This window comes from Halichoerus grypus, chromosome 3 (assembly GCF_964656455.1).
Source record: "Halichoerus grypus chromosome 3, mHalGry1.hap1.1, whole genome shotgun sequence".
NCBI lineage: Eukaryota > Metazoa > Chordata > Mammalia > Carnivora > Phocidae > Halichoerus > Halichoerus grypus.
The window spans coordinates 120,641,450-120,713,538 of NC_135714.1; the positions used below are offsets into that span (position 1 = coordinate 120,641,450).

General features: G+C 39.2%; 1 protein-coding gene across 1 annotated transcript; it reads left to right on the forward strand.

Moving 5' to 3' along the window:
- Nucleotides 1-348: 348 nt before the first annotated feature.
- ZNF330 (zinc finger protein 330) lies at nucleotides 349-18,185 on the forward strand. The gene is made up of 10 exons (XM_036105230.2): nucleotides 349-528; nucleotides 2,607-2,739; nucleotides 4,904-4,923; nucleotides 5,028-5,098; nucleotides 7,930-8,009; nucleotides 9,488-9,614; nucleotides 9,903-10,007; nucleotides 14,409-14,455; nucleotides 15,515-15,632; nucleotides 17,221-18,185. Exons 2-10 carry the CDS (start codon nucleotides 2,620-2,622, stop codon nucleotides 17,493-17,495), a joined length of 963 nt encoding a protein of 320 aa, XP_035961123.2. The 5' UTR covers nucleotides 349-528; nucleotides 2,607-2,619; the 3' UTR covers nucleotides 17,496-18,185.
- The last annotated feature ends 53,904 nt before the right edge of the window (nucleotides 18,186-72,089 follow it).

Here is a 72,089-nt window from a genome sequence, read left to right on the forward strand (position 1 = left end):
ATAGTTTGCACAGCAAACATGAAAAGTAGGATGTGAGGCACAAACGATGTAGGTAGCAGAAAGTTTCCAAAGAATTAGGCAAGAGTTTAGTCAGTTAATGCAGTGTCAAGTTTGTGAATTCATTTCCCTCTTCCTTTAGATTTCTCCTTTTCCGAAAAAAAATAAAATTGACCGGGCCTTCCTGTCCCCTGTCTTTCTGTTCTATTTTTCCTTATTCCCTCCTCTGTCAAATCCCTCATCCAGGAGTGGGAGTCCCGCCCCCTGCGGGAGTGGGCGGGACCGGGGCGGGGCAAACAGAAGTGGGCGGGCCCCTTCCTGTCGACGTGCTGCCGTAAGGTCGCTGGTGACGTAAGAGGACATCCGGTCCGGCTCCTAGTGTCGGAAATTGGCTCTGCCCAGCCTCCTTCGGTTTTGGTAGCTCTCTCCCTGGAGTCGTGGCCCGCAAGTTGGAGTTGCTGCTGCCGCGGGCTGGTCTCACGCTATTCCCTGCCCCTCTGCCCCCGGAGTGAGCCCGGCCTCCCCGCAAGGGTGAGCGAGGTCGGCCCGGAGCGCGCGTGAGGGAGGGTGTCCCGCGGGCGGGTGATGGTTGTCAGTTCCCCGAACCGCGTGGCACCTCCGCTGTTGCCTCCGGATGCCCCCATCACCCCGCTGGGTCCTCCGATTGCAGGCTTTTCCTCCAAAGCAGCGCTGACCCTGTGCCTTTTTCCTCATTTGATGACAGGCCACGTCTTAAGTCGAAGCGTTGCTGGAGAAGGGCTTAAACCCATATGAGGCGTGAAAAATTTCACTCTTTTAAGTTTCCAAACCAAATTGGAGAAAAAAAATCGAGGCTCAACCTGAGCCGATTCACCCCTGGGGGACGCAAAAATTCACCGGGATGATCACCCCGGATTGTCTTCTGAGTTCTTTTGGCAGGGGACTACACAATTTTTTTCACCCTGTAGAATTTGGTCGTTTTAAATACTGAAAGGATGATCTCGTGGGCTTGTACGTTACTTAGCTGACCACCTACTAAATCTGGCCTGATTTGTCTATATTTTTAAGTCGCAGCTTCCCACCACTTGGCTTTTGCTTGGACATTTTAATATAAGAGTTGAAACCCAAAGTAGGAAAACTTAATAAGACGAGCTAGCTGGTGCATGATTTCGCCCTGTTGTAATAGGGCCTTTTAAATGAGAAGTGTGAATTTCTTCAAAGTGATTTTTAGGAATTCTCTTCATGTATCATGGACGTGTTTTGGTTTCTTTGAAGAGAATGTTCGTGCCTTCAGGGAGATTGTGTCACAGTCACCAGTGAAACTTAATCCTGTCCTTGGAAGTTTAGAATTTGTAGATCTTGGACAGGGCCTAGACGTGTAAATTTGTATTTTTTAGGAATTTCTACAGTTGATTTTTGAGAATCACTCTTAGAAAAGACTTAAAAAATATGTATTTTGAAGAATGTTAAGAAACTTGAGATTCATATTGTGAAGCAAGTACATAATAGGCCCATTTATTAGTGTGTCTCTTCATTTATTGACTGCTTAATATATGCCAGGCAGGGCGGGGAGGTATACATTGTCAAGAAAGACAGGGCTGATATCCTCAAGGAACTTGTAGTGTGCAGACTGGATGAATAGCCAAATAAAAATGTGTTATTTAGTAAAAATCTTGTTTTTCTAAATGTGGTAGTTCTTTCAACTAAGTGATGAAAGATGAAAGCCCGTTTTAAAGTCCTTATTTATACAGGGCTTTACATACATACTCATATATAATACATACTCTTAAACATAAATTTGAACTCTGTTAAAATTATATGCTCACTTACATGTAGAGAAGAGCAGCTTCCAGAGTCAAAGCAACTACAGTACCTTTAATATCTTTCCAGAGGGGGTTGGCTCTGTAGTTAATGTTGTCATTTGACTTTACTTGTTAGATGTTTTGTTTAGCTATTACACAGGAGAAATAAGACTTTATACTTCAAATCTTAACGTCAAGTTGAATATATAGCTCAAAAAATGATATAAACTGAGTAAATAATATACTTTTAAATTATTTCTTGTTAATGATATATGCCTAATTTTTAAAAAAATTTAGTACAGAGTAATTTTTATTTTTTATTTTTGTTTTTTTTAAAGATTTATTTGAGAGAGCAGGAGCATAAGCGGGGGAGGGGCAGAGGGACAGAGAATCTTCAAGCAGACTCCTCACTGAGAGTGGAACCCCAAGGTGGAGTGGGGGGGTGGGGGCTTGATTCCAGTACCCAGCCACCTAGGCACCCCGTGTACAGAGTAATTTTTAAAGAATACTTAACATGAGAGAAACTTTTTCTCTTTTTTCTCACTGGGAAAAGAAAACGTTTGGCTTCTAGGATAAATTGTTTTGATGTTTACATTTTTAAGAATTGTTTGGTAGTGCAAATAAGTGCCTTATCTTAAAAGTTATCTATTTTATTTGGGGTAATGTATATTTAATATTTCATAAAGGCTTAAAATGTGCTTACCAGTCAAAATGACAGGATTGAGTTTAAAATTTAATGAGTGAAAACACTTCATTCTACTGTTTCTTGGTTTATTTACAAAAGCAAATGCAACCAGGCAATTGTATCTTCTCTGTTCTCTTGTGTAGAAAGTGGGGTAAAATGCCTAAAAAAAAGACTGGTGCGAGGAAGAAGGCAGAGAACCGCCGGGAACGTGAAAAACAGCTCAGAGCATCAAGAAGCACCATAGATTTAGCTAAACACCCATGCAATGCGTCAATGGTAACAGCTTTTTTGGATACCTGTTGGTGGTTGAAAAACTGTATAATACTTATCTGAAAAATGCCTGAATAAAATGTTAGTGAATACAGAGTTGCTGCATATATTTTATTGAATTTCAAATCTGTGTTAGAGGCATGTCCATTGTTTTCATTAAGGCAGAGTAGCAATGATTTTGTTTGATTTTATGTTATTTATAAACCTAGCGTATTACCTTGGCTGCTGTTAGTGATAGATATGAAACAAGAATACATACTGGGGATTGTGGGATGTTTTCCAGCTTCTCTAACCTTATACGCATAAGTTGTCCTGTTAGTTGGAGCCTTTTCATTATTTCTCTTGGCAGTTCTTAACTCATTTGATTTTAATTTTCTAAACTTTTCACTTTTCTTGACATCTCTTTTGGCTAACTGTCCTGTTGCCTTCTTTTCCTGTGCTCAGTGGGTTAGTCCTGATCATTTCTGGGCTTGTTTGGTCAAAGTGTGAAAAAGCAAGATTGTCATGTGATTATAACCCCTTTCCTTTTTTTGGCCGTATTTCTCTGAGTTGTCCCATAATTTCCTATTTCCAGTCCTCTCTACTTTTTCTATTCCTGCTACTCCTCTTTCTTCTTCTTCTTTTGTTTCACCTAAAGATCATATGAAATGCTTAATATGATTTAATTCCCTGAATGTTTCTTTTGCATCTATTTTGTGCCAGGTACTATTTTAGGCACTGTAGGGTATACAAAAATGAATGACACAGTCCTTGTTTTGACAAGTTTATAGATCAGTTGTCTTGTGTATTTCTTAAGATTTGTTTGTTTGTAAGTGACAAATCCAACTTAAGTAACTTTAGGGAGAAAAAGAGTTTACTATTTCTATATTATTTCTATTTCTGTTTACTACATTTACTGACATGTAGTTGGGAAGGGCAAGGATGTAGCGGGGACACTGGGACTTGGACAACTGGAACCTGGAACAACCGTGTAGTTCCATCTTTTGCTTGTGTTTCTTTTTCCTTATTAGTTCCATTTTCTCAGATTGTCTTACCCCATTTGTTTGGGTTTGTAGGTACTGGTAGCTTGTGTGTCTCACATCCCATAATGTTGTCAGAGAGGGAAAGAAGATAGCCCTGCTAACGTTTATGACTGGCATGGGGGGGGGGATGGGAGGGACCAGGATTACATAACACAGATAGGACAGATGGTAGAGACTCCCTTCAGGGTCATTTCTAGAGAAGAGGGTTATGGGACAGACAAAAGAATTGACTCATATACATAAATACACATAATGAAGACTAGAATTTAATAAGTGTTGTAATAAATGTACAGTTAAGACTAAGGTACATTTGGGCAAAGCAGGGATAAACTTGAGTGCGTGGATGGGGTACAGTTCATAGAGGAGGTGGGTTCATCACCAGAACTTTCAACAGGTAAAGATTGTAAGGATAGACTTTTCAAGGAAAATTATTAGAATAGTAAGGCATGGAAAAAGTATAAGACCTATTTCATGAATGGCTGACAAATAGTGACTTTAATCTAAAGTGAATAGGCCAGCAAGGTTTGAAAGTGGTTAGGGACCAGATTGTTGAGAACTTTTAGTACCATGTTTAAGATTCTAGATTTTCTGGGCACCTGGGTGGCTCAGTTGGTTAAGCGACTGCCTTCGGCTCAGGTCATGATCCAGGAGTCCCGGGATCGAGTCCCGCATCGGGCTCCCTGCTCAGCAGGGAGTCTGCTTCTCCCTCTCCCACTCCCCCCTCTTGTGCTCTCTCTCTCTCTCACTCTCTCTCTCAAATAAATAAATAAAATCTTTAAAAAAAAAAAAAAGATTCTAGATTTTCTGCGAGCTTCATCATATTGTGTTCTCTACCATTTCTTGTGTCCATTCTGTAATATTTATCTGATTAAAAAGCAACATCAACAAAAAAACACAACCCCAAAACAAACCACTGCTGTATTTATATAGCCTCTTGTGGAAATGCTACTCCTTTCTTTGGTGTGGTATGTACGGGAACATACCTTTGTTATTAAAGTGTGTATAGATGCTTGTATATGTGGGTGAAGTTGGAGGCTTTGGGGAAGTGTTACTTAAATTTTAACATGAAAAACAGGGTATTCTTTATAATGCAAGTAAATTGGGAGTTTTCAATCAGAAAATTAATGTTATGTTTTTACATTTTACAGGAATGTGACAAGTGTCAGAGGTAAATTTTTATTTATTTCTTTTTCTATCTATATGTAATAAATAGATCCCCTCACCTTTTATCTGATATTGACTGAATTTTAAAATTTTATTTCACATGACAAGGCGGCAGAAGAATAGAGCGTTTTGCTATTTTTGCAGTTCTGTACAGAAGTTACCAATTTGTGCGCAGTGTGGTAAGTATATGATAACTGGGGACTTAAACCTTTTCTTTTACCAACCATTTGTTTTGCAGTTAATCAGTTTGACTGATTTATCATTTTTTATAGTACTGTTAGACCTTACCATTAATGAAATAACAAATTGTTATTTGGTCTGTCTGACACTATCAGGTCTTGATTTTGTCTCTTTGATGTAATGTTGAAAAATAATTAAGGTATGGTTTAGATATAGGTTACCACCATGTTGTAAACATTAAAAGATCAGATTTCAGACTAATAACATTTGGTGATCCGAATTTTTAGTTATGCTAACTTTGTCTTGTTGATATCTGTTTGTATACTTTTCTAAGTTTTGATTCCTGCTGATATTGCCCACAGTATCTTAGACTGTTGAGAATAGATTTATTCCACATTTACTGATGCCAATTTTTTCTGTTTGGCATTAGCATATGATTCTTGAGTTTCCTCATATGTTTTCCCAAGTGATTGCAATAGTTCCTAAGCTACGTATTCAGTTCCCAGGTATTTATTCAGAGTAAATGATTATTCAAAGTAAACTAAATGGTAGTTCATAGAACAACAAGATTGGTGTTTCCCAAATAGCCTTCCATAGAATACTTGAGCTATTAATAGGTATTTCTTTCTTTCTTTTCTTTTTTTTTTTTGAGAGAAAGGGAGAGACAGAAGGAGGGGCAAAGGGAGAGGGAGAGAGAGAGAATCCCAAGCATGCTCCATGCCCAGTGCAGAGCCTCATGCAGGGCTCAGTCTCGCAACAGTGAGATCAGGACCTGAGCCGAACAGACAGACACTTAAACAACTGAGTCACCCAGGCGTCTCTTAATAGGTATTTCTTAAAATAATACATACACTTGAGAAATGCTGCTTGTTTCATCCCTGCCTTTCTGTCTGGGAAATTTCTGTTACATATTTGTATGTTAAAGGTTCTGAAGACCTCCAGTAAAGAAACCTAATGAATTTTGTTCACACCAGATTTACTCCCCAAACTTTTATTTGAACAAATACTCCCTTTGGTTATGGGATGATAGTTTCAGGTGGAACACAGTTTGGGATATACTCACATAAATGTGTTTATGTATAATAACATTGTAGAAAATTAGGAAAGTTTAGGGCTATATCCCTGAATATTTCTAGCGTAGTTCTAGTTTTCTAAGAGGCCATCTTTTGAGGTTTATCAGCTCAGGTCTTGCTCCCAGGGTCATGAGTTCAAGCACAGCATTAAGCAGGCCCAGTATGGAGCCTACTTAAAAAAAAAAAGAAAATACTGGCCTAGAGAGACTACTTGTCTGCCAGTTTTTATATCTTTATTTTATAAAAGACAAATGAATATAGAATGAGAAAATAGAGGGGCTTCTGGGTGGCTCAGTCAGTTAAGTGTGGTGACGTAGGCTCAGGTCATGATCTCAGGGTCCTGGGATCCAGCCCTGCGTTGGGCTCCCTGCTGGGCGAGATGGGGTGGTCTGCTTGTCCCTCTCCCTCTGCCCCTCCCTCAGCTTGTGCGCTCGCGCGCATGCTCTCTCTCTCTCAAATAAGTGAAATATTTAAAAAAAAAAAAAAAAAAAGAATGATAAAATAGGTTATGAAGATTGAGTTCTTACTAGGACCATCCCATATTTTCATTGTTGGCTGGGCTTCAGTTATATAGTGCTGTGTACATGGATTTATTTCCCACTTACTGATTCTTATACTTAGACATGGAATAGTTGGGTAGCTGCTGTCTCTCATTTCCAGTCTCTCTTCCCATTTCCTGTTGTCCTAGCTTTGTTCCTCAGATAATCAAGATAATGTGGAAAATTGTGCATCTTCTTTGTGTTTCATCTTCTACTTTGCAGAGTCTGAGATGGGTGATTAATATGTCACCTTAATTTTGACATAGTATATGATGAGTGAATTTCCTGATAGTGTTTCATGTTGGTAATTTGCTGCTAGATCAGAGCTTTTGTGGCTATATTGTGATTTTTAGCTCTATCACTGTATTCCTGTTTTTTCCATTCACTTGGGCACTATTTCAGAATTCCTTGGGAAGAATGTTTATTTGGGGGCTATGTTTGTAAATTTTTACATATGGATAAACTTAAAAAAAGAACTAGGTAAGTTACATTATCATTGTTTGGTTTGGTTTGAGATGTTCTGTGGAAAGAAATAAACAATAACTTCAAACCAGGCTGTTTTTATTGTTTTTTTAAGTAGAAATAAACAATAACTTCAAACCAGGCTATTATAAACTGTAAAATTCATTTTAAAACATAGCTTTTTTTTTTTTTTTAAAGATTTTATTTATTTATTTGAGAGAGAGAGAATGAGAGACAGAGAGCATGAGAGGGAAGAGGGTCAGAGGGAGAAGCAGACTCCCTGCCGAGCAGGGAGCCCGATGCGGGACTCGATCCCGGGACTCCAGGATCATGACCTGAGCCGAAGGCAGTTGCTTAACCAACTGAGCCACCCAGGCGCCCTTAAAGCATAGCTTTTTAAAATCTGTATTAATTCATTTGAAAATTCACAAGATTTTAAACTGCTTTGATGATTGTTAGATTACAACTGTAACTTGCAATTTCTGATTTTAGTACAAACAATAATTAACATATAATTTTATTGTGCAATACATTTTTATAGATTTACTAGTAAATTTCTAATCTTAAAAGATCTGATTCAGGTTAGATCTCTGTTATATCAGTCTTTTTATTTTTAGTAATATGAGCAGTAAACTGATTTCTATCCATTTTCAAGTTATTTCTATAGGAATTGAGGCTAGATAAAAAGTGGCATTAGTGAATATTTACATGTACTACTTTGCATAAGACTACTAGTGCAAATTTGTCTCTTTACAGGGAAAACAAAGTGCATGATGAAGTCTTCAGACTGTGTCATAAAGCATGCTGGTGTGTATAGTACTGGCCTTGCAATGGTGGTAAGTTTCTTGTCTTCATTTCTTTTTTTTTAAATTTTATTTATTTATTTGTCAGAGAGAGAGAGCATGCACAAGCAGGGGGAGTGGCAGGCAGAGGGAGAAGCAGGCTCCCCGCTGAGCAAGGAGCCCGATGTGGGACTTGATCCCAGGACCCTGAGATCATGACCTCAGCCCAAGGCAGATGCTTAACCGACTGAGCCACCCAGGCGTCCCTAGTCTCATTTTCTTAAGATTCCTTCTAGCAATTAATATTCTATAGATGTCATTGTGTTATTGAAAGGTGTAGTCTTTCTCTCTTATCTTGATGTAAAATTGGAGAGTCTTATCCTGGTATTTAATTCTGTATATTTTATTTTAATTTTTTTCCACAAAGAAATGTAATGATTCAAAGCACAAGTCACCTTAATAGAAAAAAGATGCTGACAGAAGTTTAATATTTTTTCTCAGTTATTCTAGAAAAGCTATGTGAATTATTTTTATTTTTTATTTTTTTTAAAGATTTTATTTATTGATTTGACAGAGAGAGAGAGACAGTGAGAGAGGGAACACAAGCAGGGGGAGTGGGAGAGGGAGAAGCAGGCTTCCCGCTGAGCAGGCGGCCTGACGTGGGGCTCGATCCCAGGACCCTGGGACCATGACCTGAGCTGAAGGCAGACACTTAACCAACTGAGCCACTCAGGCACCCCAGCTATGTGAATTATTTTATAAATGATTCAGGAAGGAATTTTCTTAAGTGAGAAATATTTCCTTTTTTTTTTGGAAGATGGAATATATATTTATTATAAATCACAATATCACACAGGTGCACAACATAATGATGTGATATTTGTGTATATTGCAAAATGATCGCCACAGTAAGTCTAGTTAACATCTATCACCTCACATAGTTACAATTTTTTTCTTGTGATGAGAACTTTTAAGATCTACTCTCTTAGCAACTTTCAAATAAATAATACAGTATTATTGACTACAGTCTCCATGCTATACACATCCCCATGACTTATTTAATATGTAACTGGAGGTTTGTACCTTTATTATTATTATTATGTTCAATTAGAAGTCAGAAATATTTCTAATTGAAAAAATTCAGTTTAGTTACTATAATTGTTATAGATAAGAATGTTTAAATGTGGACTCTGGACACCATTCAAATTAGAATTCAGTTTGAAGGCAACACTTTTAGCTCCGTGACTTACTTTAATGATTAGTATTGGGGTTAAGTGTATAGTTTCCCCCTTCTTTTTCTTTTGATTTATAGCCAAGTTTTTTATATTGTAAATAGCTGTTGGTGAAGTAGTTTGATTTTCAGAGAATCGTCTTTAATTTTGGCTTAAACAGAAATTTTTTTTAATGAAGCCACCCACTATCGCTGAGGGTTGATAAATTGCTAAATGTGTACAATTTTGATGGTTGCCCTTGGCTAAACAATGGTTGCAGCCAGGCAAGTGACAAAGATTTTTTGTGTTCCTTGGTTTCAGGGTGCTATATGTGACTTCTGTGAAGCCTGGGTTTGCCATGGTAGGAAATGTCTTAGTACCCATGCCTGCGCCTGCCCTCTTACTGATGCTGAGTGTGTGGAGTGTGAACGAGGTGTCTGGGACCACGGTGAGTGATTACATGCAAGTGGTGAACTTTACTGTATTAAGTAAAGGCTGACTTTGAAACATTCTGGATGCTCTTTTTATATGAGTAGCCAGGGGATTGTGGGAGTCCCCTTTTTCATGGTTCAGTTTGGCAGTTTTCATTGTAGCCTTTACCAGAACAAAAACTACTGTGTCATTTTGGTGTAATTCTGAAGTAAATCGCTTGACTTCTTTAAATTGATATTTATGGCTTCTTTAAATTGAAATTTATCATGGTTACATTTGTGGGTTTTGTTTTTTAATCCAATAGGAGGCAGAATATTCAGTTGTTCTTTTTGTCATAACTTTCTCTGTGAAGATGATCAATTTGAACATCAAGCCAGCTGCCAGGTTTTAGAGGCGGAAACATTCAAATGTAAGTTTTTATAAATTAGATGTCCTTTATACCCAGGATTCTTAATAGTATTAAGTGTTAGACTCAAAAAAGAATCTAGTTTTTTATGCAGCCTCTTGTGGACTATAATTCAACTTAATATCTGTTTTCCGTTTCTAAAAAAAATTCAGAACCACATAGTCTGTTTTTTTCAATAGGGATGCCACTGGCATTTTGGTTGGGTCAGTTCTTTGTTATGTGGGATTGATTATAGGACTGTAGCCTTCCTGGTCCTGAGTACTAAGTATCATTTTCACCTCCAAGTTATTATAACAACTCCCACCCCTCCCCGCCGCCCCCCCCCGCCCCCCCCCCCCCGCCAAAACCCACACACATTTCCAAATGCCTTCAAGTAAGTGATACGTAATACTACCCCTGGTTTGTTCCTGCTAGTTGGTTTCGGTGATTGTTAGACAAGAGTATGCATCAGAAACACCTGTGGAGGTTTTTTAAAAATACAGCCACCCAGGCCTCATCCCTGAGATTCTTTGAAGTCTGTGGTAGGTGCAGGCCTATGTGTTTTACCCACACACATAATTGTCATGTATCTTTCAGTTTGAGAACCAGTGTAACTGGTTCTCAATGGTATTATCTTTACAGATAGATTACATTTTATTTCCGCATTATTTTTGATTTTCAAAAGCTCAAAATTTAGAGTCAAACACCTCCTGGTTATGTGATTTTGGGCAAATCACCAAATCTTTCTAAAGCTGAGTTTCCTTATTTATTAAAAGAAGATGCTAATTTCTTTTTGAAAGAGTTAATTAAAATGAGAATCCATATAAAGTGTTATTATGGTACCTTTTACTTAGAAAGCCCTTATTAAATATCATTATAGAAAAGGCTGAAATTCCCCAGATACTCATTTGCTTGAATTTGGTTTTTCTTTTGATATGAAATGGTAATCTCTATATTCTCTTATAAATTTAAAGTTGGTAAGTTGTCAGTTTTAATATATACATAAATGCATATATATGTAATTCTTAGAGTATTCATATAGAAATTCTCAAAGGTTAAAGAACATCTCAAAGTAGATAGCATTTTTGAGCCATTCTTAGGCTTCTGCAAAATCTGTAATATAAAAATTGAATTACTTTATTTGGAGCCTGAGAACTTTGAGTATTTTGTCGCATTTGACCCCAAAGACAGGCAGTTGTGAGTGATAAGACTATAATTTCATCAGGAAGTTTTAGTGATTCAGTAAAAGACAAAGGAAAAATACAAAAGCAGAATAGTTGACAGGATTTTAAGATAAATCTATCATCATGTCTTTGATACTTGATATTAAGGTTATGTTCATTGCAGGTTCCTAGGTGTCTTTGGTTTACTGTAGTTTATCTTCTTTACTTTTTTTTCATTGCTTTAGTTTTCTTCTTGCCATTCTTTCTTTGCCAGTTGCCATTCAATGCTTGTTTTTTCCTGAAATATTTTCCTAATCATACCCATAGGCCGCAAAGGTATAGCTTGTTTCCACCCCCTTAACTGGTCATATCTCATCATTTATAGGTTTGACCTTACTTAGGAATTGGGAGATATAGAAATTCTTTAAGATACTTATTTACCTGCATTATCAGTGGGAAAGATGTTTTAAGAAAAAACAAAACAAATATGTTGACTCTGCCTCTATTTTTTTAAATAATTAAAATGGCTCCGGGACTTCTAATTTAAAATGGCTTGTTATCAGCAGACTTTGATGCATCCCAGCCTGCTCTCTTTTAAAATACTCTGAAGACATAGAAATAGATTTAAAATGGAAACCATTCCCCAGTTTAAAACTAGGAAAGTCAAACTATTTTTGTATTTATTTATTTATTTATTTATTTAAGATTTTAATTTATTTTTTGACAGCAAGACAGCGAGAGAGGGAACACAAGCAGGGGGAGTGGGAGAGGGAGAAGCAGGCTTCCCGCCGAGCAGGGAGCCCGATGCGGGGCTCGATCCCAGAACCTTGGGATCATGACCTGAGCCAAAGGCAGATGCTTGACGACTGAGCCACCCAGGCGCCCTGTCAAACTATTTTTAGAATCTGGGAGAAATGCATTGTTTATATAAGTCCAAAATTGTAACTCCTGGGGAGAGAAATAACTGGGCAGTGAACCAGAGTGCATATGTGTTGGCTTGAGGTAATCAGGGAGAGAAGAATGGCAGGGCCATGTTCCATCCTAGGTTGAGTTCCCAGAAGTAAGGATGAGGGTAAGATAGACAAAATTAATTTCTTGGGATCATGTCTTTGTGGCACGTAGAAGACTCAAGTAGTGGGGATGGGAAAAGATTCTATATCAGAAATTCCTGGGGCTCCTTGGTGGCTCAGTCGGTTAAGCATCTGCCTTCTGCTCATGTCATGATCCCAGGGTCCTGGGATTGAGCTCCAGGTGGGGCTCCCTGCTCAGCGGGAAGCCTGCTTCTCCCTCTGCCTGCTGCTTTGCCTACTTGTGATCGCTCTCTCTCTCTCTGTCAAAAATAAATAAATAAAATATTAAAAAAAAAAAGATGCCTGGTGTACACTGGGAGATTGGGTTGGGACCTTTGTACTTTCAGTATGTGTTCTGGCTATGTATTTGAAAGAGATTTATAACATTTTGGTTAAGTATATCCTTTTTCTTTTTCTTTTTTTTTTTTGACTGAATGAAGAAGGAACCAAATAACTCCCTGGGCATATCTTCAGGTGGAAATGATTGAGATTTCAGATTTTTGTCCCCACAGACTGAATGAAATAATATGGTTATTATTGAAGTACTTTGGTATACTTGTATATGCCTAATATAGTTAACCCTTGAACAGTATGAGGGTTAGGGGCACCAACCCTCTGCACAGTTGAAAATCTGCATATAACTTCTGACTCCCCAAAAACTTAACTGCTAATAGCCTGTTGTTGACCAGAAGCCTTACTGATAACATAAATGGTTGATTAACACATATTTTGTATGTATTATATGATATATTCTTACAATAAAGTAAGCTAGAGAAAGTAAAACGTTACTACGGAAATCATAAGGCAGAGAAGATACATTTAAAGCACTGCACTGTATTTATTGAAATAAATTTGCACATAAGCAGACTTGCACAGTTCGAACCCATGTTGTTCAAGGGTCAACTGTATATAGTAAGTACTCAGTTGATTTTTTAACTTTTATTATTAACACATAGGACAAATAATACATATCCAACTGAATTATTGGCATTACGGTGGAAGAAAGCAGGATACTCGGACAGAAGCAATAATAATACATATAATTGAGAGCATCATTTCTGAGTGTAAAAAAAATACTTGCCTGTTCACATAAAAAAGGCTACCCATGAACCAGGCAAAATTAAGTAAAAGAATTCCCAAATTAGAAACATCTGGTCAAATATTTGCATTACAAAGACAGGCTTCCTTTTACTTGTTTTCCTTTTTATTTTTTCAAGACCTCTAAGTGAATTGAAAGTTAATAGTTTATATTCAGGCTTTATTAGTGTAAGGCTTAGTTTATTTTCTCTTTCTATACCTCTGGTACTTACTTTTTTTCTTCCATTTCTGGCACAGTCAATATGTGCCAGACATTCTGGCTTTTCTAATATATTTGCACTTAAGTTTAGGTTTTTCCTCAGTAATTACAGGTAATGACCAAAATTAACATGGCTTACTGACTAAAATAGTAATAAAATATTTTGGGATTTTTCCCATCTTTTCCTGCCCACTTGAACATTATTTTCTCTTCATAACTACCCTTTCTACCTGAAGTATTCTATTCCCTTATCAGAAGTTATGCAAAAAATGGCAATAGCCTGCGTCATCAGGAGAGATTATATATTAATGGAGAAAATTATTCTTTTTAAGATTTATTTATTTATTTTTTAAAGATTTTATTTACTTGAGAGAGAGTGAGAGAGAGAGAGCATGAGCAGGGGGAGGGGCAGAGGGAGAAGTAGACTCCCTGCTGAGCAGGGAGCTTGATGTGGGGCTCTATTCCAGGACCCCGGGATCATACCTGAGCTGAAGGCAGATGCTTAACCAACTGAGTCACCCAGGCGTTCCTCTTTTTGAGATTTAAGCATTATGTGATAAAGGGAAGAACTTCAGCCAGTGTCATGGAAAAAAGGATGTCTCACCATTTCAGTTTTCTAAATATAATTAATGAAGTTTGCCATCTCCTAGAACGGGAGAAATGGAAGGAGATTGGAGAATAATTAGTGTCATACTAGCGAAAGAATGCTGGGTGTGTGCACTTCGTTTCCTTCCTTCTGGCTGGGGATTCCATCTCATTTTATGTGCCCTCTAGGTTATATTATGAGACCAAAAAAAATGTTAATAATTGATCTAAGTACATCAAGTATAAATCTGTGGAAAATAGTGTTTTCGTTCGAAGTTTGAATCTGGACATTATGTATTTTTGCCCATAGGTGTTTCATGCAATCGACTTGGTCAGCATTCCTGTCTCCGTTGTAAGGTATACTTGTTTGCTATTTTTAGATTTGGTTTTTAATCCCAGTACTCCTCCACCTTGGATTATTTATAGCTATAATTAATCTATAAGGGTCTTTAAACATTATGTAGTTTACTTCTTTTATTTTGGAGATTGTGAAATTGAATTGAGAAAGCTGAATGACTTTCCAAAGGTTATCCAGTTGGCTTATCTTAGAGTTGACACTAATGCACATGTCTCCCGAATCTTCGCTCAGTGTTTTTACACATTACGTTTATGGAGAATATTCTGACCAAAATGTTGAGAGTATATTTTAATTAATATCACAATTCACTTGCTTAGGAGAGTTTGAGTAAAGTGAAGATTTCCATAATGTTCTATTTCCTTAGATCTTGTCTCCAGCATTTCTGTTTGTCAAAAATCATTAAACAGGTGCAGCGAATTCACTTCCTATCAGAAACATTTCTCCGGTTCTTCTGGTCCTAACCCTGTCTCTTGTTTCTCTCTCAGATCTGCCCCAATTTGGCCAAATGGCTTTCAGGTGTTGTCTATGCTGTTTCCTCTGCCTTAGATCTCTCTTCCCATTTTGCTTATCCTACTGTACCCTTGTTCTCCTTCAGATCTCAGCCAACACATCATGTTTTCCAGGAAATTCCTGAATCCCATATCCTGTTTAGTGCCCCTCCGCTGCACTTCCCTTTCATTGCAGAGTGTTTCACAATTACCTTTCCACTTGTCTTGTGTCCCCAGTTAGGTTATGTATCTGTGAGGGTGGATAGGCTATTCACCATTATGTCATCAGGGGCTTTGTGAATGCTCATATATTTATGAATGAATCAGTGTGCCTACACTGTTCATATCCTATGTATAGTTTCTGCTTTATGTTAGGTCATAGTTCAAAGAGTTCTGGCAAAGACCATTTCCCTTAAGAAATTTAAATCACGAGTGTGACCAGTCCCAACAAAAGTCTTAATCTCTACCCTAACAAAACTGCCTTTAAATCTCCAGGAAATATTGAGTGATAATTTTGTATATTTTTTTGAATTATTTATTGACTTGCTTATTTTTACTTCTCCTATGTAGGCTTGTTTCTGTGATGATCATACAAGGAGCAAAGTGTTTAAGCAAGAAAAAGGAAAACAGCCTCCCTGCCCCAAATGTGGACATGAAACTCAGGAAACTAAGGATCTCAGCATGTCAAGTAAGGCTCTTCTTAAAATACCAATGGAGTGATTTTGCTTTCTTGCTTAGATAAGATTTATCTCTTTTTTTTCTCTTTCTATTTTTGTTTTTGCCTCTTCTTCGTATTTGAAAAGATGAATGTGTTCTCTTAAGCAAATGGAATTTTACAGCCTTGGAAAATTTGTGGGTGAAGTTTCTCAATTTAACTTAAGAAATACACCATCATTCACTTTGATATTTGGCATTTGACTCAGTTAATGACATAGTGGATACTGAAATTTAAGACCAAAAAGTGATTTTTCTGCCTTTGCTGAAGGTTTCCTTGTTAAATAATTGAGTAGCTATAAATCTTTAATATTCGAGTGCTGGTAATCTTCAGTGCTTGGAAGTTGGAATTCATTCTGAAGCTTTTTGTAGGTGTGTGGTATTTGAGCAGCTATGCTTATTATGTAATATATCACTACTACAGGAAATTGTTTTGTGGTTTTTACATAACTTTTCTATGAAGGAGTAAGACTACTACAAACATGCTTGTAGTAACGCAGCTTACAATTTTGTTAAAGAGAATTTGACTCTTTACCAAACGTAGCAGAATGGAACCATAATTCTAAATGACCCTGACAATACTTTTGTTTAATCAAAGATGTAGTTGTACAATGAGGTGAGACTGATGATTTTGCTGATTTTTTGCACTAAACCGTATTGCCACTTAGGCAGAAGAAATGAAGGGCTTTGTCTTGTCGGACACCAGAATTACAGAGTAGTTCTCTTAAGAAAAATGTGTAGTGACATGAATTCAATAGTTCTGTGATTTGAAAATAAAATTTTAATCTATCAAATGAAGAGCATTTTAGTTTTTAACATGCCTTATTTGAATTCTGTTTGGAGAGTGCTATTGTTCTTTTTTTTTTTTTTTTTTAAGATTTTATTTATTTATTTGAGACAGAGAGAATGAGAGAGAGAGAGAGAGCACATGAGAGGGGGGAGGGTCAGAGGGAGAAGCAGGCTTCCCGCCGAGCAGGGAGCCCGATGCGGGACTCGATCCAGGGACTCCAGGATCATGACCTGAGCCGAAGGCAGTCGCTTAACCAACTGAGCCACCCAGGCGCCCTGGAGAGTGCTATTGTTCTTATTTTTTTTTTTTTTTTTAAGATTTTATTTATTTATTTGACAGAGACACAGCGAGAGAGGGAACACAAGCAGGGGGAGTGGGAGAGGGAGAAGCAGGCTTCTCGCCGAGCAGGGAACCCGATGTGGGGCTCGATCCCAGGACCCTGGGATCATGACCTGAGCTGAAAGCAGACGCTTAACAGCTGAGCCACCCAGGCGCCCCCTTATTTTGTTTTCCAACTTTTTCTAGATTTAGTGAAATGACACTGTTGTCTTTATTATTTGTTATATATGGTATGTGTATAGACTCTGAGTAGGATAGAACCGATTGTTGTTACTGAGGTCTCCTTTCTTTCCAGTTAAGTATTAAGTGAGGAAATTAGGAAAATGGGAGTAAGAAGCAGCCAATCAAGTTCATATAATTTTGTATATTGTAGAGAAAAGTGAAGATATAAAGAATCGGAACAAAGTGCCATGTACATATCTGTCTTTTGCAGCACGCTCCCTGAAATTTGGCAGGCAGACTGGAGGTGAAGAGGGAGATGGAGCTTCTGGCTATGATGCCTATTGGAAGAACCTTTCTTCTGATAAGTGTGGTGATAGCAGCTACCATGATGAAGAGGAAGATGAAGATGAAGCAGAGGATGATGAAGAGGAAGAAGATGAAGTTGGAAAGGATTCAGATGCTGAGTCATCCGATTTATTTACTAATTTGAATTTAGGAAGGACCTATGCCAGCGGCTATGCCCACTATGAGGAACAAGACAACTAGGAGAGCGGCTTGCCCATGCGTGACCGTGTCTGAGAGGGGCCGCAATATGTGTGCTTGATGAATTGGGTGTGGGTGTTCAGAAGGACTGTCACTTAGCCTTGTGCAAAAGACTAGTCACCTCACGGGGGCAAGGAGTAGGGCATAGCATTTTTATAGGAACTGATAATCAGGCTTATAGCATAAGAAAAATGAGTTCCAAATGTAAGATGTGTATTGATCCAAGCAATTGAAGCATCATGGATTGGAGTTTTACTGATTTCAGTAATCAGTAGGTTATGCCAATTAGATACATATACAGGATAAAAGAATAGGATGGTAATATATTTGATGGAAATTAAATTGCTGTTTTTATTAAAAAACACTGCTTATATTCATTCTGATTTTGTAAGATGGTAATGGGTAAAACGAATTACTGTATTTTTCCTTGTAGGTCCACAGGATGAGAGTCAGATGTTAAATGCTGAATTTTCATTAAATATTCATGTTATCTTAAGTAGTCATGATATGTATGTTTTAGCAATTACTCATTGATTTTTTTCTTCACAGTGTGTGCCCTGAACAGTACCTGTTATGAATGCCTAAATGTATAGACAAAGGTGACTACGTAGCTCGTTTTCAGAGACACGGAGACAGTATTATTATACAGATGCATTATGCATTTGTCTTTGAATAAATCTAGTATTTCACTTACGTACTTTTGATATTCAATTTCTTGTTCTTAACTTTTTAAACTTATTTTGGAAAGCATTTCCAATATTTTTTTATAAACTGCTTCATTTTTCATCTACTACGCAAAATAGGTAGCAGAGATTAGTGGTGTGGTAGATGCAGACTTTTGCGGCTAGAGTCCATCACTCATGGCAGGTGGAGAACAGGCAGTTGTGGGCACAGGTTCCAGTTGTACACCTTACACTGGCGATGGATTGGGATGGTGTGCTAGAGAGGAATGTGTTAGTGCACCGGCTGGCATTTGAGAAGGATGGAGAAAATTGTAGCTGTGAGGATAAAAGGGTTGGATGGCTATTGCTAGGCCATTCTTATTCTATAGAAACATAATGAACGGCTGAGGGCAACAATGGGCCGTGGGAAGCCAGGTGTGAAAGCCAGAGGGCCTCTGGATGCACGGGAACTAGTTTTCATCTCTTGCAGCAGGATGGCTGAGAAAGCTGAGGCCCAAGCACAGGGCTTAGACTTCAAGACAGTTGCCAATCAAGGCAGGTCTGTTACATAGCGGTCAGGGCACTTGTTGAGAAAACCCAGGACCCTGACAAGTGAGGTGGAGGCATCTGAATGGATGTCGCTGAAGATGTTTACTCCACAGACTCCTGAACTTTCTGGGCCTGCAGTTGCAGCCCACCCCTCTCTGGTAAGGGCAGACACTCCTGCCCTGCCTCCAAGCTGGGTGACAATGCAGAGCTCTCTCCCCAGGCAACAAGTCCCCCCTTTAGGACTTGTCCTATCTCCAGGCTACTAGGTTTTGAATTAGGATTAAATAGCATAATTTGGGTTAAGGAAAACTCAGCGGGAGAGGTGCTGGGCCTGCAGAGAAGAACAGAGTCTACCCCAAGGAGCTGCAAGAATTGGCCAGTGTGGACTGGGAGGAGCTGGAGGAGTACATGAGGCCAGAATCAGGGTGAAGATCAAGAGAGTCCGATCATAAACTAGGGGAGAACTTAATAGCACCCACATTGGGTCCTTGGGTTGCAGGATAAGAGCTATCTTAAATTAATAGGATTTAACACCCTCGTTGGGATCCTGGGAGATGGTATGAACTCACTCTACCAGGATGGCTCCTAGAAGCATGGAAAAAGCAATGACTAATTCTGAGCAAAGTTGAAATGCAAGCATATTACTGTGGCAGAGTGTGGAGGAAAGGATTAAAAGTTGAAGGAAGTGGATATGCTGGAATGGATAGATGGGCTCCAACATACCAAAGTGGGTGTAGTTACCACGACAACAAAATGTCACTGTGAGCAACAGATGAATGCATCCTTGCTTTATGAGGCAGGTCAAACCAGCTGTTCTAGAAAGACCAGTGGTTCATTCTCAGTGGAATAGACACACATTCTGGGAATGGGTTTGCCCTTCCTTCTGCAGGGCCTCATCCAACATCATCAGTACCTGAGAGCTTATGGAGTGTTCAGTTTACTGAGATGAGACACCACCTCACATGATGTCAGGTCGGGGGATCATCTTTCAAGCAAAGGAGGGGGAGGAATAGGCCTGTAACCATGGGACCAAGGGTATCACATACTCTGCCACCTAGAAACTTCTTCCCTGGGGATATGTTGGCATGGTGTGCTGAAGACACACTGAGCCAGCAGCTCAGAGGCAATACTCTGCAAGGACTTTATATCATCCTTCAAGTTACAGATACTGAATCAAAGGTACTTCTATTCCACTGTGTTCCCAATAGACGATCCATGTGTGATGGGTTTGGATAGTGTACCATTTTTGGCTTTTTATGTCTAGAGACCAAGAGGTGAGAAGAGATCAACTTGGGCAGAGATAAGTGTCTTTTCATCAGGAGGATGTAGGGCTGTTTTTACATAATGGTGACAGGAATATGAGTGGAATTGGGTTTTCTAGGTGTTCCTTTGCCCACTTGTGACCATAAATGGACATGGCAAACCACCCCAGCCTATGAAGGGCCTGATGACTAGATCCCTGGGGGGATGAGGGTCTGGGTTAAGCCACTGAGACAAGCAGAGGTAATAGTAGGCAGGCAGCCCCTAGGGTTTGTTCCGCTGCACAGCTGCTTTGGCTGGATCAAGCCCTCCCCAGAGCAAAGCATGCATCTGTTGCCTGAGCAACTGGTTTGGCTATTTTGGCTCAATCTGGCCCAACTATGACAAAGAGCTATTAAGCTAGTATCTCTGTACAGAATCTAGGAGCTGACACTTAACGTGAGGCAAATACATTTTTCTCCTCTTTGTTTTGATCATGGTTTGGCAAACTCTGCTGGGATATTGTAACCATGCGTGTGAGGGCGACCTTTATGAGTCACCTACAAGCTTCTGCTCATGCAGAATGTATTACTCCATTTCAGAACGCGAGTAGCCCATGTAGCATGCACACCTGTGCTTTACAGGATGCTCCTGGTTACTTATTTTCCTAATGGGGACAACTCAAAGGATGAAACAATATATTAAATCCTTAATCATATCTTGTGGAATCAGTAAATTAGACATTGAAGCATTTTAAAATAAGGAATCAGAGTTAAAACACAGAGTGTTTCTGATAATCTTTGTGGGAAGGCAAAATAATATGCTAACTGCAATATGCTAATTTTCCTGAATTGCATTGAGATGCCTAGCCACAAGTCTGTCCACACTGAATTCTTTCTCCTCCACTCAGGACATCTGGGGGCTTCTTCTGGGTCTCCTTCCCTGTGCAGTGACTTCATTCCTCGGTGTCCTGTGTCTTAAAAACTATTATTTCGTGTATTTTATCCTCCCTGCCACCCCCCCTTTTTTTTCCAGGTGAGAGTAAATCTGGTTTCTGTTACTCCAGTTGGGCTGACGTGCAGTAACTAATTCTGCAGAGCTGTTTCTTCTTTGACATATTATTTTCCATCCCTGTTTAGAAGGATTCTTAATATTCTTAATATTTTTAATCTGCCAAGGAAAGAAGGGATGACCAAAATCTAGTTGTAGTAGTGTATCTATTCCTAACTCTCTTGACTTAGTTATAGTAGTAATCTTGCCTTAAAAAAATCTTGTCAGTGGTCTTCCATCTGTAAAATAAGAATAATTCTTACTACTAACTTTACATTTAGGTGGTATCAGTTATAAAAATTACATTCATTGCAGGTTTAATGTAAGGCCATGTTTTTGTCAGGAGAAATCGTGGCAATGAGTGATCTTTGTTGTTTTTTTCCCTCAGAGATCATTTTAATGTGAAAAACTCTGACAGCAGAGATTTTGCCTTCACAAATAGTTTAACATAAGTCCTCCAGCATCTTTCCCTTATACATAAGGGAAAATATTTTGGCCTCATCTAGTAAAAACAGACTATGTGGTTAAATGACAGGTACACAGTCAGGTCCCTGGTTATAATTTGAGTTGATTCTTGAACACAGGCCTTCACACAATGTGACCAAGGATCCTACTCCCAAGGATCCCGCTTCATACTACCCTTATCTTAAAGCCAGAGTTCCCGATCTCTGATTTTGAATTAAAAAAAAAAAAAGATTGTTAACCTAAATTAAGTTTTAATAAACAGAACTAATAACAGAAACATCCCTAATTAGATTCTGGAGAGGAAGCAAGAAACCACCTAGAGCCAAAGAGAACAAAAATTATCCCTTCAGGACTTTATTTTGGGCTTTCACACACATGTGAACATGTGGAACCAGATACAAATTTATAAGGTAGATAAATATGTAATAATTAGCAATTAGATCAAGTTACATGTACAGTCTTCCGTATTAATAATTATACTATTTTTTAGGAAATACAATTATTAAGTCATTGTCAGATCTCTCAATTTCCTGGAGACAATGCTTCCGGTGAAAATTTCAAAGAACATTTTTCTACAACGTAGCTCCATCATTGGAGTATCATCATACCAAAACAATCGATGGGATTCTCTTTTACCCAAGGCTTTACATGTGAGTTTATTCCCTATCCACCCATACTCACACACACATTACCAAGTAATGTTTACCTAAGGTTTCCAAGTATCTCAGTGGGCATTTATACCTGCAGATCTAGTTCAAAATCTGAATACCCTGAACTTAGTTGTCAAGAGCTATGTATGTTGTTAAGGCTAACACTAGGAAACTGTGTTTAGAATCTGTCAATTACCAAGATCCCCCTAAATAATTTTTTACTATGAGCCTGATTTTCTTAAATAAAGCATATATAGTAATTATCCATCATAAAACTATTAGAAAATATCTGAAATGCCATTAGATTTGATGGGGCCATTCAGTCAAGAAAATATAAAAACCATAAGATAAGCTAGCTGTCTTAAAATTACACTCAAAAAAAAAAAAAAGACAACTACACTGCGAGTTGTTTCATAAATTTCATCATCTTCAAATGCTTTTGTGGTTTATGGTGATGTGTCACATATTAGTTCCTTGCAGCCTTTTTCATTTTGATCTTCTTTTGGATAACTGGGTTTTCAGGGGTGTGGATCATGGTTGTATAATTCTATTGCTATTTTCTATTTCTATTGCTATTTTATAGCAATACAACGCCTCAAAAAGAAAAAGTAGAGGATGGGGCGCTTGGGTGGCTCAGGCGGTTCAGCGTCTGCCTTGGGCTCAGGTCATGATCCCAGGGTCCTGGGATCAAGCCCTGCATTGGGCTCCCTGCTCAGCGGGAAGCCTGCTTCTCCCTCTCCCTCTACTCTTCTCCCCTGCTCGTGATCTCTCTCTCTCTCAAATAAATAAAATCTTAAAAAAAAAAAAGAAAAAGCAGAGGGTGGAAAGCAGGAAGTCCTCCACAACATTAGCACATCTTCTGCAAGTGTTTACATTCATGAAACTTAAAACTGACTCATGGAATGCTCTACTCTTTGGAATTCTGTACCAGGCCACGATACAAAGAAATGTTAAAGCGCTGCTATTGGCAGTCAGCATGGCTGTTATATTTGGTTTCTGGAGTTCTTTATTCAGTACTGCCAAGAGCTTTTTGTAGACTAAGGACTAAGTCATTAATGAAATCTTAGGAACTCGTTCTAAACATTGGAGAAGTAAGATTTCATTACTTAAGAATTTCCCTGGGGGCGCCTGGGTGGCTCAGTCGGTTAAGCGACTGCCTTCGGCTCAGGTCATGATCCTGGAGTCCCGGGATCGAGTCCCGCATCGGGCTCCCTGCTCGGCAGGGAGTCTGCTTCTCCCTCTGACCCTCCCCCCTCTCATGCTCTCTGTCTCTCATTCTCTCTCTCGCAAATAAATAAAATCTTAAAAAAAAAAAAAATTAAAAAAAAAAAAAAAAAAAAAGAATTTCCCTGGGCTGATAATGTGTGAGAATCACACTTGAGTGAATATAAGACAGTGTGCAGAGAGAGAAGAAATGCTCTGTGACTGGTTTTCATATTTGAGACTTGCACCGTCCTGAGAATGTAATTGTGGACTCCCACGAGTCCATGGGACCTACAAGTTGGAGGGCATAGCTCATTTTGTCCAAAACCTATGAGCTAAGCACAGATATAAAAGACAGTAAAAATAGCAACAGACTCTTTAAATAGCTCATGCAACTGTACAGAGAAAAATAGTTTTACATAGTTGATGCCAGAAATGACTACCATATAGTAGAATCAAAATTATAATTATGCTGAGTGCACACACACATGTTGCTATTTGAAAATGTGAGATTTACATGTTACCCGTGTAGTGTAATAACTTTATAAGTTCATATATTACGTATTATACAAAGTTAGTATAAAGGGTTCTTTGTTTACTTGATTCTAATCTTTGATATCAAGTTTTTCTTCACCTCTGGGAGGAGAAAAGTGTTTTAGAAACACAGGGAAAGCAGGGTTCACATGACCTTTAAGGATGTGGTGTAACTGTCATCCGAGCCCGTGGGTGCACAATGTACTGGATGCGCTCATAGAATAATACTGCTTTGGTGATGGGATCTGTATTTTTAAAAAGAAATGTTGTACTTAATGCCGCTAGACAATCACTAAAAAATAGTGTTATGGAAGCTTTATTGTCCTGGAAACTCTTTTTGTTGGATAAGAGAAAAGTTTAAAGAAAAGATTCTTTTTTCCTCTAGAATTTCAGTCTAGTATGCTGCCCAGGCCTCTCAACCCAGCTTTGAACTTGAGTCTAAAGAAAACGTTTGATCTTCTTTGTCTTTCAACTTGACAAAATGTCCTTCTTTGAAATCCCCGTTTTGTTTTATGTGTGCTTGTCAGTGTGTTTTAGAAATGAAAAGCTCTTGGGGGTAAGGTACGAATCTTTTTTGTTTAACCTTTGAACGTCCACCTAAGTGCCTACTCCACTAGGTTGGCATTTCAAAAATATTGCTCATTAAAATGCTCATTCTTCCTACAGTGGTTTGGAAGTGATAGTAAATAGTAGGTGTTGGATTTAGCTTCTTCACTTAGAGGGATTTAAAAACAAAAACATTTCATTCCCTTCAACAAATATTCTTGAGGCCCTTCTGCATGGCAATAATTAATGTGCATTGAAAGATGAACTCACATATCCTATAATATGATCAAGTTGTGTGGTTGATACATAAGAAACATAAAAAGTGATTCATGGATTAAAAAAAAAATTATTCTCTTACTGGGACAAGGAAACGTAACTTGTTGCCAAATGATGTTACTCGGTGAAATGACCAAGCCATACCAGATTCTAGCCTTATAATAGCTACCCCTCATTGAATGAAACAAATATACAGAGAAAAAAAGCAAAGTTACACCTTATTAGTCAGGTGGGGATTTTGCTTTAATTCTGTGCAGAACCCTAGTGACCTAGGCTGAACCCCATGAAAAATTCTTTCCTAAGCACTACTGGCCTGAGATGCCCACTCAGTGTCTCATTTCCATGAAAGTAGGGTGTGTGGACAGGGCGGGGCGGGTGAAGAAAAGTCAAAATAGGACCAAATGGTCATAATAGAGAACAATAAAGGAAAGAAATATCGTTTATTAAAATGTGTCCCATGAGTCTACATGGAATAACAAGGATATCCCGGTCCTTGTTGTAAATGATCTTCTCCAACTAAAGGATTAACTTTTAGTAGGAAGCCTCTGATGTTGCCTTCATTTTTTGGAAATAAAGTAGAAGTATGACTGTTCTGATTTTAGATCAAACAACTCGTCCATCGGCTTTCTGCCTTGGCAGGAAACCTATTCCAGCTGAAAACTCACCATTTGAAGAAATGTATTAGCTGCTAAGATAGCCATTAATAAGTAAGGATATAATCGTGTAGTTTAAGTGAATGCATTTGCATAACACTTTAGACTACCTCTTGAATAATAAGGCATTCACTGATAAAATCAGAGATTTTTTTTTTTCTCCCTGGCATTTGTCATTTAGTCACTTTTCATTTTAAAAAAGGCACTTATTTTGGCTGTTCTTCTGAGAATTTCTGACTCCTCAGCTTGCTGATGTCTTTTAATGCCAGAGTGCAATGCTGCCGATGACCTTCATTTATATTTCAACCATGAGCTAAATCTAGAAATAGACATCAGAGCACACTGCTGTGTTAGCAGACTCCATCATAGAGACATCATTTTAAGGATAACTGAAGAGTTGTTCTTAATGCTATGGGAAAATAAGGAAAACTAACATGACTGCGGCAGGCAGTGAGAAAGACCCGCTACCCACGAGAAGAGGAAGAACTGGATCCCCCAGGGCTCCCTGGTCCAGTAAGGGGGCTGCTGGGGGAACCTTAAAGCCTATGGCAGAAAATAGTTGGTGGAGTGGCAGCCACACACGCAGCTTTTAGCAGTGGGAGCAAATACTCCAAAGAGAATATTAGAGTCTGTGATGTCATCCCCCTCATCCCTTCTTAATGCCGGTCTGGTGTTTACCCTTCCCTTGTGCCCAATTCTCAGAGACTCCTTTCAATGAGTGTACCAGTGATCACCAACGCTGCCCCCAAGGATCAGCTCTCTGTTTGTGTCCTTAGCCTATCTTCAATATTTTACACTGATGGCTACTGTCATTTTCCTCAAACATTTGTCCTTTGGTTTCCACCATATCACACTCCTCCAGTTTACCTCTTGCCTCCCTGACCGTCCCTTCCCCATTCCCCATTCCTGGCCATTGCTCCCCAGTGAGAAGATCGAAAGAAAAAGTATTGAAAATTTATTTTAGCAACTGAAAACTACACATTTCAAGGGATATAGATGAACTAGCTAAATATATGCTTACTTGTTAATTTGATTGCCCATATTAACAATCACACATTGCTAGCATAATATATGAATGGAGAGATATTAATTTTTCCATTCTCACATTTCAGGAAACAATTCTATGCAAAATCTTCACTTGTGTCCTTCAATGTCGGTCTCTGTTTTCAGTAGAGCCGTTCAAGTCCTTGCATATCGTTTCCCTGAATACATCCATTTAAGATTTAGCCCTTTTGGAATTTTGCATGATACTATCACTGGAAGTGTAATTACCCCACTGGGGACATTGGTACAACATTATTTGCACAACATCAGCACAGCAATTTCTTCATTTGTCTTGTAGATGCCTAGTCATGATCTCCACAATGTAATCACTATCATTCTTTAAATAATTGCAATAGGTTTGCCTATAAGGATATCTAACACTTGTAATTGTGAGATCCTACCTTCTGTAATAATTAAATCTGCATTTTATTTCTAAGGCCTGCATTTTATGCAAGGTGGCTTCCATCAGCACATAAAACTAGAATTAATTGAAGTCCTTTGTGCCTGGACATAAGATCAATTTTCCTAAATATTACTTTGATTTTCAAGTAGAGTTATCTGCTAATCTGAGTTTTTGGTGTCCTTGAGATTTGTTAGTTGTCATTTTGCACAGAAATTGTGTTGATTTCTGGCTTAAAAATATAATATTTAATATGTTGCATTATCATATTATAATGCCTTTTGTTCCTTAAAGTTCAGCTTTTAAATCTCTTCATTCTATTTATAAATATAGCAAATGTTAACAATTTCTTTTAAGGAGTTTTTGAAAAATGTTTCTGTTTATAAGCTTAATAGTTAATAAAACATCTTCAAATATTTTAAACAGCCTTTATAAATTTAATCTATTTAATTTCATTTTGTACTACTTTAATTACCTGGCTTTAAAAGACGAACATTCCCAAGCACTAAAAAAATTGCATAAATCTAACAAAACAAACTTATACATATGATGAAACTCAAGTTTCAAATGTTCCAATACTATAATGTAGTAAAATGCAAACTCCAAATCCCAAAATATAAATCACTCAGTTATGGATTTTAAGTTGTCAACTCAAATAGGTCAAATTTTCGTAATCATTACAACCACATTATATCACCACATATGCAGAGTCTTTTTTTTTTTTTAAGAATTATTTATTTATCCTACAGAGAGAAAGAGAGAGAGAGAGAGAGCACACACGAGCAGAGGGGGAGGGGCAGAGGGAGAAGCAGACTCCCCGAGGAGCAGGGAGCCCACTGAGAGGCTCGATCCCAGGACCCTGGGATCATGACCTGAGCTGAAGGCAGACGCTTAACTGACTGAGCCACCCAGGTGCCCTTCAGTGCATATTTTTAAAAGAATAAACATTCAGAATATATCCAGGTCTCAAGATGTGTATCGACAACCTCTGTTGGGTATCCCTTAGGTACTTCATTTAATCCCATAATTGCTTTCTCCTGTGGCCCCTGTGATAAAGACCATCAATCACCTGTCAATGCAATTTTTTTTGATGCCCTCATAGATTAGGGGGCCCAGAAAAGATTATTCAGAGGCTACATTTTCTTAATATTTTATTTTTGATCTAGTCTACACATTTAATTATTATATTTATTAAGATGGCAATTTTAACCACTTATATTTATTTTAACCATTTACTTACATTTCTTTAGGTATTCCAAACTACATTTAAGTATCTATATTAAATTTCTTTTAAACGTACTTCATCTGACTCACTAACAAACAAAACCTTCCCAGGTACTTAATAAATTCTTGTAAGTCTAGAAAATAAAACTTACACATAAGTTTAATTAAGATTCCATATTCTTGGGGCACCGGAGTGGCTCAGTCGGTTAAGTGTCTGCTTTCGGCTCAGGTCATGATCCCAGGGTCCTGGGATTGAGCCCGCATTGGGTAGCCTGCTTTTCCCTCTCCCTCTGCTGCTCCCCCTGCTTCTGCTCTCTTTCTCTGTCAAATAATAAATAAAATCTTAAAAAAAAAAAAGATTCCACATTCTTGTAAACATTCCAGTATTATTTATGAAACTAGTAAAATTGTAATGTAAAACCCCAAGTCTACATCAACTATCATTTATACATTTTTATTAGACTTACAAAATTAATCAAAGAAGAAAAATTCCCTTAAACCTAAAATATCTAATATGCACTGATGTTTTCCTTCACCCAAAAATGTTAATATTACATGTAGATTTTATTTACTTCATAATTTTGATACTTAAGTCAATTCTTCCCAGGATTGAGAATATAATTATGTAATGTCATACAGTTTTGAGGTTTCCACCCCAAGCGATTTTCAGGGTTCACTTCTCAGCCGGCTGAGGTTGCATACCAATAAGCAGTCTGGGCTGGAAGTGAGGTCTGACACTGCAAATGTGCAAGGTGAACTTTTGGTTTTTTATACCACCACCTGTCAGTCCAAGCCTTCAAGGGGTGATGTTAATGCATTCCAGATGGGGCAGGCTTGACGTCTCTTCCTTGGACTCACTTACACATTACGTAGTTCTCACATGTGATGAATTTGCAACCCCCTCACAACATTTGCAGCTCATTTTCCTTTCTGAATAAATCGGATTGTTTCTTTGCCTTCTAAAGTATTTAATTGTCATCTGATTGGATCCTGCATCTGTTTTAAATATTTTTTTTTCTCGCTCTCCTTCTACAATTTCAAGGTCACGTTAATATCACCCCAAGGCAGAAACATGAAAATAAGCCTATCTTTTCATCCACCTTCCCCATATCACCTCTCTTGATTTTATCATTGGTCTCAAATTTATTCCCTCCTTCTCATTCTCACTGCCATTGCCTTAGTTCAGGTTGTGATTTTTTTTTTCCTCACTTGGACTCTTGTTCTTCTCCACAACTATTCAGTCCCACTTAGCATTCTACACATTTATCGAAGCGATTTTTCTTAAATGCAAATCTGCTCATATCATTATGCTTAAAATCTTTTCATAGTTGTAGGTAACCTTCAGGATGAAGTTTAAACTTCTTAGCATGGCATTTTCATCTATCCATTTATTTTCCACCCATTCTCTATCCATCAAACTGATAGTTCCTACTTGCTGCTGGGTGTTCCATTTTCTCTCTCCTATTTCTATCTGTAAAACCTTGTTTATCCTTAAATTTTTTCATTCCCCTACTCTCCCTACCATCCTACCTTTGGGTAGATTGACCTATGTCCAATTCCTCAAATATGCTACGATCTCTCATATCTTGGTTTTCCTCCAGAAGTTCCTTCTGTCCAGAATTCCTCTCCTTCCATCCAGAATTCCTCTCCTTCCTCAGCCACTGCACTACATTGGACTCATTTCTCAAAGTTTAACTCAAGCAACACTTTCTCTAAGATGTCTTCCATGACTTGATTCCTTATTTGGGATTAGTTACAATTTTTCTAAGCTTCCATGTACCCTTATGCATATACATATATATTAGCATTAATTACAGTGTTGTAATTCATGATTTTGTTGTCTCTTCAAATTCACTGAGTTTTTATCTCTACATCTCTAGTGCATAGAACAAATGAGGCATTCTAAAAACTTTTAAAATAGGTGAATAAATAAATAAATAAGTGAGTGAGAGAATAAAAGATGCCCATCTTTCAAGTTGATTATGTTTGGTCCCCAAGCCTCTTCTAGGGATTATCTTTAACTGTTGCCTGACAGTTCAAAAAGTTCATCTTCAGCTACGGTGTCAAGTTGGGTCTCAATCTCTCATTCGAACAAGCAATGTATAGTCTGCAAAATCCTGAGGGAAAACTTGTATTTCTTTTCTTTCTTTCCTTTTTTTTTTTAAAGATTTATTTATTTATTTATTTATTTATTTATTTATTTATTTATTTATTTGACAGCGAGAGAGGGAACACCAGCAGGGGGAGTGGGAGAGGGAGAAGCAGGCTCCCCGCCAAGCAGGGAGCCGGATGCGGGGCTGGAGCCCAATGCGGGGCTTGATCCCAGGAACCCGGGATCATGAGCTGAGCTGAAGGCAGACGCTTAACGACTGAGCCACCCAGGCACACCCCTCTTTTTTTTTTTTTTTTGAAGATTTTATTTTTAAGTAATCTCTACACCCAATGTGGGGCTGGAACTCACAACCCTGAGCTCAAGAGTCACATGCTCCACCGACGGAAGCAGCCAGGCACCCGAAAACTTGTATTTCTTGAGAGCATTTAACACAAGGACCAAAGGTAGGAGATACTTTCTTCTTTATCATTCATACGCATTCAAAAGGCCTTAAAAAAAAACTTAAAAAAAATACAACATAGATTCAGAAAACCACAAAAATCAAATATGCGGATTGATGGATTATTGTAAACCAAACAACCATGTCAAGAAGTACAATTTTTCTAGTCACCCCCGAAAACCCTTCCATGTATTCCATCCTAATCACAATTTGCTCCCACCCGCAAAAGTAGGTAATCATTTAGGTAATCACTTATGTTTTAAGAAGTAATTTTATTATCCCAACATGCATACCTAGATACTGTATTTTAGCTTTGTCCATTTTTTTTTAACTTCGTTATATCTTTTAAACGTCTTTTCATCTCTAGGCTCCTCTTCTACCCTTTTTATTTGCTGGTAACTTATCTGTTGAAGAAGTAAGGCCATGTGACATGTAGAGTTTCATACCATCTGGGTTTTTCTGATTTCATATTCTTGGTGGGGCTCTGTGTATTTTTGTGTCTTTGATGTTTCCTGAAATTGGCAGCTGGATCCAAAGGCTTGATCAGACTCATATTTGATCTCTTTGGCAAGACTGTAGGTGGCTTTATGTTCTTTCACCAAGAAACACATATTTTTGGTGGCCTTTCTTTTGGACATGTCAGCAACGATTGATACACATGGCCTAGATCCATTAATTCATTAGATGTTATAATTCTTTTTTTTTCTTTTTTTAATTTACTGGAATAGTTTCATGGAGAGACATTTCCCTCCTTTACAATAGGCTATCCAGTGGTACAGTTCATGTAAGAAATACATAATAAATGCTTGATTCTTCCCCTTCATTTTCTAGTTTTCAAAACAAATAGTTGATTTCCTGTTAAGCTTTGAAACCTACCAGTTAATTTTTTTAAAAAAAATATCATTGTGAACTTTTGGATTTAAATATGTTACAGGTTTTAATCTATGCATTACTTACTCTTGTTGAAGCTCAAAGTAACCAATCTTCGGCCAGCAGGGACCACTTCAGTTAGGCTCCCAAGTTGTTTGGATATGACCCTCATTTTCTTTGATAGCTTTCTTGCTATGTGGAATGATAGAATGTTCCAGGCTTCTCTAGCACATTTCCTGCCTTGCATCTAAAATACCTCCTTCTAGGGAGAAGTGATATTTCGGAACCACAATTTAGGTGCTAGAGATGCTTATTGCTACTGGAATGGTCACTGTTTCTGGCCAAAAAGAGCCAAGTTCTAAGAGTACTCAGTTTGTTATCCCAAGTGGATAGGGTTAGAAGGATTGGGATAAACTGCTTTCCTCTACCCTAAATTACTTTAGCTAACTGAGAATTGGTTGGAAATTTGCACCTCATTTTTTTTTTTAAAGATTTTATTTATTTGACAGAGAGAGACACAGCGAGAGAGGGAACACAAGCAGGGGGAGTGGGAGAGGGAGAAGCAGGCTCCCCGCTGAGCAGGGAGCCAGATGCGGGGCTCGATTCCGGGACCCTGGGATCATGACCCAAGCCGAAGGCAGACGCTTAATGACTGAGCCACCCAGGCGCCCCTGCACCTCATTTTTGTCTACTTTTAAAATATGAATGCATTTAGTAACACCATGTCCCAGACAGCTATCTTCACCATCATTACCAAACTGTGCAGGTCAGAAGCTATCAAGTTGAGAGTGAATTTAATGAATACCATAGCCCAGGGTTATCTCAGAGGCTATCTTATAACTTGCAGAGCTGTGCTCCTGAACAAATTTTTTCTGGAAGCCTCAGGGCAATGCTTCCTCAACAAGAACCCTAATAGAAATTTGAATTAAGCAAACATATATAGTGCAAGGGGAACAAGTGTTTAGCTTATCGCTTCATGAACACAAGCAAACATGACAGAATGAACAATTCTTGCCATAATTGTTTCACCATTAGTATGGTTTTTACTAAATCTGCTTTAAAGAAATCAAATCTCTCATTTGGAAGAAACTTAACTTCTCATTTCTTACACAACTGTTATGTCCTTGAGGCAAATATAAATATCCAAATGAGAATCCTTTTTTTTTTTTTTTTTTGGTAATAGCCCGTACATTGACTTGAGTCCTGTTGATTCTCAATTAGATGTTGAGATTAGTTGTTGAACGAATACTAACAGCTATGATTTATTAAGTCGCTACTAAGTGCTGCCTATTTTATACATGTTTTGTTTTGTGTTGGTTTGTTTCTGTTATTCTCACAGGAACCCTGAAATATATGTAGTCATTTCTCCCTTTTATGGATTAGGAAATGGAGGGGCGCCTGGGTGGCTCAGTTGGTTAAGCATCTGACTCTTGATCTCAGCTCAGGTCTTGATCTCAGGGTCATGAATTCAAGCCCCGCATTGGGTTCCATGATGGGTGTGGAGCTTACTTAAAAAAAAAAATGGAGGATGGTGTATTTGAAGAAACACAGCTAGCAATTTTGGATCTGAGAATTCATTTTAGGGCTCTTTGCTTTCAGAGTCCTGTTTTTATCTACTTTTCCACACAGCTAGCCAGGCTTTGACCTCACAAACAGAAGAAATTGCATCTACTTTCATGAGTAAAACAGGAATGGTCTTTGTAGATAATTTGTTATTAATGTCTCTTCTACCTCCTTGGTACACTGATAGGAATAAAAAAAATAGTTGTAACATTTCAACAAATTATGAGAGGAATAGATCTTAATATTCTAAGTGGCTAATAACTTCGAGTTAAAAACGGTTCACAAACATTATCAGGTAGACAGTTGTGCATCTGCTAAATACTGGGCACTGTGGGAGATACCCAGAAAAAGGCATGATCCCTGCTCTTTAAAAACACCATAACCTAATGAGGAAATAGATGTGTCATGAATAACACAAGGTGTTTCCTTGCTGTCAGAAACTTCAGGGAAAAATTGCTGTGTGCAGGCTGTCTGGATTAAAAGGATGTCTAGGCTGGCACGGATGGGAGGGGGAGGAGTGGGTGGCCGGTGAGGGATTTTGACAGGCTAGACAAGGGTGATTTGAGGCTGGGATAGGAGTGTGAGCGAAGGAGCAAGGTCTCTCACTGGGAGGAATGAGCCGTTCAGAGAGCTGAGAGAGGCCCTGGTCTTAGGGTCACACCAGGGAGGAAAACGGTCGCAATGACAGGTGCCCGAGCCTGCACTGCACCCCTTATTGTCGCCACTTCTCAAATTTTGGACTCTTGCTCCAACTCACTCTCAGCAGGTAAGCTTGATCAACTTTAAAGAGAAAAAGCAGTCTTAGATTTTAGTATGAAATGAACAAACCCACCCGTATATGTACTCCTTGGCTTCTCCTTTTTCTCAGGGAAATAGAAAAGTTGTCTCTTCTAAGACTTATTCCTCTGCCTGCTTTAAATCCAATTTCCTCCCCTCCCCACCCCCAATCCTTGCACCTCTTTTCTCTCCCTTTCAGCCTCCCTCTCTCAGCTGGATTCTTCTCAGCCCAATTCTTCCCTATTTACACATTCCCAATAAAAATGAAAGCTTCACTAGATTCTTGATCCCTGTCCAGCTCCACTCCATCCCTCCTGTTCTGCCCTTCATAACCAAATTACTGGAAATAGTTGTCTATAAATCTGCCTTGATGTCCTCTCATCTCTGGCTTCCTCAAGCGTCTCTCCACTGAAGTAACTCTCTCTGAGATCACCATTGACTTCATTGTTGCTAAGCCCTGTTGAGGATTTTCATTCCCATCTGTACTAGTCAAGGTAGTTAATGCAAACTTGCACAATGGACAGACCCCTAAGTATCACTGGCATAACATAGTAAAATGTTCCTTTCTCAACCATGTACACTCTGATGCTGGTCAGATGGCCCCTTCCATCCAGTAGCTGTGCCATATGGAATATATAACTGCTCTAATTATTTACTGCTGCTTAACAAACTATTCAAAATTTAGTGGCTTAAAACAATGTCAATATTCATTTGTTCATGGGTCTGCAATTTGGACAGGGATTTATAGATATAGTTTTTCTCTGGTCCACTCAGCATCTGCTGGAGTAGCTCCAAGGCCAAGGACTAGGGCCATCCAGAGATATACTCCCTCACATGTCTGGAGGTTGCTGCTGGCTGTAGCTGGGACCTCAGGGGCGCTGGTGCTGGAATGTGGTCTTCCCACATGGTTGCTGGGCTTCCTCACTGCCTGATGTCTTGGCAGGCATGACAGGAAAATGTAAGGCGGAGCTGAATGCTCTTTCCTGACCCACCACTAGAAGTCATGCCACATCACTGAGGCTGGCTACCACACCACTGACTTGACTCCTTAGCAGCATTGATGCATTAACTCCGTTTCCTTATGAAACTTTCTCTTTCCTTCTTCTTTATGACCTACATTCTCCTAGCTCTACTTTTATATTTTTGTTCTTAGGGCAAAACCCCAAATCCAGGATATGGTCTGACCCCATATACTTTTCCACTCTTCTCTGGAACCATGTTCTCTCTTTCTCTTTTTTTTAAGATTTATTTATTTATTTTAGAAAGGAGAGAGAGAGAGAAAGAGGAGGGGAGAAAGAATCCCAACTGGACTGAGCTGAGCTAAACATGGAGCCCCAAATGGGGCTCAATCTCAGGACCCTGAGATCATGACCTGAGCTGAAATCAAGAGTTGGATTCTTAACTGACTGAGTCACTCAGGTGATCCTCTTTTGGTTTTTCTGTTCCAGCCACATGAGCTGTATTTAGTCTTTTATCTAGGCCACATCCCTCACACACTGGGGCCTCTTCCCTAGCTGTTTTCTCTTCCTGAAATGCTTTCCTTAGCTCTTGTGTGTCTTCTAAGGTAGCTTCTCTTGCCCTTCAAAATTAGTTCAATCTATCTATTATATATCCTCTAATACAAGCATATATATCTGCCTTCAAAGCATCCATGTCAGTTCCCTTATTTACGTTGGTCTTCATCTCTACAATACACGCTCAATGAAAGGGACCTACCTGTTTGCTTACCAAATTATCCCTACTGTCTACTTAGCACAGTGCCTGGCATATAATAAATATTTGTTGAATAAATGAATATGCCACTCAGCCTAAGAATCTTGGGAGGCAAGAAATATTGTCCAAGTTTTATTGATAGTTCTTAAGTTTGGAAATGTGTATGTGTGCGCATGCATGCGCATGTGTGTATATGTGTGTCCAGGATCCTGATATTTACCACGCAGCATCAGATATGCTTACCATCCTGCAATGAATGGAACAGTATAATACAATAAAGAATTACCCAACACCATATACAAATAGTGCCCCTCCCCTGCTTTGAGAAATCATAAATCAGTGGTTTGACTAACATTCTTAGCTGACCTTCTGTATTAGAACAAGCAAATATTAAAACCTGGCAGAGATAAAGGGAGGTGCCTTAGCTGAGTCTCTTCACCCCATCTTCTCTATTCTGTGGAATGCCAACTTCCTGGGGCTCCACTTAGGAGTATGAATATAGTAGGAAGTTGTGGCTGCTTGCAGACCCTGGAGACCTGTGTACCTCCAGCAAGTAAACCCACCAGGACTCTGAAGTTCAATTGAGTTGGCTTTGTGTGCTGGCAAGGGGACAAGTTCACTGGCTCCAGGGGTCAGTGCTATACCTCTGAGCGTAGCACAAAGTGAGCAAGTGACATATTAGCTCTCTTAAATTGGGTTATTGTGACTGAAATGGCAGAACAGACAGGAGAAAAACTTCTCATGATCAAAAAGCTTGTGGAAGAACGTGAATGTGTATGACTAAGTGAGAGAAGCTAATCTGAATAGGCTACATACTGTTTGACTCCAACAATATGACATTTTGAAAAAGGCAAAACCATGGAGATAGTACAAAGATGAGAGGTTGCCAGGGGTGCAGAGGCAGATGAATGGGCAGAGCACAGAGGACTTTTAGGGCAGTGGAAATATTTTGTAGGATCTGTATGATATTATAATGGTGGATTTGTGTCATTATACATTTATCCCAACACACTGAGTGCATGACATCAAGGGTGTACGCTTGGGTGACCTATGGACTTCGGATGATCATAATGGGTCAGTGAAGATTCATCCTTGGTAACAAATATACCACTCTGGCGAGTGATGTTGACAATGGGGGAGGCTATGCATGTGTGCGGGGCAGGGGGTATATGGGAAAAACTCTGCCTTTCTTTCAATTTTGATGTAACTCTAAAACGGCTCTTAAAAAAAAGTCTTTTTTAAAAAACTCTAATGACATTATCAATTGTAATGGGATGACATTAGGTACTGGCTGAGCATTTTTCCTACCCCTAGGAGTTAATTCTGAGGATTACTGTGGAGATAGTGACTGTATTCATTATCTCTTGCTGCAGAACAAATTGCCCCAAAACTAGTGGCTTAAAACTGTAAATATTTACTATCTCTCAGTTTCTGTAAGTCAGGAATTCCAGAGTGGCTCACCTGGATGCTTTTAACCAAGCGTTCCTCATGAATTTGCAGTCAGATGTCATTTGGGGCTGCAGCCATCTGATAACTTGACTGGGGTGGAAGATCCACATTAAAGATGTCTCACTTATGTGGCCAGCAAGTTGGTGCTGACTGGTGGTGAGAGGCCTCACTTCCCTTCCACATGGGCCTCCCATAGGATTCCTTGAGTGTCTTCTGGATTTCTCCTAAGCTAATATTCCAAGAGACCAAAGGAGAAGTATTTAATGATCACACAGTTTCCTTGATTTAATGTAGGAGAAGCCTTCACACAAAGGTATAAATAACAAGAGATAAGGATCATCAAGGATATCTCCGAGGTTGGTTACCATAGTGACTTATCCAATTCTTCAAGGCTGAGTTGGAGAGCTCTGATTTTTGGCATAGGAATCCTAATTGCCTAAGGTTCTGCCCTAGAGTCCATAATGGTCTGATGACTTTGGAAATACGAGGGAAAACGGGAGTGGGATAGACAGGATTATGGCCCTCCAACTCCCAGAACTTGTGAATAAATTAATTCGCAAGGCAAAAGTGATTTTGCAATATAATTAACTTAAGGATCTTGAGATGGGGAGAGTGTTCTGGATTACCCAGGTGGGCTCAATGCAGTCACAAAAGTCATGCACAACAGAGGCAGGAGAGACAGAGGGGATATGGCAACAGAAGCTTAGGTTTGAGTGATTCATGGCCATGAGGCAAAGAATATAGACAGCCTCTGAGAGCCTGGAAAAATCTGGATTCATCCCTAGAACCCTCAGAAAGAGCACAGCCGGGCTGACACTTTGATTTTAGCTCCATAAGACCCACTTCAGAATTTGACCTCTAGAACTGTAAGATTTCACATTTGTTTTGCTGTAAGCTCTGTTTGTGGTAATTTTGTTACAGCAACAATAGGAAATAATGCAGGGAGTGAGAAGGAGGAGACCTTTTGGGGGAGAAAGTGGGGTGTGCTTTTCCTTTTTTTTTTTTTTTAAAGATTTTATTTATTTACTTGACGGAGAGAGAGAGAGCACAAGCAGAGGGGAGCGGCAGGCAGAGGGAGAAGCAGACTCCCTGCTGAGCAAGGAGCCCGATGCGGGGCTCAATCCCAGGACCCTGAGATCATGACCTGAGCTGAAAGCAGAAGCTTAACCGACTGAACAACCCAGGCGCCCCGGGGTGTGCTTTTCAACTTGTTCCTCCTCTGAAAGTCACAAGGCTGTCCTTGGCAAACTCTGTATGAAGAGGAGTAAACATTTTTCCCCATTGATTGGATGTCTGCTGAGCTTCCAGGCTTGTGGTCTTGCTCTGCCACTCCCAGAGCCTGGGGAAAAAATATTGGGGAAGGAAGCATGGTAGCACAGCGAAGCTGAAAGGGGAAAGAGCACCCTCCTGAGTCTCTTGTTCCCAGGGTCAGAAACAGCAGAGTTGTTGGAGCACAAAGGCCCTGAGGCAGGGAGGCAGGGGCTACATGGGACCAGAAGCGGCTTGCTGTTGACATCAGCTGCCCTGCGGGAGCCAAAGGTGATAATCGAGTCTCACAAGGGACTTCCGGTTCCCAGGAGAGCTCCTTGAGATTAGGCTGGGCCCCAGCAACAGATTTGCAACTTCAAAATGGAGAGGGTGACATCTTTGTAACCAAACTGAGACTGCCTTAATTATTAAAAATGACTAAAAAATTATGGAACCACACTGAGCTGCTCAGAAGGTAGCCCACTGAGAGTGGGTTTCCACTGAGCTGACTTGGTGCACGTTCCTGGCACATTGAAAATATTTGGCATCCACTCAGTAGGTACAGATGCTTCAACCAAGCTCATTATAGAACCATTCTTCTTATACTGAATAACATCATGGCAGGCAGGCAATGATAACCATCCAATTAAAGACACACTGTGGGTGTTGGAGGCTAAATTTTCTGCATTAATAAATATTCTTAAGTCTCAGTTGTGCTGCGTTTCTCTTGACCAGAGTTGTGAGCCCTAGGTAAATTATAGGGCTGTGTGTGCAGCCCCTGGATCCTGGGAATGATTGCAAAGCATGGAGCACTAGAGTGAGCTTCTAATGACTGTTATCATCCTGGTTAAATCAGGAAGGAAGTGGAGGAAAATGAGCATCCAAATGTTGCTTGTTGAAAAAATAATTGTGTGTTGTGGCAGAAGATGTGCAAAAGACAAATGACAAGTTCAAGAGTAGGAGGAAGTGAGGTTTGATTTGAATGTCTCTTTGGGATACTTGTTTTAAAATATTCAGATGTTTATATAGGTGGAATTGAGAGAGAGTTCTCAGAATTTAGCAATCAACCCATTTCCCTGTTATTCTTTAAAAACTGCAAAAAGTGTGAGATTTAAATTTTTTATATGATGTTTCCTGTAAAGCAGAGCCTTTAAAATTATATATAATGTTTGATTTTGTGTGTGTGTGTGTGAGATGCAGTACTTTTTTTTTTTTTTGATGTAGTGTTCCATGATTCATTGTTTGTGCATAACACCCAGTGCTCCATGCAGAATGTGCCCTCTTTAATACCCATCACCAGGCTAACCCATCCTCCCACCCCCCTCCCCTATAATGTTTGATTTTTAGCAACAAATTGCAAACACCAGATTAATCAGAGCTTTCATGTTTTATGCATCTTTTTTTTTTAAAAAAAAGTGGGTAATTTTCTGATGACATTATTTAGAATTTGATAAGCCTTCTACATTTTCAGCCAGCCTATGCATATTTATTCAAGCATTAAAAATATATAAGAAGAGACAAAGCAGCCTTAAACCATATTTTTTAGTGTCTTAACTTGTACAAAGTCCCAGGACGAGGGAGTCCTGACTCCATGAGAGATGTGGGGCAGAGGGGACACGACCTGGGTTTTGTAGTCAGAGGGATCTTAGTTCAGACTTAAATCTTTGATTTTGTCTCTTTTTGGCTGTGTGAACTTGGACAGTTACGGCCTCTCTTTGAAGATGCAGTTTCCCATCTACAGAGTGACTGCAACCCTTCACACTTATGTGGGATTCAATGTTACACATGAGGTATCTATTTTGTCTCTTCTCATTAAGCACTTTAAAAGTTTGTATAAATATGTAGAGACAAAAGGATGAAAAAATCAAAACCTAAATGCTTTAAACTTCCACAATATTTTATATATTATACTATATATGAAAGGGTATTCTTGTTTTCGTTTTTTTTTTAAATGTAGGTTCTTGCAAATTAATATATCATTCTTTTTATTGAGGTACAATTAACATACAACATTAAATAAATTTCGGGTATAAAACATAATGCTTCGATTTTTAAAAAAGATTTTATTTATGTATTTGACAGAGAGAGAGTGAGCACAAGTAGGGGGAGCAGCAGAGAGAGAGAGGGAGAAGCAAGCTCCCCGCTGAGGAGGGAGCCCAATGCGGGACTCGATCCCAGGACCCCGGGATCATACCTGAGCTGAAGGCAGATGCTTAACCGGCTGAGCCACCCAGATGCCCTTATGATCGATATTTATATACATTGTGAAATGGCCACCACAGTAAGGCCAATTAACATCCATCACCACACATAGTGACAGAATTTTTTTTCTTGTGATGAGAACTTTTAAGATGTAAACTCTCTTAGCAACTTTCAAATACCATGGTGTACATTCCATCCCCATGACTTAATTATTTTATAACAGGAAATTTAAACCTTTTGACCCCCTTCCCCCATTTTGCCCACCCTTAACCCTACCTCTGGCAACCACCAATATGCTCTCTAATACATCATTATTTCTAAATTTGGATAGTACATCACATTTTATTATGATAAGTGCATTAGTATTCCGTGGAAGTCTCTAGAAAAACTGTATACATGTAGGGCTTAATATATAAGGTATATAAAACATGTAAGGGAGAGCATGTAGATGAGTATGAATATAAAAGGCTAACTTTAATTATAATTATAATAAGTTATAATTATAAATATAGTTCAACAAAATTTCTTTTGAAAATCTATTGTGTATCAAACATCGTCCTAGGTATGGTAGATAAAATGGTGAATAAAATATACACAATATTTATTCTCATGAAACTTGTATTTTACAAACAGGAACTTGTAAGGTTATCAGGAAAACTAAAACTAGAAATTGGAAAATCCTGAAATTAATAAAATGTGATCAGTAAAATGAAATTTTATTCTGAAGGAAGAACTCAGTTCACTTTTTGGAGAAAGTATAAAGTTAAGGAAGGCAGAGTTAAGGTAGAACTAATTAACTCCTGCATTACTGCATACCTGTTATCATTGTCTTAGGCTATGCTGGTTGTTCATTTCAGAAAATGATACCTATTAAACCCTGGCAGTGCTAAGCAAGGGTAGGAAAAGTAAAATACACTGGTCTTCTCTAGAGAATCTTATAGTCTGGTATAGGGGTAAGATAATTACTGAAGACAATATATGATATGGATTATATTCCATAAAAGAATGATAAACAAACTAACAATAAAACAACAGCAGAACAACAAACCAGATAGGAATTTAAAAGAAGGGAGAGATTCAATTTGCTTTAACTAGGAATGACTTGCTGGAGAGGGGAGGCAAATGTGACAGACCTTGAAAGATGGGTAGGATTTATTCACGTAGAGATGGTGGTGAGGGTATTCTGACAAAAGAGGAGCCTTCTATGTAGGAATCCAGGGTCCAGGTAGAGAATAGAAAGAGCTTCACTGAGTTCTTCACTGAATCGGGGAGCATTTATGTAAAATGTTCTTTAATTTTTAAATATTTATTTATTTATTTTAGAAAGAGAGAGAAGGTGAGAGAGAGAGAGAGAGAGAAAACTCAAGCGGGGGGGAGGGGCAAAGGGAGAGGGAGAAGCAGACTCCCCGCTGAGCGCAAAGCCCTACAATCTCTCAGGGCTCCATCCCAGGACCCTGAGATCATGACCTGAGCTGAAATCAAGAGTTGGCTGCTTATCCGACTGAGCCACCCAGGCGCCCCATATATATAAAATGTTCTGATCAGCTTGACTGTCCACTTTAATCGCCAAAATATTTGGGACCTCACATTTTAAAAGGAATAGGGATGAAATAGAAACTATTCCAAGGATGAATAGGGAGCCCGAAATGCCATCTAAGAAACGATCGGCAGAGTCATAAACTTACCTAGAAAGAAGAAGCCTAGAGGACGCAATGGGAACGGAATTTAAATATGCAGAGGGCTGTCTCCTGGAACTAGGCAGAACTAGAGTCAAAAGATGGATGGAATTTACTACTGTCAAATCTTAACTGTCTTTGGAGATGTTTAGACAATCGGGACGATCTTTGGCTGGGACAATTGTTCCTCACTGGATTGGCAGGTGAATTAGATAAAGCCCAAGGCTCTTCCAAAATCAATATTCTATAATCCTATTTGCAGTTGTGATTCCATTACTTAAAAATATACTTGGAGTTACCTGAAGAAAGATGAACATAGTAGTGTTATATTTAAGCATGGGGAAGAACTTTTTGAGTGGGTATCTCTTCGTTTGCTTCCCAGCACACATTCACCCTCTGTGTACCTGCTGCTTCTGAATCTCTGTGGACTGGTGATCGTGACTCCACTTCAGCTCTGGAGGTGATGCACATGATCCAGACTTAGATAATTAGGCTATCCAAATGTCCTGGCCACCATGATTGCTCCAGGGAGGGGAACATGACCCATTCAGGCCAAAACTATTTAACAAGAGTTTCAGTAGGATTTCTGGGAAAGATCATCTCTCTTCCATGCTGGATATAATGCTGAGAAAATATAAGGTATGGAGCTGCCACCATTATCTACCATGTGAAGCCCATGACAGAAGCCACACATGGGAGGTAAGAACCAAGTGATGGAAAGTCAGTCCCAGGGATGTCATTTGAATCCTCAAATTCACCATGTTTGAAGACAAACAGAGGTAACTCTGGACTTTTCAGAGTACATAAATTAAGAGATCTCATTTTTGTGAGCCCATTTGCAAAGGGTGGTCTATCACTGGGATCCTAACTGATGCAGAGCTAATGGTGCAACAAGTTAAAAACGGATACATAAAGCTTGCCCTATCTGCTTGATAGCTGGTAGGGAGTCACCAACAGTTACTCTTATGCAGGCTGTATGACAACAGGGTAAGGGACAGGATGCACAAAATGCAGTCAATCCTCATTACTGGTGGATTCCATATTTACAGATTTGCTAACTTCCAAAAATTTCCTTGTAATCCCCAAATCAATACCTGCAGCTCTTCTGCGGTCATCCATGGCCATGTGCCGAGTGGAGAGCACGTCAAGTCACCTCACGCACATGTTCCCAGACGAGACTGAGCCAGATGGTGCTCTGCCGTCTTGGCTCAGCGCTCCTCCCCTCAACATGTGTTCTTTCTGAGGTCTCTTTCGTGACCTGGTTTCCACATTTGGGTGCTTTTTGTTGGTGCTTTTACTGTTTCAAAGGGCCTCTGAGTGTGTTGGGGAGTGCAGCCTACTGCTTGTTTGCACAAGAAGGCCGTGCTGTGCCTCAGGGAGAAAATACATGTGCTAGATAAACTTAATTCAGGCATGAGTTCTCGTGCTCTTGGCTGTGAGCCCAATGTTAATGGATCAACAATATATATATTAAATAAGGTATCTTTAAACAGAAACACACATAAAACAAGCTTATATATGTTTGGTTGGTGAAAATGTTGTGACCAGAGGCTCACAGGAACTTAGGTTCCTGTATTTCCCCGAAGACTGCGGCTTGGTATTTGCTAATTCAGTGTTTGCTACAACTTAAGAGAGCATCATTACCATCAATAACTGAATATAGGTAAAAAAGTACATTCAAAAGGAAAAGATTGGAAAAAAGGTGAATTGAAATAACAGTGGTTGTTGTTAGAGTGATAAGAATGTAAAGTTTTTAATCTTTTCCCTGATTTTCAAATGTTTAAAAATAAGATAATAACACTATGGTGAAAGACATACTGTACATTTTAAAAAAAACCACACAAATCAAGAAAACCAACAAAACAACGCAAAAAACACCTTGGGCGTTCTATTCAGAGCCAGTTTAAATCAATATATTAAAATTAGTTCATTAATTTAAGGTCTCGCTTGATTTAAACATACACCCCCCCACACACCCACACGTACTAAAATCGTTGTTATAACTCGGTTTGATTGTCCACTTAAATCACCCAGTTTGGCTCTGAATGATTTTTTTTTCTCCCAAATCAAATTTACGTCTAAGAAATGTGTCAAAGCTCTAAATGTATAGATTGTAATAATCAGAGCATTAGAAAGGATGCTGGGATTTATTTCATCTAACTTCCCATTCAATATAAATGTTCTCTTTACAGCATCTCCAAAAGAAAAGCAGCCAATTTTTAAAATGTTTTCTATAAAAAAATTTACTACCAAATAATCTTTCTGGTCAGTTATAACTGTTATGAATATTTCTTGTATTTATCCATATTCCCATCACAATCTACCCTTCCCAACTGCAGAGGCTAAATCAAATCCTTTTTATAGAATACAGCTCTTGAAATACTGTAAGAGAGCCATCACGTTATTCCTCTAGCTTTTTCCCCCTCTGGGTTCAATAGTCGCAGGAACTTTACTCATTTTTCCTAAGAGTATTTCTCTAAATCCTTTGGTGTCCTGCTCACCAACCCCTCCTTGAGCTCCAGCGTATTAATGCCTTTCTTGATTTGACATCAGGACTGAGGAAAATGCAGGATTTGCAGGCCCAGTAATACCACTGCCCCCACTGCACCTGGCATTTTCAACAGGGGAAATCCACAGTGGGGCTGAGAGAGTGTGGCTTCTGGAATGAGGGCCCTGCCTCACAGTGTGACCACAGCGAAGGGGTAACACTCATTGTGACCAATAACAGTGTATCTACTAAACTAAGAATCAACTGATAAGCATAGTTCATGGTTCTTGTGTTTTAAGCTTTTCATCTCTATTGGCTAGTTCTTTCTCTAATTTCCACCAATAATAGATTCAAACAAATTATTCCATTTTGAGCCCACTCGACCTTTTTATTTTTAGGTTCTGCTCTGTCTACTTTTATGGAAGTTGTAGATTTCTTTAACAGTGGTGTTTATGTAAACTGTAATTAAAACTTTCTCAAATTCTTAGAAGTACTTTTGTCATAATACATAGTGAAAAAATTTTTTTAAAGATTTATTTATTTGAGAAAGAGCAAGAGCAGAAGTGGGGGGGAGAAGCAGAGGCCGGGGGAGAAACATACCCCCCACTGAGCACGGAGCCCAACGCAGGACTCGATCCCAGGACCCTGGGATCATGACCTGAGCTGAAGGCAGCTGCTTAACCAACAGAGCCACCCAGGCGCCCAGTACCTAGTGAACATTTTTTGCTCTGGGTTTGTTACCCTTTGTTTTGATACCACATTTTTATTTCACACACATAGTGCCCATGTTTTCATCTGTTAAAGCTGCTGATGATATAATGCAATTTTTAATTCCTCTAAGACTACTCACCGAATAATAAAACAATCAATTATAGGGTAGTGGATGATACAGAGGAGTATGCGAAGATTTTTGTTGTTAATTATGCTCTAAAAAATCTTTGTGCATCCAGCTAGCCCTGGTGGTAAAATTATATATTTTAGATTTTTTGACAAATAATCTTATTGTTGAATAAAACATCTGTCTTAATAAATGTCTAAAATTGAGTTATATATTTTATCAAAATCATAATAATTCCTGATTTAGAATAGAAGCATGAACATTGCTTTACATTTTTATTTCTATACACTTTTCAACTCAATTATTTCTTAGTTCACTCTAATAAAAGAGGATAATTTTACCCATCAAAATTCATTGAAAAGAAATATCTCTCAATTTCTTTTTTCTTTTCTGCCTTCATATTAGGTATAAAATAATCCTAACTATCTTTTATGTAAATATTCACCCCACCATTATTCATTTACCTATCTCCTCCATTCATATTTCCATAATGATTTATATCCCATAATTCCACATACATTTATTGGTAAGAACCGATTAGGACAGAATATATAGGCTGGGGATTGTATAGCTTGACACCTAGAAGGGAAATTTGATTCATTTGATTTCCATGTTGTGGAAAATATTTGGGTTGTTCACCAGTGTTTCTGGTTCTACTTTTTCCAGGCACATGAGGTTGGGGCATAGGGGGTGGGAAAGGGATTGTATTTCTATGCTCCCTCAAGGTTTGGTATGATCTTGTGACTCCTTTAGCCAATAAAATGTGAGTAGAGGTACCATGTGATGCTTTGGGGCAGAAGTACTTAGTTACCCCTATCCTTATGAGACTGCCGAGTGAGCACACTCCTTTCCAGCTTTGTGATCTTGGGTGCTATGAGTGTTGGTCTGCAAACTGGCCCCCCTACACCGAGAGCGAGGAGAGGATGAGAGAGGAAGACCACTCCAGATTGGTAGGTGGCAGGTTTAACAAGCAAGGGAACTTACGCATGAGGCTTGTCTTCTGCCACCGCAAGACGAGCAGATCTCCGCCCATGCCCGCCAGAATTTTTTAAAGTTTATGTAGAGCCTTCACTGGGTTCACCTGGGTATGGTATACTGCCCACATGCTCTCCATAGCACATTGCTCTCTCAAGGTTGCATTTTTGAAAACAGCTCCCGCTGTGGGAAAGGTGGACAGAGTGCACATTCCAAGGACAGGGGAGGGAGTGGGGAGGTTCTGATCGCCTCGCCCAGCTCGCAGGTCAGCTAGTGGTCACCTCCTCTTGACGAGCTCCCTCAACAATGAAATGAAGGCGGTCAGCAAAGCTGAGACCATGCATCCAGGACAGACAACGAAGGACTTTGGGTGAGTAACATTTTTGTTGTGTTAAGCCCTTGATATTTTAGAATTTATGTCACCACAACATAAACTGGCCAATCCTGACTGAAATACATGGACGCCAATTTTTTTTTTTTTTTTTTTTTTTTAAATTTGTCTGTACCTTAACTGGCAGTCACTCCAATTTCTCCCATACACATCTTTGACTGGTTTTGGTAATCAGTTGTCTTTTTTTCTCAGGAGTGTGAAGTTTGGGAGCCTGTCTCTCTTTTCACTTGTACCTTCTCGAATGGAATGGATAGACATAGTGTCCAGCTACAATGCTTCCTAATCCATTTGTGCTGGCTCTAACAAGAACATTTTTTTAAGCATCAGGACATTTTCCCATTTGTTTGATTTTATGGAGGAACACAATGCACTATAGCACTGGTGAATGGGACGCCGACCAGATAGCAGAACAGAACTTCGGAACTGCTGAAAAAATTGAAAACCATTAGGAAATAGCATGCTTGTCTAGCTTTGGTAAAAATGACTGAGGATTTAACATTCTCTCTTTTCTAGAAATCTTTGTTCTTGAATAAATGAGTGAAGAAGTACTAGTTTGATGTGCAGACTTCCTTAAAATTCTCTTTCCTTGGGCACTTATTTTATGCCATTATAATCTTTATACTAAAGTGGCCTCTGGAAGAAGAATTCAAGATACTATATGGAGGAGGAGGGGACACAGTGGTTCCTTTAACTTGAATTCTTATCAGGTCTTTGGAAATCTTAGTCTGCCATTCCCTGAGCAGAGAAAGGATCATTTCTGATGGAGAATCAGGAACATTTGAGAATTCTGGGGGGAAAAAATCCATTTATAAAATACATTTAATCCATTTATAAAATACATTCATCCAAAGCACATTCATTTAGAGTCTAAATGAGGCTTGAATTGATCCAACAAAGAATGTACAGTAGTTGCAGTGCCAGGTCTCAAATGCAGAGTGCTGGGCAGTGCTTTAATCTGCGGGTGGTATCATTATGTATTGTAATCACCGTGATGGCACCTGCTCATTAGGAATTCGTTGCGTGCTCACGTGGCTGTAATGCACTTCCATTTGTATTCAGAAACAATTTAGCATTGGAGACTTAAAAGTCATTTGATCAATCTTGTGTGGAGCTCTTGTTTTTACGCCAGGCAAATTAATGTGAAGATCATTGTAACATACATTAAACAGATTTAATTGTTCATTGATCAAGCAGTAACTCTGAAATGCACAGACTTTAAGATGTAATATTTACTCAAATTTTGAAGGTGTGAAAAAATGTTATTTTCCTAGTTAGACTGAGTGACAGAGGAAGATGAACATTGAAATATATGTAGAACTTAATAATTCCTCTTTTTTTTTTTTTAAAGATTTTTTATTTATTTATTTGAGAGAGAGAGACTGAGAGAGAGAGCACATGAGAGGGGGGAGGGTCGGGAGGGTCAGAGAGAGAAGCAGACTCCCTGCCGAGCAGGGAGCCCGATGTGGGACTCAATCCAGGGACTCCAGGATCATGACCTGAGCCGAAGGCAGTCACTTAACCAACTGAGCCACCCAGGCGCCCCTCCTCTTTTTTTTTTTTGACATGAGGTTACTTTGGTTTAGGAATACAGAGGGTATATTATATATGTATGGCTTGCTCATAAAATCATAGTTTCATATACATTAATTCAAACAATGATTTATTTACAGATTAGTTTTTTCCTTTATTTTAATGTATTTTAAATGATTCCAAAAGGTGCTTCAAGCTGTTGAACTTGGGAATTTAGAATCTGTTCATATTTTTGCCAAGCTGTGTAAAGCTGTCGAAACTTGAGAAAAGACATCGTCAAAGTAATAGTAAAACATAAGAAATAATGATGGGAACTGGGCTTTTGTGAACTTTACTATGTTATGCAATAGAGAAAGCACTTATTTTCAGAAAAGAGGCTAAAGGACAGAAAAAGAGGAGAAATCCCTCCCCTCCCAAACATACTACATGCAAATGTTGCCACATGAAAGTTTTCTAAACATTCTCGTTTTATGAATAAGAATACGGTCATTATCGATAGATTCTACATAATCATCTTAAATTTTTAATAATTCCAAACATCTGAAAATCATGTGTGGAATCGCAACCCTTTGGAAGAGATCATTATAATGATCTAGCACAATCCCCTCATCTTGCTGGTGAGGAAACTGAAACCTAGTTATTGAATTAAAAAGTATTTTTACTGTTAAGACCTCACAGAGAAAAGAGTACTAAAGAATGACATTAATAGGAACAATTTAATGATCTGAATATTTATTTGATAGTATAACTCTAAATACTTCAATGGAACTGTTATAAGGTCCTATAATTATTTTAGGTTTTCTTATTCTTTTTTTTTTTTAAGAGGGATGGAAGGAAGAGGGAGAGAGAGAATCTTAAGCAGGCTCCATGCCCAGTGCAGAGCTTGATGCAGGGCTCGATCTCACAACCCTGAGATCATGACCTGAGCCGAAATCAAGAGTCAGATGCTTAACCGACTGAGCCACTCAGGTGCCCCAGGGTTTTCTTATTCTTAATTTGCATGGTTACCCTAAAAGACTCCAGATTCCTGAGTGAACACTGAGGATTGAAACAAGCATGCAGTTTTATTCACTCATTTATTTATTGAAAATTATCTTTTGAGGGACGCCTGGGTGGCTCAGTCAGTTAAGCGTCTGCCTTCGGCTCAGGTCATGAACCCAGGGTCCTGGGATCAAGTCCCACATCAGGCTCCCTGCAGCAGGGAGTCTGCTTCTCCCTCTGTCTTCCACTCCCCGCTGCTTGTGCTCTCTCTCCGTACTCTCTCTCTCTCTCTGGCAAATACATAAATAAAATCTTTAAAAAAAAGAGAATTATCTTTTGAGAACAAATAGAAGACTAGGTATTGTTCTAGATGCTTGGGATATATCAGTGCTTATATAAGCAAAGAGTTCAGCCCTAGTAGGGGAAGACAGACAATAAATAATAAGCATAATAAATAAGTCGGAAGCTAGAAGGTGGTTGTGCTATAGGAAATAATAGAGAAGAGTGAGGGGAACTGGAAGCATGGGGTTGGGGTTAGTGAAAGCTGGTTGCATCTTTAGATATGGTAGTCAAGGTGAAACTTAGGGAAAGTGACCTATGAGCAAAAGTCTGGGGCAGGGAGGGAGTTAGCCAGGTGGAAATCTGGTGGAAGAGCATTCCAGGCAGAGGGAACAGCTAGCATGAAGTTCTAAGGTGAGATTGTGTTGAGTGAATTAGAGAAATAGCGAGGAAGTCAGTGTGGGGTGGAGGAAAAAACAGGGATCCGAGGAGGAGAGACTGACAGAGGGTCAGACCACATGGGGCCATGTAAAGAATTTGGTTCACTGTGAATGAAACAGATTTGCCTGGAAGAGTGGTATGACCTGGTATGATGTTCTTAAAAGATCTTTTTGGCTGTGTTGATGAGAACCTCATCTTTATGTGGAGCTTTATCTTCATATATAGGCTTCCTCAAAACCTATTTTCTTCAAGCTCTTTCAGATTGTTCCTCTGTCACCCGTGCTTTCCCTTGATGTGAAAGACTTAGAATATTTTATGACTCTTCTCAATTCAAGGCTCCTCCTGTTCCCAGACCAGCAAAACCTTTCCTGCTCTGCTCTGCTGTGTGGGCCACACCTGTGTGACTCCTGGCTTTGCTCATGATGGCTGGGCCTCTTTGGTTTCTCTTCCCACGTGGAGCATTGTTTTTAGCCATCCGAGGGCTCTACAAATAGCTACCGTATCTCCGAGATTCTCACATGTGTGACTATGGCTTTGAGAAAGTTAAAAACAAAATCTGCCATGTCCTACTTTTCAGACTTTTTGTTGTTGTTGCTCTCAGTTACGTCTGGGAGTCTGTGTTCATTTTAATAGGAAAATGGTTATTTCCACGGGTCTCTCCTCTAAAATACACATAAGTCCTATTCCAGTATGTGGGTCTTTTCTAAAGATTTTTTTGTGAACCCCTAGGAGAGAGATATACCACATATGACAAAGCAAAACTTCTTAAAAATTCTCTCTTCTCCAAAGTTCTACTGATTATAGCAGTTGCTGAGTACTCATCTCTGTCTTTCCTCTTGTCCCTCTCTTCTCTTTGTCTCAGTCTTGTACTCTCTTTCTGTATGTCTTTTTCCAGGATCATAGTTTTTTCTCCTCTGGTAGCCCTATGAAGGGTCTGTCTAGAGAAGTCCAGTCCTCTCTCATCTCATTCAATTTGTCCTCACCCTTATATCTGCAGCAAAATGAAGCATCTTTCTCAGTATCTATTCTCCTTAGGAGGTGGGAGGAGGATGGGAGTATAAATATCTATAATTTAATATGTTTTGTCCTGGTCCCATAATTTTTATTTTTCTAATTATAAAAGCAGCATATTTTGAATGTTGAACATTAGAAAATGGAGACACACAAACAGCCCCCAGCAAAAAAAAAAAAAAAAGTATTCATAATCCTGTCACATAGTGATAACTTCAACACATTTTTTGTATCTTTCCAGGATTTTTTTTTTTTTGGTGTGTGTATTTTTTTTAACAAAAATGGATTCCTCCTATGTCTAAATTTGTAATCTTATTATTATTAAATGTTAATATATCATGACTGAATCCATGTCAGTTAACAAACATTTCCTTATTAACAATGTTTTAATGATTTAATAGTATTTTATTATATGAATGCACTAGTGTTTATTTACTCATTACCAAATACATGGATATTTAGATGGTATTGTAGATAGTTTCCCATATCTTTAATTTTTCTTTAGAGTAAATGTCTAGAATTTGTATTTTAGGTTGAAAAGTATATGCTTTTTTTCTATTTTTGGGTGTCTGTTGCCGTGTTGTACTGAGAGTGATAACATCAGTTCTTCTCTTCTCACCCGTGCTCAATCAGGCCTCTTCCTCTCCTGCCAAACCCCCACCAATACAGGATTTTATTTTATTTTTTTAAATCATTGCAAATAATAACATACGAACAAATTGCTTATTATTATTCGTTTACCTTTTTGATTGTTTGGATCAAATGGCAATAAACATATGTCAACAGCCCGCAGGTTTCCACTTGACATCATTTTTTCTCCTGGAAAGAGTTTCGGACTCCTCCAGTCTGGGTTGGCTCCTTCCCGTGTCTTCCCATAGAACTCTGTGCTTTGAGTACCACATTCCAATCTCTGATTTACTCCTCTTTTTGCTTCACTAGACTTTAAGTTCCGTGACGACAGGGATCCTGCTGTCTTGCTCATCACATGCCAGTGACTGACACATTAGAGCATCTAAAGAAGTCGTTGCTGGTCAAACCCCCAAACCCTGATTTTTTTGTTTGCTTTGTTTTTTAAAAATAGGCTATACATTATTGAAGTGTGTTTGCATATGGGTGTGTGTGTCTGGGAACCATGATTTTAAATTTTTTCTTTTTACATATTTATTTACTTATTTTAGAGAGAGAGAGAAAGAGAGAGAGAGCATAGGGAGAGGGGCAGAGGGAGAGGGAAAGAGAATTTCAAGCAGATTCCACGCTGAGTGCGGAGCCCACTGCAGGCTCGATCCCACGACCCTGAGATCATGACCTGAGCCAAAATCAAGTCGGACACCCAGCCGACTAAGCCACCCAGGAGACTCTGGAAACCATGATTTTTCATAATCTGTGGTGAATATCTTCTTCCCCTTGCTAATGAACATATGTTTTACTTAACTATTCTAAAAGCAAGACATGAGCTTCTTTTTTTTTTTTTTTCTAATTTCCAGAGACTAGAAACAAATGTGCACATATTCACTCTGGAATATGGATGGATGGATGGATGGATGGAGAACTAAAAGGAAGCTCTTTGTATTGTCTGCTCTATTTCTAATCCCTTGAAATCTACTTAGCTGGCTGAAAATGTACCTCTACCCTTTAGACTGAAAGTTGACAGAAAAAAACCAAAACAAAGCAAAAACACAGGTAAAGAAGACACTAAATAAAGGGTGTTTGGTACCTCAAAATAGATTATCCTCTACTTTATAAATTAATTCAAACTTGGAGTTCTACCTTTGACTTGTTTTTCATGGAATCCTTGTTTTTTTAAGTTATCAAGATAATACATGTGGTCCTGTCCTAAATGAATAATGAGCAAAGGGATGTCTGTATTGAAAATTCCAGATCTTAAGCTTTTTCTACCATATATGACAGAAATTTCCAACTGAATTTCTACAAAATCTATTCTAAGCCTCAAATGATCGATTAATAGACACTTCAAATTAATTTTTATAAACCAGAAATGCTATTTGGCTTAGCTAAGTTAATAAAATTTATTAATATTCAAACATTAATTAAGAGGTAAATGATATTTGTAATTTTAATGTAACTGTTGGGAAAGGAGAGAAATGGTCTTGGTAAAAGTTGAAATGAGTTTTGATTATTTAGATATCTGCGTTCAACTACTGCAAATACAGTGGGAAGGGGACAGATTTAGAAGACTTACAGTTATGTCTTAATCTGTGGTAAAGCAACTACCAAAGGACATTTGGTTGTGTGACAGCAATATAAATAATCTCCTATTAAAATGTATTTTTCAACATAATGAAAGTATGTTGGGGATTAAGAATTGGATGTGAAGTACTAAAGGAAAGAGCTTGGAATAACTCAGAGGTAATGTTTTTAATTTATCCCTACTTCTAATTTTCAGGGCAGTGGCAAAGGCTCAGACGTAGACTAGGTATAAAAAGCACAGTTGCCTGGTGGGAGGATTGTTAAAAAGAGGAGACTCTGTTCTCCTGGAGATCTGTTTATTTTTTCAATAAACAAAGAGTGAAAGTCCTCTTCTGACTTTTTTGCTTGGGTGACTAAAAAGTATGCCATTTATGTTTGGTACATTTAATTAAATGTTTGGCTTGAGCTTATAAGGAACTTCTATTTCTTTTAGTCAGTTCAGATCGCAATAGATCATTAGAAATTCCGTTAGAGATTGTTGCTGATGTTCTGATTTTTAAAAAGTTTATCTAACAGGATAAAGCCGCTCTGTTACCAAATTTTTGACTCTACTTTCATATATTTTTGCATTTGGTGAATGTCTTAATCTTATGATCTCTTAGTGGTTTCCTGATTTCGTACTTTGTGACTCAGATAATGCTATTTAATCAGTGGGCCTAACAAACCCAAGCTGATGCTCACTAAAATCTCAGCATAAACAGATTTGAATGAATGTGCTATCACATCTTTTGTCAGCAGTTTGTTTTTTTTGTGCAGTTGCCCATATAGTTATTGCCCATTTTATATTGTAAACTTCGGGAAGATGAGAAGTATGTCTGTGTAACTTGATCTGAATAGTTATTAATAACATATGAAGCCCGGTTAGATTAAATAATGACAACAATAATGATATTAATAATAATTTTAACAATTAAATTAAAAACGTATTTATTTCACACCTGCTTTATGCCTGGCACTGTGCTAAAAATTATATATGCATTATCTCTGTGAGATTATTATCTGGATTTTATGCATGAGATATTTGAGGTTCCAGAAGGTTAAATAATTTGCTGAAGATTCAGAGTTATTAAATGTTAGAAATAAAAAGCAACCTGCTTTACTCCAGGGATCATAATATGCTATTACATATGTTGTTACTGATAGATAGTTGAATGACAGACATCTATACCTTTAGGTGTGTTGGGTCTTACTGAATTCCTATCATAATAGAGCAGTGCTTCTCAGACTTGAATGTGAGCAACTAGTTAAAATGTAGATTCTGATTCAGTGGGTCTAGAGTGAGGGCCTGAGATCCTGCATTTCCAGCAAGCTCCCAGGTGATGCCAGTGTTGCAGGCAGATGAACCACCACTTTGGGAAGCAAGCTCTACGGCAGAGATGCCCAACATGGTGGGGCAGGAACATTAGAAAGCATGCCCTTCAGCTGTTCATTGAAAGCATTTAGAAGTTTTCAGCCTACAGAATTTTCCTCTTCCTAGAAAAATCTCACATGCCATTCTCCACCTCCTAAAAATCAGTGCTGAGGAGAGCCATAAATACTGGGGAACTCCTGCTACATCCCTCACATATTTCAGAATAGAAAAGGATTGAAAATGACTGAGCCAGCCAGTTCAGAAGCTAGAATACTAAAAGCCTGGTTGAGACCCAGGTGACAAGGTCAACGCTAAAGCGGAGGGGAAAGAAAACACAAAGACAGGGAGCTGAGTTAGGTAAAGAAGAGAGGCGAGAGGAGAAAGATGAGTGAAAGTGAGGGAAATAATCTATTACAGATGGCGGTGAGTGATGGGGACGCACCGGAGATTGCCGGAAGGAGCCCATCTGACAACATGGCAGTGCACAATTTGAGTAAGCTCCTCATCTCAAACATACCACTTCCCTTATGTTGTCATGGGGCCTCTGATTATAGTTTTGACTCACGGCAATCTCCAAGGGAGTATCCCATGTCAGTTACCCTCTCCTAACCACTGGCAATTTCAGGGTGAATATTCTGAGCTGGCTAGAAAATAATCTTTCACCTTCACTTTAAGCTTTGAAAGAACTGTTTTAGAATTATCTTGTCTTTGTAATTTGGCTAATGCATTTGCGTAATTGGAAAGAGTGAGATGAAGTGGAGGTCATCAAGTTCCATTAGTTACTTTGTTCTTGAGAAGTAGGTGTGTACATGTGTGTCTGTGCAGACAGACACACACCCCTGCCCACCTACATCCACACACACCACCTCTCCTTTCATATCAGCAGACTATTGAAGAATGAAAGCTACATTTCTTCAGTTGTGTTTTAAACAAATGCAGGCATTGCATTTATAATTCCTTGTTTGAAAAGACAATTCGGTGACTATACCGTGGCCAAGTTGTAGAGGTAGATGCCTGATGGAAATATTATAGAGGGTACCAGGTAGCTTATGAAATATAAGTGCTATTACAAGTCTGTTATTGCTTCTCCAAACCCTCTGGTAAAATAAAAACTTGCAGGAGGTTCTGGTAATATGGATAGTAACAAGGGAAAACTTTGGGTCAAAGGCACTATGGCTTACAAATAATGATGAAGACATGAACCCAGATTTTGGGGGTTGCCAGCAAGGTGCTCATTTCAAAATGCATTAGTCCAGTAGCAACCGCCCCAGACTTTTTTGATACAGGACTTCTCAAATAATCTCCTGTTCAGGTGCTCCCATATGGAACAGCTGATTAAAACACTGAAGCTGTCTAGCTAGAATGTAAATAAATAACTGGAAGAAAAAAATTCAAAACTGTATTTTATGATTGTTGGTACACAAATAAATATATTAATATTTTATATTTATATACGAAGATATTTTCTTCAACCTAAAACTTGATTTTCTATTTTAAAATAAATGTAAACATTTTCATGAACCCCTCCAAAATATCGTAGACCCCTATGCACTGTGCCTACTATCAAATCGATAAGTAGACCCTGATTGTGTCTTCATTGAAGATTTTATGCTTTATTAATAAAAAAGATCCCTCTTCCTATTTACTGAAAAAACAAACACATACACACACACACAAACAAAAACACTGAAGCTCACTAAAGCCACCAGTGAGGATTTTATGCCACTGTATCTCTGACAGGAGTTTTCTAAGCCTTAAAAATGTGTTTACTCTCATCGGGTGTTTGGTATGTATGGTTCCATCTGGATGGAATCTGTGCGATCTATCTCAAAATTTCAAAGAGATTTCCCAGATTACTGATTCATTAATTTCCATGCCAGTTTCCTCCTTAAGAAATTGCAAGCATGTGATTTTTAGCCTGGTAGTTTACATGAAAGGATCTAGAACCAGAGTCACGCTTATTTCGCTATTAAAAAATTTTTTTAATTTAAATTCCAGTTAGTTAACATGCAGTGTAATATTAGTTTCAGGTGTACAGTATAGTGATTCAACACTTCATACAACACCCAGTGCTCATCACAAGTGCCCTCTTTAATCCCCATCACTATTTCATGAACCAGTCCCCTCCTGCCTCCCCTCTGGTAACCATCAGACCTCTGTAGTTAAGAGTCTGTTTCTTGGTTCATTCTCAATGGGGAAAAACTGAGAGCTTTCCCCCTAAGGTCAGGAACGCGGCAGGGATGTCCACTATCACCGCTGCTATTCAACATAGTATTAGAAGTTCTAGCCACAGCAATCAGAAAACAAAAAGAAATCAAAGGCATCCAAATCGGCAAAGAAGAAGTCGAACTCTCACTCTTTGCAGATGATATGATACTTTATGTGGAAAACCCAAAAGACTCCATCCCAAAACTGCTAGAACTCATACAGGAATTCAGTAAAGGGGCAGGATATAAAATCAATGCACAGAAATCAGTGGCATTCCTATATAGCAACAACAAGACAGAAGAAAGAGAAATTAAGGAGTTGATCCCATTTACAATTGCACCCAAAACCATAAGATACCTAGGAATAAATCTAACCAAAGAGGCAAAGGATCTGTACTCAGAAAACTATAAAATACTCATGAAAGAAATTGAGGAAGACACAAAGAAATGGAAAAACGTTCCATGCTCATGGATGGGAAGAACAAATATTGTGAAGATGTCAATGCTACCTAGAGCAATCTACACATTCAATGCAATCCCCATCAAAATACCATCCACTTTTTTCAAAGAAATGGAACAAATAATCCTAAAATTTGTATGGAACCAGGAAAGACCCCGAATAGCCAGAGGAATGTTGAAAAAGAAAAGCAAAGCTGGCGGCATCACAATTCCGGACTTCCAGCTCTATTACAAAGCTGTCATCATCAAGACAGTATGGTACTGGCACAAAAACAGACACATAGATCAATGGAACAGAATAGAGAGCCCAGAAATGGACCCTCCACTCTATGGTCAACTATCTTTGACAAAGCAGGAAAGAATATCCAGTGGAAAAAAGACAGTCTCTTCAACAAACGGTGTTGGGAAAATTGGACAGCCACATGCAGAAGAATGAAACTGGACCATTTCCTTACACCACACACAAAAATAGACTCAAAATGGTTGAAAGACCTAAATGTGAGACAGGAGTCCATCAACATCCTAAAAGAGAACACAGGCAGCAACCTCTTCGACCTCAGCCGCAGCAGCTTCTTCCTAGAAACATCACCAAAAGCAAGGGAAGCAAGGGCAAAAATGAACTATTGGGACTTCATCAAGATGAAAAGCTTTTGCACAGTCAACAAAACCAAAAGACAACCAACAGAATGGGAGAAGATATTTGCAAATGACATATCAGATAAAGGGCTAGTATCCAAAATCTATAAAGAGCTTATCAAACTCAACACCCAAAGAACAAAGAATCCAATCAAGAAATGGGCAGAAGACATGAACAGACATTTTTCCAAAGAAGACATCCAAATGGCCAACAGACACATGAAAAAGTGCTCAACATCGCTCGGCATCAGGGAAATCCAAATCAAAACCTCAATGAGATACCACCTCACACCAGTCAGAATGGCTAAAATTAACAAGTCAGGGAACAACAGATGCTGGCGGGATGCGGAGAAAGGGGAACTCTCCTACACTGTTGGTGGGAATGCAAGCTGGTGCAACCGCTCTGGAAAACAGTATGGAGGTTCCTCAAAAAGTTGAAAAGAGAGCTACCATACGATCCAGCAATTGCACTACTGGGTATTTACCCCAAAGATACAAATTTAGGGATCCAAAGGGGTACGTGCACCCCAATGTTTATAGCAGCAATGTTCACAATAGCCAAACTGTGGAAAGAGCCAAGATATCCATCGACAGATGAGTGGATAAAGAAAATGTGGTATATATATATATATATATATATATATATATACACACACACACACACACACACACACACACACAATGGAATATTATGCAGCCATCAGAAGGAATGAGATCTTGCCATTTGCAACGATGTGGATGGAACTGGAGGGTGTTATGCTGAGCGAAATAAGTCAATCAGAGAAAGACATGTATCATGTGACCTCACTGATATGAGGAATTCTTAATCTCAGGAAACAAACTGAGGATTGCTGGAGTGGGGGGTGGGGTGGGAGGGATGGGGTGGCTGGGTGATAGACGTTGGGGAAGGTATGTGCTATGGTGAGCGCTGTGAATTGTGCAAGACTGTTGAATCACAGATCTGTACCTCTGAAACAAATAATGCAATATATGTTAAGAAAAAAAAAAAGAAGTTAGTAGGAGGGGAAGAATGAAGGGGGGGAAATCGGAGGGGGAGATGAACCATGAGAGACGATGGACTCTGAAAAACAAACTGAGGGTTCTAGAGGGGAGGGGGGTGGGAGGATGGGTTAGCCTGGTGATGGGTATTAAAGAGGCCACATTCTGCATAGAGCACTGGGTGTTATGCACAAACAATGAATCATGGAACACTACATCAAAAACTAATGATGTAATGTATGGTGATTAACATAACAATAAAAAAAGTAAAAAAAAAAAGAATGAGTGGCAACCACAAAAAAAAAAAAAAGAGTCTGTTTCTTGATTTTGCCCCTGCCCCCGTCTTTTTCCCCCCTTTGCTCGTTTGTTTTGTTTCTTAAATTCCACATACGAACTTATTTCACTATTGATTATTGCTCTGCACCTAATCACTTTGTGGAGAAAACTAGCAGGAATGACATAAGATTGTTTGCAACATTTATTGATATTTACAGAGCCTTTGACGTTGTGGAGAATAAATATTATGGTCTAGGCTTCACGAACTTCTAATTAAACCTGAGTTACTAATGCTTCTCCAGAAGTTGCATCTTAATAGCATTAGCTAGTTGGGATCAGGCCTGGCCTCTCATAAGGATCAGAGATGAATTTAGTACCTTTTCTTTCAAATTTGATTCGAAATGACCTGCTTTGAGGTTGGTTGGATGCATGTTCCCCACTGTACAGAATATTTTTTTAAGATTTTATTTATTTATTTGAGAGAGACAGAGACAGAGATAGTGGCAGAGAGCACAAGCGGGGAGGAGAGGGAGAAGCAGGCTTCCCGCTGAGCAGGGAGCTCGATGCAGGACTTGATCCCAGGATCCTGGGATCATGACCTGAGCCGAAGGCAGACACTTAACCGACTGAGCCACCCAGGCGCCCCTACAGAATTAAATATAAGTACTTTATTGTCTTCTGTATAGATGACATGGTTTGATTTATCCTAAACCATAGAAGATTTAAGATTCAACCAGTCTTTCTGTTGCACTATAGGGTCTGGAAAAAACGCATTTGAGATAAACTGTTTTAAAGTTTGAATTATGATTTTTAGAATATGTACTCTAGAATATACTTTGTTTTTATCTATCAGCTCTATGTTGTTTGTATTGTTAGTTAATTTATGAATCCATCCATCACATTGCTTTCTCTGTCAGGAGAAAATTTCCTGACCAGATTTCTTATTTGAAATTTTAAATTTTGTCCCAATGGATTGAATTATCATAATTTTAAACTATTAGGGGTTATTAACTCCCTAATTCTATCCTTAAGTGATAAAAGATAATCAGTTCTGGTTTAGTAATAGTCTATTAAACACATGAAATCTAGGTTGAAATTAACATATTACTATTAGATTCTAGTCTAAATTATTGATTATTTGGTGTTATTATTGATTTTATTCATGGCCTTAATAGCTTTATACAATTTTATTTAAAATTTCATAATTTGAAAAATTCAATTTGAGATGTTTTATATTATATTTTCTAGAGAATATATTTGTGAAAAGAAATATAGGAGTTTATATTTCTGTAGTAATATTGGGCCTGGTTGAAGTTTTCCATTTAAGTAGTGATTAATTTTTTCTTTCTGCCCCAATATGAAAATTGGAGAGCTTTCTTTCTTTCTTTTTTTATTAACTAAAGGCAATTTGAGTCTCAAATAAAAAAACAAAAACTCCAAATGCACAAGAACCTTTCTTCTTTGAGTTCCATTACTGATAAATAAAATTATATGAAATAAGAGATACAAGCCAATGAGTCTGGATCTTCATAAAACACTTCTGACTTTTTCTCACTTCTTACCAAAAAAAAAAAAAAAATCCATCCCTATGTTTTTCTATAATTACTTTGTAGATATGTATTCACTCAAAATAAAGGCATATGGAATCAGCCATAACTTTTAAATCTTTAATTGAAATAAAAATGTATTATCTTCTAAAATACATATAATGATGTCAATGTAGACTGTTACAGAAACTTCTTTGGGTTTTAAAGCAGTAAGTTGGGAATGGAACCCTCGCTTCTGGAGTGAAATGCCATGAAGGGAAAAGTAATTTTCCTAAAACCTTTACGCCCCCCAAGGCAGTTTGGTCCATGCAGGGGGCTGAGGGACATGGCACTAGCTGGGTTTTTCCTGTGAACTCAGTTCCACCCCTGGGAGATAGAGAGAGTATAAAACACAATCCCAGCTCCAGAGGAGTTTCCAACTTCAGTGAGAAGTCAAGATCAACACATACACAAAGATACATCCATACAACCCAGACCCCCTTTAGGAAAAAGAATAAATTAAAAAAATAAAACTACAAACACAAGATTGGGAGCAAAAATGAATACTTACAACCAGAAAAGAAAATTCTGATTAAATATTGGAAACTTAGAGACTTAGGTGTCATATTTTTTCTGAGAACTTTCTAGGCATTTTACCAGAACTGCATACAAAGGGAAGATTCCTGAGTGCAGCCAGCCTTTCCCTCCACACCTGGAACATTCCACAGCTCCAGGGTTTCCTGGCTCTCACAAGGACCTGCACAGATGAGGAGCTCTGGGGTTTTAGTTTCACTGTCTTGCTACTACATTGACCTCTGCAGACACCTAGTTTAGATAGCCATTAAGAAAACTGTAAAAGACACCAGCAACACCAAGGAATGTTAAACACTCAAAAATATATTTGAAATTCTTTCTGCGTTTGTCTATTTTTTTAAATGACGATCTCATTCAGCATCCAGTAATGTAGTAGAACAGGCAGAGTAGACATTCCTCCTTTGTATATAAAGTTGGATTCTCTGAGTAGACTCCAATGGATTCTACCTATATCGTATTTCCCATAATCCCCATCTGTGAAATCCCCACACGTGTTCGTTCCTTCAGTATTATATGCCTCGCACTGCTCTAGCGGCTGGAACTGAGTGATGCAGACAACAGCTGAAGCCACTGTTCTCACCAAGACACAAATATAGAGCATGTGTCACACGGTGAGTGCCAAAGGAAAACTAGAGGACAGAAGGTGACAGGGTCTAGGGCACTCAAGGAGAGCCTCTCTTTAAGGTGACTATGAAATGAAAGTGTAAGCAGGAAGGTATTTGCTGGAAGAGAATTCCAGTCAAAGGGATCAGAAAGTGCAAACGCCCTGAGGTGGGCCACACTGAGTATCTTAGAAGTACAGCAAGGACGTCTCTGTCTGGAGTGGAGAGGGAGAAGGAAAGAGGTGATGAGATTAGGGAAGTAGTTAGGAACAAGGTGATGTAGGGCCTTGTAGGTCATGGTCAGGAATTGGGAGGGGACTGAGCAGAGGAGGAACAGTGTTCTGACTTGGGCTTCAAAAGGGCCACTGTGATCTAAAACTAATGATGTAATGTATGGTGATTAACATAACAATAAAAAATTTAAAAAAAAAAGGGCCACTGTGAAGGCTGTGTCAGAGCAGGGAAACCAGTGAGGAGGCCAGTACAAGAGAGTCCAGGTAAGAGACAGTGGAAGCTGAGAGTAGGGTTTTGGTAATTGGGGTCGTTAAAACTTGGTTGGATTCTGTGTTCTCTCACATAGTGTCTGGCTGGAATCCTAGCTCAAAGGAGACTCACAACTTTTTTTTTATGATTTTATTTATTTATTTGACAGAGAGAGCATAAGTAGGGGGAGCAGCAGAGGGAGGGAGAGAAGCAGGCTCTCTGCTGAGCCAGGAGCCTCATGCGGGACTCGATCCCTGGACCCTGGGATCATGACCCAAGCCAAAAGCAGATGCTTAACCAACTGAGCCACCCACACGTCCCCAATTCACAGCTTTTCAAGGGGTTAATTGAAGGAACCCTATGCTCTGTTGCACAAGTGTTTGTTCAAGTGCAGTAGGAACCCCTGTGGCTTATGTTAAAATGAAGATTTCTTGGCCCCAGACCTCCATGGGATCTCTGGCAAAGGAGGTCCAGGAATTGGAAATTTTAACAACTCCTCATGCAGATTCCTGTGCAGGATAAATTTTATACTATTGCCTGGTCCTTATAAAAGAGAGATAGTTGAACCCTTGCAAAGGCTTGTGTCTCAGACATTTCGAGCTCACACTTTAAATCCCTGCAGGCCAGAACTGAGAACATATTTTGAGTTTAATAATGAGAATTGTAAAAAAGCTCACTGTTTTTGCCTGAGCGCTCAATATGGAATGCCTCCAGCAAACTGTCGTATTTGAGCCTTATCAGGGGTTTCATGAAACTCTCTGTCATTTTTAGATTGATTTTCATATTACTGAACCTTCTGGGTAAACTCGATTTTTAGCCTTAGATTAGAGCTTATAAATACTAACAAGTGGACGTGGAATTTTCTTAGGCTGTGTCTCTGAGCCTAAAGTGTGAAGCTGTATGTTTAACGGATGACAAAGGAAATTTAGCACAGCTTTCTAAGGCTATTTTGCTTTCTTATATATTAATAAGCAAATATACTCTATTAACAAACTATTAGTATAATAAAATAAATTTCTTTGGCTTCCAAAACAGAAGATGATGTTTTGAGATGACTGAAGCTTGAGATAATAGCTAACAGTTTTTTTCTGTTTTTCTCTCCCTCTCCTACCTTTCTTTATTGTTTTATACTTGATTATTTGTATAGATGAGTGAATATTAAACTCTATATACTCTAAAATCTTTTGCTATTACATTCACTTGCACTGTAGTCGGGGGATGAACATCATTTGGTCTCCTGTGTTTTTTTCAGTGTCATACAGCACACGCATTATGCTTGTCCCTGAAACTACAGTGCTGAATGGCTTTATAGTAAAGCATGATAATACCATGCCATACTTCCTATAACCATTTCTTTACAGCTTGCTACTTGTATGTGAGTTTTTACAGTTTCATCCTATAAAATAATGAAGTATGACACTGCTTTAAACATCTTTGTACATATTACTTTCTTTCCTTTGGGTCTATTTTCTTAGGAAATGTTCCCAAATGTAAGATTACTGGACTAATATATAATAAGAGATTTAAAAAAAATGTAACTTATTGCCAGGTTGTTTCTCAGAAAACTTGAACTGATATTCTATGCCATGCCAAGAATAATACTTCCTTTTCATCACAGCAATATAAAATTTAAGTACTTTAATTTTTTTTTTTTTTTTTTTTTTGCTATTTTGGTAGATGGGACTTACCCTATTATTTAAATCTTTTCATCATCTTTCCTACAGTTAAAATAGGATACTTATAAAATTGGGACATGAATTTAGGGCAGAGTCAGAGTGACAGCTTTCTTACAAATGGCTCCCTGGCTCATCAGTGGTATTTTTCAGTTTTTTTGGCCTATTTTGCAAGACCTATCCTGACCTATCAAAAGTTCAGTTACTCTGCGAGGCTGTTGCCTTGTAGAGAAGTTCTGCTGCCGGGCAGAAGAGGGCACTCTTTGTTTGTACCAAGGAGGGACAAACCTGTCTGACCCATTTAGGGAGAGTGATCGCTGCCAGAGACAGCCTTTCACGCTGAGGTCCAGTGCCCACGGTGCTGGCGACCGCAGCTCACTCCATGCCTGACCAAGTCTATTAAGTATTCGATTTGCTATTATTCACTCAGTTCTACAGAGATCCAGCTGTCGAGATGGAGACCCCTGGGGTCATTCACGTTGCTCGACACCAAGGACTTGGCACCCGGGCAGGTGTCTGTCTCACAATGGAGTGCTTGTTTGCTCTGTGCGGTCGTCAGAACGTCTGCTGGTCCTAAACAGAAGAAAGTCTTGAAAGAATTCTGTGGGCCAAAACTTGAGTGGGCCGATAGATTATTCTGTTTGCATAGTTGTGTTTCCTTCACCCCAATTAGATCACTATAACTCTTTTTTAAATGACATTCTTGGGACTGGCATGGAGACTTTGTAAACTGTGATGGGCCTTTGCTGTGTTTTATCAAGTGTGAGCAGAGGGTTGGGATAAAGGAAGGGGCCAAGAATCTTCTTGACCCTATAGGAGGGGTGTGACGGGAAATGTTCTACCCAGTTGGGTGGGCCACGGAGAGCGTCTTACCAGAGATGCTTTGTAACTGATTCAGCCTCACTTCTGTTCTTGTCCTCCCCACCATCCACTCTAGATTCTAAAGTGTACATTAGATGATGTTACTCCCCTGCTGAAAGCTCTCCAGTAGACCCCCCCGCCATTCAGTTGGAATAAAATCCAAAGTCCCTACTTTTGCTCATTAGGCCCTTCTATACTCTGATTTCTGCCCCCGTGACCTTATCTCCTACTCACCTTCGTGGTCCTCTCTGTTCCACTCACACTGGCCTCATTCTGCCATTAAACACATCAAGCATCTACTTGAAGCCCTGGAGGGCTCTGAAAATGTGTTCTCGGCCTTGTGTGGCCTGATACAGTTAAGAGAGGCTTCACTGAGTGTGACTGGGGCCAGGAATTTGAAAGAACAATAAAAGGGCTAAGTGTTTATATGGTAGAGCTTGGAGAGCATGGTTCAGGGCATGTACCGACATTTTCTTGGACCAGATGTGGGCCAGAGGGGAGAGAATTCATCTTGAGACTCACGCAGGAGCAAAGAATCCTCAGATAAAAGAGGCTGGTGTGGACCGCAGGATGCAAAATAACTAGGGAAGGAGTTCAAAACCAGGAAAACTTCGGGGCGGAGGTATCCCAACATGGAAATCTCTGAGACTATAGAAGAACCTCATTTAGAAGAGAGACAGCTCAACATCTGCTGACCCAGTGGGGACTTCACCATCTGCCAGGCCCCCAAAGTCCAAAGAAACCTCCCAGCCAAATCAGAACCATTCTAGCTCCTCATCTCCCCCCACCTCTTCCGTCTCCCACCCCTGCCTCTGTGCAAGCAGAACAAAGTGTGGGAGCAGGTGGGCAGAGCGAGTAAGAACAGGGGACTGGACCCACCACCACTCCTCCTCTCCCAGCCATGTGAGCTGAAGGAGGGGAAGGATTAAATGCTAAGATAAATAGGGACGTTGAGATGCTTGATATCTATAAAAGATTGGATCTTCAAATTACTGAATTGAGATTGTTTTACACAGAAGTGAGCAAAAAGGCCCTATCATCTGAGAGCTGCCAGGAAGGCAGTGATTCACCCAAACCTTCATTCAGGAGTACAGAGTGCTCCCACTGCATAGTGGATAAAGCTGGGTTCTCAATATTGACTTCACATTAGCGTCACCAGGGAGCTCTCAAAAATCCCAAGGCCTATGCCATGACTTAGATGAAAAAAAACAAAAAATATTTGGGGTAAGGCCCAAGCATCAGAATCTTTAAAGCTCCCCATATGATTTCAATGAGTAACCAAACAGAGACAAAATAAAGTTGTATTTTCATCATAATTAAGAGACTGCTCAGGATCCCAGAAATACTTTTGTTTATGCGTTAATTCCAGGATCTTTATAATCCTTGAACTGCTTCAAGAGCTGATGTATAAATTACAGATTTAAAAGTAAATTTTAAACTTTAAAAAATATTGGTTGTGTGTTACCTAACTCTACAAAAGAGGCTTTAAAAAATATAGAGGGGTAATACACAAGAATCTAAACTGTGTCCTATATTGAGTTGTGAGAAGGCTACAACCCAAATTATTAAAGTTGAAAAATACATGAGGACTTTATAAATATGGTATAATGGGATGAATTCTTGGTTAACATTTTTGATAGGACATATACTCGAATTTACCAATATATATCCAGCTTGATTAAGATTTGAATGTCACGGGGCTTCAGGAATATTGCAGAAAGTTTTGGTTGGGTTTGATTGTCTTGCTTCAATACCAAGACGAAGAGCCTTGAAGAAAATTGCAACTTGGCAGAAAAGGCAAAAGCCTCACTTGTGATTCTTTTTTTTTTTTTCATACAAACCTTCTCCCTTGCGGTGTTTATTGATTCCCCAAAGCCAAGTGTTTGGACTGACTGCATCAGAGTCACTTTGGGAGTCTGTTAAAATTATTGATTCCCTGGCCTAACCTAGACCTCCAGAACCAACCTTTCTGTGGGTGAAGTGTGGGCAGCGATCTTTGAACAATGGCTCCTGGGTGGTTCTGATGCCCAGCCAAGTTTGGGCAGCACTGGCAAATGCCAAGTGATCATGAGACCTTTGGCTAAGTATAAAACCCACAGTGGGGAGAGATAAGTTCTCAATTAGGAAGCAAACTACTAGCTGTTAAAAAGAAGCGTGAGCGATTGTGTGCTGTGTTTTGCAGAGCTAACCACCTGCAGTGTCTTCTGAAAGATCCCTTCGAGAATAGTTTAAGTAATTTTAGGGGCTTTGGGAGAGTTTCCTGTATTTCAGTGGGTTGGAGTGGGAGTCACATGGAAAATGTCCACAGAAGCTGTCTTCATTGGGTTGCTTGCTAAAACGACTAGTTAGGGAAAGAGGAAGAGGAAGAGTCCCACTGTCTCATGTGGGCTTACTCAACTTATGGGGCATGAAATCGCTCATGTCTTTCATGAATCTTTAGCCATCTTTCAACCCCATGTAGCACAAGGAAAGAGGACTAGGCTTAGAGGCAGGCAGTTATGAAATAAAATCCTGGTGCTGCCACCCACGAGCTTTGTGAATTTAGCTAAGTTCCATAACCTCTCTGAGCATCAGTGAATTCATCAGCCAAGGTAGGGTTAACTCCTCCTTGGTGTTGTGAGTGAACGCATTTAAGAGTACATTCGTCCAGTACTGCGTACTTTCTATAAACGTACATCCCTGGCTCCTGGGATACAGCAGGTGCTCACTGAATAACAGCCAGAGAGACCGAGCCAGTATATTGCACAGGGTCTTAAATCTGTAAGAGATGCTAAAATATTTCTAGAAATGTTCTGAGTTAGAGAAAAATGGGATTACTGGAAGTCATCTCAAGGAGTATATTATGTGGCTGGAAGAAGTTCTTTCATGAGGGGTCTGGAATGGCAGTGGAGTGAAGGCGGTTTATGCTGATGGGGGAGACTATGCAACCTTCTGTGCCCAAGATAGCCTCAATGGCTACCTGTTGTAATAGCACCCCCTTTTACTCTCAGAGGTGTCCCAGGCTAGAAGCTAAGTGATACGACCATCCTATTCAAAGATCATGTTCCAGTAACATTCAGTGGTCACTGAACCACCTCTTGGGGCAGAGGGCTTACTGCAGAACTTTGGTGGTCCTGTGTGGAATGTGTAAGTCCGGGGCTGGAATCAAGCTGCTTGGATCCTCAAGGAGAGGCTGAGCATTGCCCCTGGCCCGTTTCTCCATGTAGCACTTGGTCCTTCTTCTAAAACATGTTAAACAAAAATAGTAGTCTTCAAAGAAGCACTGACAGACCATGGCTCAGGCTGGTCCAGATGGGGCTACATACACCTATTACCTCCATCATAAGGTGGGAGAATCATTTATCAGGAAGAGAAATGGACTAAGCACCAGGAAGTCTAGACTTTAGTCTTCATAACTATTTAAGCTATATCAGATTCATGTTTCTCAGTCACTTCTAGCTGTTGTCATTGTACATGTCTCTTATAGGCTCTTGCTACCTTCTGATTAGCCATATGCTGGAAATGAGATCATTCAATTTGGTAATTAAGTTTTTTAAAAAAGTACGTCCTAAGTGATGATCCAAGGGTCTCTCCTGTGAGTTGTAGTGAATGCATTCTGAGACATCTTTTAGCAGCTCTGAGGTTGCTCTACTCCTTCCTTCAAGAACTTCCCCAGTACTTGGGCTGCTAGGTAAGCGTGGCACTGGCTATATTGGTGAGGCATGGCTGTGGTTTAAAGCTGCTCTACGTTCTGGCAGAGAACCAAGACTACAGACGTGTGGCATCTCCTCTGTCTGTGCTCACTCCCTTGATAACCTCTTCTGGTCTCACGGATTCCATGTCCTCTCCATTTGGATGACTCCCAAATTTACAGCCTCAGGGTGGACTCTGGATCTGCATACACCAGATGCATATTGGACTTTTCCTTATCGGTGTCTAACAGGTATTTCAAAATATGTCCCAACTTAAACTCTTAATCTTCTCCAAATCTGTTTTTCCTTCAGTCTTCTCCCGCTCACTAGCTGGGAATTGCATTTTTCCCGTTGCACAGGCAAAAAAGTCTTAGAGTCATCTTTGCTGCCTTTCACTCATACTACATCCATTATGTCAGCAGACCTGTCCGTTTTACCTTCAAATATGTCCACAATTCAACTCCTTTGTGTTGTCTCCACTGCTGCTACTTTGGTCTAAGCCAGCCTCATGTCTTGTCTATCTAGATTATTTCAGGAGTCTCCCAATTGAGACTGGCTCCCATCCCCACCTTTTTTTCATTCTTGGTCCTATTATAGTCAGTTGCTGCCGGATTGATTGTGTTAAATATAACTCAGATCATTTTTCTTTCTTTCTTTCTTTCTTTCTTTCTTTCTTTCTTTCTTTCTTTCTTTCTTTCTTTCTTTTCTTTCTTTCTTTTTTTCTTCCTTCCTTCCTTCCTTCCTTTCTTCTTTCTTTCTTTCTTTCTTTCTTTCTTTCTTTCTTTCTTTCTTTCTTTCTTTCTTTCTTTCTTTCTTTCTCCTTCCTTCCTTCCTTCCTCCCTCCCTCCCTTTCTTTCTCTCTCTCTCTTTCTTTTCTTTTCTTTTGTCTGTCTGTCAAAATCCTCCAGTGATTTTTACAATTCACTCCGAGTAAAAGCCAGAGCCCTTACGAAGACCTAAGAGATGGTATACAATGCCTTCTCCAGCCCCCTCCACCACCCACCTCTGTAAGATCATCAAGCAAGAGACTATTCTTCTCTGGTTCTGCTCTGGCTGCATTGGCCTCCTTGGTGTTCATAGAACGTAAACACACACATCCACTAGCTGCCTCCCCCCAGGCAAGCTTCCTCCCTGGTCATTGCCCTTGACCTCTCCTCTATCTGGAATGCTTTTCTCTGAGATATCCACTTGGCTCATTCCCTTCAGTTCCTTTATGCCCTTTCAATGGTTCCTTCCCACTAAGGCGCTGACCTCACCTCCAGCTGTATCCCCTCCCTTCCCTCCTCTTTTCCCTTCCTTGCTTTATTGTGCCTCTCAGCACTGATCACCAGTTAACATACTTTATGTTTTACTTATTTTATCTTTTTTTTTTTTTAATTGCCTGTGTTCCTCAACTTGAATGTAAACTCCGAGCAAAGTGGTTTTTTTCTGCTTCTCAAATCTGTTTGGATAACTGCTAACAGTTATCCAATCTAGAAGAATATCTGACACATAGTCCTTCCTCCAGTGTATTTGCTGAAGAAATGAACCAAGGAAGAAATGAAATAATGAGTTCTGTTGATGTCAATTGAGATTTACTGAGCAAGTCCTCAACAAACTTTACCACCATTTTTTTTTCTACTTAGAGTTACATTAAAATAAAGGATCTTCAAGGATTCTCCTGCTGACTAGCCCAACCTTTCTTTTTGGGTAGGTTCAGAGCTCTTTCTAGTATCATTAATCTATGTGTTATGTTTGATATGAGAAGTGTCTGGGAGTAAATGGAGAGGGACACTTTTTTTTTTTTTGTAGAAACTCTGATCGGGTTCTCTAAGTAAGCAGAGACTGAGAGCCCTCTTGAAGCATTTTGGTGTTCCACTTGCCGTCTTTGTCATGAAAATGTGAGGTGGGTTGGTACTGTTGCCTTAGGCAAAAAGTGCACTACTCCCTTTCTGGTATTTCTTCGCAGCAAAAATCTGTCTTCCCTAGGTTTGCAGAACTCTGGAGGGAATGATGGATTAATTTGGATAAGGGGCCCAGGGGCTGTTTGAAAGGGAAGGGACTGAGCCTCTAACTTAGAGGTCAGCAAACATTTTTCTGAAAAAGCCAGAGAGTAAATATTTTAGACTTGCAGGCCATATGGTTTCCGTTACAATACCTCAAGAAGCAACTTGGCTATTGTAATGCCAACGCAGCCATAAACAATACTTAAGTGAATAAGCATGGCTGTATTTATAGACACTGAAATTTGAAATTCACATAATTTTCCCATGTCACTAAATAGTCATCTTCTTTTGATATATATTATTTAACCATTAAAAAAAATGTGAAAATCTGGCACCTGGGTAGCTCAGTTTGTTGATCGTCTGCCTTCAGCTCAGGTCATGGTCTCAGGGTCCTGGGATCAAGCCTCGTGTCAGGTTCCCTGCTCAGCGGGGAGTCTGCGTCTCCCTCTGCCCCTTCCCCCCACTCTCGTGATCTCAGTCTCTCTCACATGCTCTCTCTCTCTCAAATAAATAAAATCTTAAAAAAAAATAAAAATAAAAAATGTGAAAACCTTTTTTAGCTCATGAGTCATACTGAAGTAGATAGTGGGCCAGAATTGACCTACAGGACTGTAGTTTGTTGACATTTGCTCCTGAATTCTTGATTACCAAGATAGAGGACAGCCCAAGGGTTCCCTTGGTTGAGGGAGGGACTTGTTCCAGCACACAGGAAGCAGTGTTGTGCTTTGAAAAACACTGGCCAATGTTCATGTATGAGAGAGAACTGTAACTTTGGGGTCTACGTGTGGCGTAAGCTTATAGGCCATGCAGGGTCTTGGCGGCATTGGCAGGAAGGCCACCATAGATTACACTCTGGGTAAGGTAGGACTTGCTTGTGATCAGCAAGCATCGGTGAACTGACCATGCATCCCAGGGTCTCATACTCATTTGGCAGATGGACTAACCCCTTTTGAAAACAGTGAGCCTCCAGGATCTTTATATGATTTGTGATGGGGCTGGTGAGAATTCTCCAGAGGGAATTACTGGGCTTCCTGCCAATGTGATTATATAGGGTCAAGCCAACTCTATGGGTAACTCAAGCTGGTGGAAAGGGTCATACTTGTTATAGTTATTTCTCCTTAGTCCCCAGGGTCCCATAGCATGGCACCTCCTGAAAGCTTCATAAATACTTACTAAATTGAATTTTACGATTTCTGAGATTAAAATTCAATTTCTGAGATTAAAAAGAAAGGGACAAGTATGTATTGATCTACCATGTTCCAGCATGGTGTTATGGACCATCACATTTGTTACCTGGTTTCATCCTCCCCAGAAGGAAGAGATCTTTGTTTACAGGAGATAAGTAACCTGTCCGATGTCTTACAGCTAAAGGTTGGTGGTGCCCATTTCTGAACCCAGCCCTCTCCACCTCCTTATGCTTCCATTGCATGTCAGGAGATGAGTGTCACCCATTCTTTGTGTAACACAGGATGAAGAAAACTGCATCTGATGTATTGGCATAGATCTTTTTCAAGCCCCCTCACTGTCATGAAAACTCTAATCAAAATCCATCTCCCTGATACCTGGCTCTTTTTCTATTCATACTCA

Bases quoted from the DNA above. Each gene is read 5' to 3' on its own strand.
- ZNF330 (XM_036105230.2), top strand. From the start codon at position 2,620: ATGCCTAAAAAAAAGACTGGTGCGAGGAAGAAGGCAGAGAACCGCCGG. The intron at 5,099-7,929 runs GTAAGTATATGA...GTCTCTTTACAG, and splicing joins ACCAATTTGTGCGCAGTGTG to GGAAAACAAAGTGCATGATG. The intron at 15,633-17,220 runs GTAAGGCTCTTC...TGTCTTTTGCAG, and splicing joins TAAGGATCTCAGCATGTCAA to CACGCTCCCTGAAATTTGGC.